Source organism: Crinia signifera, chromosome 19 (genome assembly GCF_055691185.1).
Source record: "Crinia signifera chromosome 19, ASM5569118v1, whole genome shotgun sequence".
Lineage (NCBI taxonomy): Eukaryota > Metazoa > Chordata > Amphibia > Anura > Myobatrachidae > Crinia > Crinia signifera.
In genome coordinates this window covers 127,932,104-128,004,192 of record NC_139226.1, presented here as the reverse complement: position 1 = coordinate 128,004,192, position 72,089 = coordinate 127,932,104, and the positions used below count along the sequence as shown (strand labels likewise).

The 72,089-nt window shown below is 45.1% G+C and overlaps 1 protein-coding gene across 5 annotated transcripts; it reads left to right on the top strand.

Moving 5' to 3' along the window:
• Positions 1 to 19,711: 19,711 nt before the first annotated feature.
• Positions 19,712 to 66,348, top strand: RER1 (retention in endoplasmic reticulum sorting receptor 1). 5 transcript variants are annotated; one of them, XM_083163324.1, is made up of 7 exons: positions 19,712 to 19,850; positions 35,324 to 35,411; positions 49,964 to 50,068; positions 51,606 to 51,705; positions 58,854 to 58,932; positions 59,973 to 60,108; positions 62,207 to 66,348. In XM_083163324.1, the coding sequence occupies exons 2-7, from the start codon at positions 35,331 to 35,333 to the stop codon at positions 62,294 to 62,296; spliced, it is 591 nt and encodes a 196-aa protein (XP_083019450.1). In that variant the 5' UTR covers positions 19,712 to 19,850; positions 35,324 to 35,330; the 3' UTR covers positions 62,297 to 66,348. The 5 variants fall into 5 exon arrangements, with proteins under 5 accessions (XP_083019450.1, XP_083019453.1, XP_083019449.1 ...); XM_083163327.1 differs by having other exon boundaries at positions 19,806 to 19,846; XM_083163323.1 differs by lacking the exon at positions 19,712 to 19,850 and adding an exon at positions 20,008 to 20,181.
• Positions 66,349 to 72,089: the final 5,741 nt, after the last annotated feature.

Here is a 72,089-nt window from a genome sequence, read left to right as displayed (position 1 = left end):
GTTGCCGGGAGGGTCCCGGAAATCGAGTCCCCCTCCCAGCCCCCCTGAAAGGACGGCAACCCTCCCGCATTGTCCTGCATCTCCAGCGGAGGGGGTCCGTGGGGGGTTCCGTGGGTCAAATGACGCAATTGCGTCACTTAAACCCCGCTCCCCGCAGTGCAATGTATAAAATACCGGCATTGCACTGTGGGTGTGGCTAAAATGACGCAATCACTCTAGCCATGCCCCTAAACTGCTCATCACAGCCGTGGTTCTGCCCCTTTTTCCTCCTGGCTTTGCCCCCCCCCCCCTGCCATACTGAGCTGGCTGCTCTCTCTGGGAGAGAGCAGCCAGAAAGTCGGCAACCATGCTCTACTCCGCATGTGTTAGATTTTCTTTTAACTGAATATGTGCAATTTTAATGTATCCTCTAACAGCGTATGCGACAAAATAATATTGATCTTCGAGAAGATCAATATTATTTTACTGATCGTCTTCTCCATGGCGATCCTGCAAGACTGCCAACTGGCCTTCCCTAGCCCTAAGTGACACAGTTCTTTAACAAATTATAGAGGTAAGAGGGCCCTGCTGAAAGCTTACAAACTGTAGAGATATAGGAGGGAAACACAAGGACAGGCACCAGTAATAGCATAGCAGTCCCACCAAGTTGCAGGTCCAGAAGGGAAGCTATATAATACATAAGTGCCTCAGAGGGTTGTGCGTTTGGTAATTAAATATGATAGGCTTGCCTGAAGAGGTGAGTTTTAAGGGAACGCTTGAAAGTTTGGAGGCTAGTAGGGAGTCTTATTGTGCTTGGAAGGGCATTCCATAGGATGGGAGCAGCCCGATGATATATTGTTATATTTATGTGCTCTGCTAATTTTGGTGCCATGTTTTGTGTTCAAATTGGTGCCAGTCTCGATTGAACTCTAGGCATTGCTTCCCTCCTTTATATAAGCACTGTGAAATCAGTGACTGAATGTCACTGAAACCTTTATCTTTTATATCAAGAAACTCCTTCATTAAGTCTTAAAATCCTCATGTGTAAAAAGTGTAATGACATCCCCTAATATTATAATTAGAACATTAAAGCCTGTCAAAATGATGGCTTCTGCAATTATTATCACTTTGACCTGTGACAGTTTTTAGCCCACAAAGTCTCCACCAGGCTTGCCTACCCTCCCGGAATTGCCGGGAGGCTCGCGAATTACGTTGTTTGACTGTCATGGGGGCGGGGCTTGATGACGTCTGCCTGCCCGGCCCCCCTGACATGCTGCTGCTGGGTCTCCTCTCCGGGCTTCTAAAGTCGGCAAGTATGCTCTCCACCCCACCCCGAGTCCCTATCTGCTCCTACTTCCAATGTCTGCCTTCACAGCTTCCTCTCCCAATATCCAGAAAGTATGAAACAGATCAGTGTCCCTGCAAAAAAAAAAAAAAAAAAAAAAAACAGAAAATGTACATCTTTAGAAAAAATACATAGTAAGGGGCGGGAAAGAAATTGAAATAAAAAACAATTATATATTTATATTATGAGGAATCCATACTTCATAAAGCAAATGGAAACACAATATAAAAAAAAGAGAGAGATAAGAAAGATAATGTCTCAAATAATATGCTTAATACCTTCAGTATGGCAGAAACCAACTCCTCACATATTGCATCAACCACTATCCCCAAAACATACCAAAACAAAGGAGAGGGGCTGGGGCTAGTATTCACCCAACAACGGCACCTCACCACCTGGACATCAAGAAGACAGCAGTCAATGCAAAAAAGGACCAGACTGCGATTTTTTTTAATTTAGACACTCATTGAGACCTCTCCCATGGTGAATCCTTAAATTTCCGCCCTTTTTTATCGTATACTTTCCTTTTTTACATTTTTTCTTCATCTCCCCGGGCAAACCCTTTCTATGTCTTCTAACCTTATTCCCCCCCCCTTTTTTTTCGGTACTTGTTTCCTAGCACGGCCACTCCGATTAGCATCGGGGTTGTCGTGTCGGAAAAATCGCGTCGGTCGCATCGCATGCGACCAAATCGCATGCGATGCGACCGACCCGATTTTTACATTCAATCAAATGTGAATAGTGTCCCTGGGACCCTATTTTACATTGGATTCAATGTAAAATATTCCCCAGACCCCCAATTTTACACCCTCAACGCCGCCACCCCACGATTGACGCCAACCCGAAGCGTGGCAAGCGCAGCGAGCCCGCGAGGGGCGGCGGTGCGCGTCCTCCGACCTTTTCATACCCCTACTATCCACGTCGGCGTGGAGTTGAGAATATAAAGTGTGGCGAGCGCAGCGAGCCACCGGGCCCGAAGCGAGGCGAGCGCCGCGAGGGGACGCGTATAATTTCACAGGTATACGCATCCCCTCGCGGGGCTCGCTGCACTTGCCACGCTTCGGGCTCGCCACACGCTAAATTTAACTCTCTCTGCACATGTTACATCTGCCCCACCTGCAGTGCACATGGTTTTGCCCATTTTCCGAACAAATTTGTGCTGAGCTCATATCTGAATAAGGCCCAATCAGGGCCAGTGCTAGGGTGTCCGGCGCCCTCCTGCAAACCATAAATTTTGCGCCCTTTCACATTGCCATTGCAACAAGCTGCAGCCCGATTGTGGGAGCGTATGCTATGGAGGATCTCGGGTGCATGTACATGTATGCATACACCATCTCAGTGCTGCGTCCGCAAAATATTGCAGGCATTAAAGGTGCCCATACACGCTGCGAGAATCGCATACGTTATGGGCTAGATCGCATGGCATTGCACGGCATACATGTAATGTGTGTGCGATGCGATCCGAAAGCAGTACAAAAAGTATGTGCAGCCCATACTTTTTATACTGTGCGATGCGATGCCCGCGGGAGCGCACATCGCATTGCACGCTGCTATTGCAGCATGTATGGCCACCTTTAGGCACATAACCCAGCCCATTATTTAAAAAGTGTCTAAATTAATATAAAAAAAATCTACAATTATTAAAAAATTTGTTAATAAACATGTATAATAAAAGACTCACTGTTCTTTTGCTGTTTAACTCTTGTGCAGTCCCTCCTCTTCTATTTGCATAGGCAGGATGCTGTGAACTCCATTACACCCCTCTCGTGACTGAGGGGGAAAGAAGGGGAGAGAAGAAGGTGATGGAAGAAGAGGGGAGGAGATAGAGGGGGCGGAGTGTTGAGGACTGGCAGTGGCACAGCACACTGAGAAGAGGGAAGGAAGGGGAGGCGGCGCTGCTGCCGGTTCGTCATTTGATTGACAGCTGACAGGCGCAGGGAGCACTGGGTAGGGGGCGGATCAGACAGGCACTGCGGGCAGCATGCAGGCTGTGTGCACTCGTGGTGCAGGGAGCAAATCTTCATACTGCCGCCCGCCCGCGGGCGGCTTGCAGGAGGCAGTGACATTGAGGGCTGAGGCAGCTTTAACAGAGCAGGGAAAGAGACAGCGCCTTTTCAGCATGGCACCTCCCTGCTTTGCAGGAGCTGCTGAGTGGGTAGCGCCGGCCCTGGGCCCAATGTACTATGGGTACTTGTTTCCTAGCACGGCCACAATCTTGTGGATCGTGTACCTTTAAGTTAAGGTACACGATCCACACGATGGACCCGATTTCCTTTGAAATCAGGTCCATTTTGCCGGCAAAGGTACAATATCGGGGGCATCGCGTCGGTCGGGACCATTAACATTGGTCCCGACGCGACCGACGCGATGCCCCCGATTTCCCCATAGGCTTCAATGTTAAAATATTTTTTAACATTGAAATCGTGAGGATCGCGTCGGTCTTGTGCCATTATAATGGCACAAGATGAGATGGACTTGATTAAGTCCATCTCACCTTTAAAAAAATGTGAAAAATGTGAAATGGGCCAATATGACCCATTTCACATTATAGATGTCCCCGTCATCACTCCACGATAGACGCCATCCCGAAGCGTGGCGAGCGCAGCGAGCCCGCGAGGGGCGGCGGTGCGCGTCCTCCGACCTTTTCATTCCCCTACTATCCACGTCGGCGTGGAGTTGAGAATAGAATAGTGTGGCGAGCGCAGCGAGCCACCGAGCCCGAAGCGTGGCGAGCGCAGCGAGCCCCGCGAGGGGACGCGTATAACTTCACAGGTATACGCGTCCCCTCGCGGGGCTCGCCACGCTTCGGGCTCGGTGGCTCGCTGCGCTCGCCACACTATTCTATTCTCAACTCCACGCCGACGTGGATAGTAGGGAAATGAAAAGGTCGAAGGACGCGCACCGCCGCCCCTCGCGGCCTCGCTGCGCTCGCCACGCTTCGGGTTGGCGTCTATCGTGGGGTGGGGTTTACGTCGCTAAATTTGGGGGTGTAGGGAATATTTTACATTGAATCCAATGTAAAATCGGGTCCCAGGGACCCGATTTACATTTCATTCAATCAAAAAATCGGGTCCAAAATCGGGTCGGTCGCGTCGATCGCATCGCATGCGACCAAATCGCATGCGATGCGATCGACCCGATTTTTCCGACACGACCACCCCGATGTAAATCGGTGTGGCCGTGCTAGGAAACAAGTACCGTGCTATGTTATATTTTGATGGACACTGTTCCTTTTTATTGAATGTATTTCCTGTACATTGAGATATGTTTATAATTCATTGTCTACTATTCAAATGACTGTCTCAATAAAATTTATATTAAAAAAAGGCGTTATATCGAAGGTCTCATTCATATCATCTGGCACCATTGTTTTCAAAGAATAACTCCAAAATGTTTCCCTTCTCCCTAACTTTCTAAGCAAATTACCACCTCTTACATCCAGAACCACATGCTCAATGGCTTTAAAACAAAAGTCACTCAGGGCTATTTCACATGCTCCGGCTCCTGCCGGGCGGCGAAACCCCGCACGGCGAAAAGCCGTGCCGCACACCGTAGTTAATAATGGACAATAATTCACACGGGAAGGCCATGGCCCGGCCGCCCGGTTGCAGCCGGATTCCACCACTGGAAGGGACGGCTGTCAGGCTGTGGCCATCCCTACCATTGTAAACTGCTGTGTGCTGCATGGCTTCCTGGCAGTGCGGGGTTTCACCGCCTGGCAGGAGCCAGAGCATGTGAAATAGCCCTTAGGGAATTTATTATTTATTTACAGTTTATTATATATTGCAGCACATTCTGTTGAGCTTTACAATTGGAAACAACAGTGATAACACAAACTGGGTAGTAACAAACCAACATAGAGGTCGGAGGGCCCTGCTCGCAAGCTTACAGTCTATAGGGGTAATAGGAGGGATACATAAGGATAGAATTCCATAGCATGGCAGTCCCACCAGATGGAGTTGGAATTAGATATGAATGCTACTGGAGGTTGTGTGGGGGTTCTGGAATATGATAAGCTTGCCTGAAGAAGCAAGTTTTCAGGGAACACTTGAAAGTTTGGAGGCTAGAGGAGAGTATTAAAGTGCGTGGAAGCAGGGCCGCCAAGAGAAATCCTGGGCCCCCGTACAACAACTTCCTGGGGCCCCCACGGATGGAGCTCCCCGCACACTCTGCGGATCTGTTGTTATGCCACTGCTTCCAAGGTGGATACACGTACAAAAATTTACACTGTAATGCCTATTACACATGTCACACACCCATTACATATTATACCACATGCCATAATGCTCATTACACGTTATGCCACACACCGTAATACTCATTGCATATTAGGGGGTTAACATGCTCGTTGCCATGGGATTAACCTGCTCTGCAAGGGGTTACATGCTCTGGCCGGAGTTACATGCTCTGCCAGGGGTTAACATGCTCTTTGCCGTGGGATTAACCTGCTCTGTCAGGGGTTACATGTTCTTTGCAAAGGATACCCTCCAACATGACCCATTTCATTAGGTACAAAATGCTCTGTTCCTGGACTTTCCTGCCAGTAGCAGTTGCAGAGGTGAGGCTGCAGTACAGTCCAATATTCAAAAAGGGGAGCCACATATACTGCCACCCCAAACATCACTGTGCTGGACTTATTGGCAGTTGATGTGACTCCCCCTCTTTGAATTTTGAACTGTGCTGGAGTCCCACCTCTGTAACTGCCACTGACAGGGAAGTCCAGGAACAGAGCATTTTGTACCTAATGGAATGGGTCATGTTGGAGGGTATGTTTACATGCTCTGCCATGGGTTACATGCTTTGCCAGGGGTTAACATGCTAGTTGCCATGGAGTTATAGTACATGCTCTGCCAGGGGTTACATGCTGACTTCCAGAGTTGGATCTCAGCCCCAGCAGCATGCAGGGAGGCAGCAGACACAGAGCAATGAGCCACCCACCTTCCACCTTGGAACACAGTGACCTGGACATGGCTGGGGAACCAGGTCTGGGATTGCTGGGCTGGAGACATGGCACCGGCACCTGCTGCTGCTGATGGCGGCTGGGATGGGGATCGGGGCGGGCTGGATTCTGCGGAGTAGGTGGTACTCCCATGGGAGGTGGCCTCTCTCTGACCCAGCTCCTCCCAGCACACAGGGACTACCGACCCTAAGTATACTCCTGTCGTCGAGCCACGGTAAACTCCAAAGTCACGTGGCTAGCTCTCAGCAGGCCCTGGAGTCGGAGAGCGGAACGACGCTCAGAAAGACCTCTGTGATGCTGCTGCCCACACGCCGGCCCACGTCTGCCCACATCCGCACTGCCAATGCTGCCGCTGAACAGCTGACTCTGGCGCACTCAGACCCAGCGCACTCGCCAACAAATAAAAAAAACTGTGTGTCCAGACCAGGGCCCTCCTGACAGGTCCGGGTAAATTGTACCTGCTCCCCCCCTCTCGGCACCCCTGCGTGGAAGGGCATTCTATAGGGTGGGTGCTGCCCACCAAAAATCCTGCAAGTGTAAGTGGGAGCGAGTAATGAGTGTGGATGAGAGATGCAGATCTTGTGTAGAGCGGAGAGGTCGGGTGGGGATATATTTTGAGATAAGCTAAGTCGGTGTAGTCAGAGTAATGGCTTTGTACTGTATGTAAGTAGTATTTTATATTGATTGCTGTAACATACAGGCAACCAATGGAGGGACTGGCAGAACGGATCAGCAGACGATGAGCGTCTAGCCAGGAAGATCATTCAAAATGGATTGTAGCGGTGAGAGTCTTATCTTAGGAAGACCGGTAAGGAGGCCATTGCAATAATCAATGCGTGATATAATGAGTGTATGGATTAGAGTTTTTGCAGTGCCTTGTGTAAGGTACAGACGAATTTTGGATATGTTTTTTAGATGACTGTAACATGATTTAGAGACTGAGATTGAATTTGAGGAACGAAGGACAGTTCAGAATCGAGGATGACCCCTAGGCAGCAAGCTTGTAGAGTAGGATTAATTGTTATGTTCTCAACTGTACTAGAGATATCAGGTTGGTGACTACTCTTGGTTGGTGGGAATAGAATTAATTCTGTTTTGGAAATGTTGAGTTTGAGGTGGCGAGATGACATCCAAGATGAAAGGCAGACACGGAGCAATACTGATAATGATAAATCCGGGGAGGATAGATAGATTAGAGTATCATCATTACCGCTACATTTTGAGAAATGCCCAGGTACGCTATGATTATTTGTATCATTGACTATACTCCTAGTATGCTCAAGAATCCTAATATTTTATTGTCGCATTGTTTTTCCTTCATAACAAGCTCCACACTTGCATTCAAGCATATAAACTACATGTGGTTTGGCAATTAATGATGCCTTTAATACTTTAATATCCCAGGATTTACTTCGATCCTGGCTCCAAATTTGCCTTCTATCTTTACTGACAAATTTAAATCTGAAGATAAAAAAAAGTATTTTATTCCCCTCAGGATGCGCTCTGATCACTCAGCAGCGCATCTTGTGCTTTCATGCTGCAGCTCCACTCACTGGCAGAAGAGGAGGAGGAGTCCATTGTAACTGCTGGGAAGCACCTCCTCCTCCCTGCCTGACCCTTCACCCTGGAACCGGCACATTTTTACCAACCTGGCAGCGCAGCGGGGGGAGCCAGCCAAACAGCATCTACAGTACTCACCCATCGGGGTTTGGGACTACCATTACCTAGTATGTGAGTGCGGACAAGGGGGACTTTCATTAGCCAGAATGTACAGTATGTGGGGGTGATGGGAGGCAAAACAGGAAGGGTGTGGGAGGACTGATTGGTTATTTTGTTCCATAATATATTATGTAGCATAGTACATTACACACACCCCTTTTGTGTGGCCACACCCCCTTTTGTGTGGCCGTGCCCCCTTTTCTGGTGCTAAGTTCACTCTTTACTTTTCCATATCCCCACTTCAAAATATTTACTTCGACCATTTATCTCTTATATATTTGGCTACATCTGTCACTCAAAGTGTGTCTGACTCTCTAATGCTGGGTGGAGCCTCTGACTCACATGACTGACTCACATGACAGAGAACCAGCCCAGTGAGACACCCTCTGCCTCCCCATATTACCCAGCAAAGACACAGCTACTCACCAGACACACCAGGTGAGTGCCCCCCGCCGCCCCCCTCCCGCGATTCACGGCACCCCTCCGCGACCCCCCCTCCGACTATTCACGGCGGCACCCCCCGCGACCCCCCTCCCGCGATTCGCGGATTCCCCCCCGCCCCGCGACCCCCCCTCCCGCGATTCGCGCAAAAACCTCCCCCCGCCCCCCCTCCCACGATACGCGGCCCCCAGCCCCCCCCCGCGACCACCCCTCCCGCGATTCATGGGGCCCCTCCCACGATTCGCAAGCTCCCCCGCCCCCGCGAACCCCCCCTCCCGCAATTCGCAGCACCCACCCCCACGACCCCCCCTCCCGCAATTCATGGCACACACTCCCCCCCCGCGGACCCCAGGATCAAATGGCACATGCAAAACACTGACACGGCTATGGTCGACGATGAAAAAGGTTGACATGAGTTTTTGAAGATTTATTTTTCATTTTAAGATTGTTTTCATATTCATTCTCATGTGTCAACATAGTAACCAATGAAGTGCTACACTTATGTCAACATTTAATGTGTTGACCTTTCTGTGTTGATTTTTTCTTGTGGCAATTTTTTTCCAGTGACAACTATGTGCACGTCAACCTAGACATCATCAACCAAGACGTTGTATAATATACAACACCTGTTCTGTTTTACTGTAGGTGTTTTAAGTCAGATCTTTTGCTGCTACTATTACTGTTTATGTAAATGCATTCTGAATGACAGCAACATCCTACCATCCTTCTACAAGAATATATAACCAACTAGGTGATTCATCGCGCCCCGTGCCCCCCCCCCCCCCCCGCAATTCGCGGACCCTCCGCGCACCCCCCATCCCGCGATTCACGCCCCCCTCCCACAATTCACGTCACCCCCCACACACCCCCCCTCCCGCAATTCGCAACCCCCCCCTCGCGCGATTCACGCACCCTCCAACGCTTTGCGGACACCTGCGCCCCCTCCCTCCCTTGATTCACGGCACCCCCCACGCCCCTCCCGCAATTCACGGCACCCCTAAGCCTCTCTTTAGTCCCCCGTATACTCACACACTGAACTGTAACTTCCACCACTGGGGAGTCGCTGACGCTGTTTTGCCCACATGCCCCATAGCCCAGCCTCCTGCGTTCATGCACCCTAACTCCCACCCAGTAGGAGGAGACACTGACTCAGGGCCACCATCCTGTACTCCTGTACTGCCACGCTGGACCCTCACCCACTGGCAGAAGCTGCACAGTATCTCCCACCCTCCTCTTTAGTCCCCCTTATGCCCACACACCCCTATCACTACCCAGCCTCCTGTTTTCCTGTGTCGTGACCTCCGCCAGTTGGGAGCCGCTGACTCAAAAACACCCTACTATACTATTGCACACACACACCTAAACAACATGCACACACAGCCCCCCCCCCCCACACCCACAAATGTCACTGTACCATCCACACTATCAATGTACATCTTACTCTGTAACCGCTTTTTAATTAAACAAAACAATACACACCCCCTTCCACATCATATGCTCTCTATTTAACACATTTCACCTATAACTCAAGTTGCAATACAGGCATCTTTCATACAATTCTAACCATATTTCTCATATACAAATGTTCACAAATTAAGGGGGCGCAGCCCCTTACGACAGTGTGAAGAGCGCCCGTAGGGCGCGATGAATCACCTAGTAATATTTTTATATATATATATATATATTTATATTTATTTATGTACTGTATATACGAGAGAGAGATGTGTCTAATTGGGCCCATAGTAGTGCCAATTCTCTGTTCTCCTGCCACCTGCATTTGGGGAAATCAATTATGTTGGAAATACTTGATTTGTTGAATTCAACCAAAAATCGATTGGGTTTGGCAAGTCTAAAGCCCTGTACACACCAGGCAATGCTACCAAGAATCGCAGGGGATATGGTAGCTGAGCGACCATATCCACGTGCGTACAGATCGCTCCCACGACCAGCCCCGTAGGGGGGTTAAACAGCGAGGATCGCTGGTTTTCTGCAATCCTCGCTGTTTAACCCCCTCGCTGGCCGCATTGAATACTACACAGTGTGTGTAGTTGCGCGGCAGTGCAATAAGTAGCACAGTTCAGCCTATGGCGTTACTGGACGAATGCAATACCAGCGATCATCCATCAGATGCCGTTTTTTTTAAATCACCACTGCGCATGCGTCAGATGTCTAATGCATATCTATAGCGAAAGAATCCGTAATGTGCGTGCGTGCAGTGTCCATTGAAATGTATTGTAGTGCAAGAACTACTTTACTGTACAATACTGTACTGTTCAGTATGTTAGATAGACACTTTTTTCCCTAAAATACTATTGTACAGACGTTCTTCTCATTGCGCTATTTTTAACGGACTATGGGGATAAGTGAGCTAGTATACAGTACTTTCGCCTAGAATGGGATGCGCGGGTGTGTCCCTTCCTCGGCAAATGGTGCACAGAGATGGGTCGCTGCGGTGCAAAAGCAGCAAAGAAAACCGCGGACCTGTACTGTAGGTTTCACTTGTGTAATTGCACCTCGTTACACTACACTGTTTAAAAACAGATTTACGCTACAGTATGAATGACATACAGTGCGAGCAGGCCAGACTCGAGCACTGAGTGGGTTAACAAAATGGCTACCGAGCTTGAACCAAGGCTTCATGTGACATCAGCCGCCCATCGGCCCACCTGCGTTCCCAGGGGAACTCCCAGCATTTCCATGGGGATGCTAGGCGTTCCCCTGCTCTGGGCTGGTGTCCACCCCCTCCCTTTCCTACCTGTGTGAACGCATTCATATTAGGGGTCTGCACATATGCAGACCCCCCCTCCCCCCACCATTAGAACGGGGCCGAATTCAGGCCTTTTTTGTGGTGAGGACAGAGCCTCTGGGATTCATATATATCGTAATAGCATTTATTTGGAGGACTAGGGTATTACTATGGACAGTCTGGTAAATAAGCCCGGTGTCCAGAGTCTGTACGGGTGGCGTTCTCGGACTATAAAATATCAGGGAACAGGACAGAGCAGAGTCCGCAGCCACGCTCACCTAGTTTCCGCCTCTGCCGAGACTATTTCCTTTGCGGCCTAGAGTAGGCTGGTCACTGCCCTCAACAAAGATGGACACCCAGCACTCATTTAGGGGACATGGCTCTCAGGCTCCCGTTCACTGACACTGAGCATGAGAGGGAAGGAGGCGGGCTGATAAGTAGAAGAAGCAGCTCCCTGCCCCACGCTCTGTTATACTGGGGATGGGGTAAGCGTGAGTCCATGGCAGCGCGCTGCTCTCATTTATACCTCTGCATTTCCCATCACACTCCCAGTGAGTTACTAATGTGCCTGTGGCCTATCTCCTGCAGTGTCCAGCATGTAATTCCACCATGTGATCTTAGTGCGGTCACAGTAGGTAGCAGGTGCAACGCTGCTCCAGGGGCTCTGCTTCTGTGGGGTTCAAATAAGTTTACAAAATTGGCCATTTAAGTCAATCAAACATTTAGAGCTGCTCTGCAGAGAGGGGGGTTATTCTGGTTCATTCCCTCGGATGCGAATTTGCATCGTTGCGAGTGAATCAGATCCCACCTTGCGAATATTGGTACGCCGGCCCACTATTCGCAAGGTGCGTACGTTCACACAAGCTGCGAATGGATGTTTTTAAATAAACATCCATTCGCAGCCTGCGCGCGGGGGGGGAACACCCACATCATTCGATAGTCGGCGACCATCGAAAGATGTGGAAGGTGCACACATATGTAAGGTTGCTCTGAGCAACCTTACGAATGCATGTATGCTTAGGGGGGAAGTGGACGGGCAGCTGACATCCGGTGATGTAAGCTGCCCACTTCCAACATGTCCGTCACGGCGTCGTTAGTATGAGAACGCTGGGCGTTCCCATATGCTAATAGCCAGCCTGGCACCTGCAAACAGTTTGTTTGCATTGGGTGCGTGCACCCAGCACATGCACATGCCCAAAATGCAAACAACGGCCATGTTAACGGACCTGAATAAGGTCCAGAGAGTACGGGTTTCAGTATGTAGTAACTAGGGAGGCCGATCCCGGGCTTTTGGCCTAAACTCGTCGGGATTTGTATCCCGGGATTGAAGCTTCCAAGCCCGGTATTCCAGGGTTGCCGACCCTCCCGGAATTACCGGGAGGATCCCGAAAATCGGGTCCTCCTCCCGGCCCCCCAGAAAGGTGGGCAACCCTCCCGGATTCCAGGGGACCCCCATGCCACCCCCCGATTGCGGCGTCTTCCCCATACCTTTTGGATTGAAATCGTCAATCCGCAGGTGAGGAGGGGGCGGAGCTAAAATCATGTCATTTTGGCTCCGCCCCCTCCACGGAGATCAGTGAATTGGGGGTTTTACCATCCTGGGGGCGGGGCTTAATGATGTAAAGCTCAAGCCCCGCCCCCCGACCTGCAGCTGGAAGTCTCCTCTCCGGGAGAAGCCCGGCAACCCTGCGGTATTCCGGGATTAGTACCCCCATACAAAAAATAACTTTTTGTTTAAAGCCAGGCAGCGCTGAGCGCTTTAGAATATGGCTCAGACGCTGCCTGGCTAAATGCTCCTTACCCCTTGTAGTGACATTTGGGAGAGGGGCGGTTTTTCTTTTTTATTAGGGAGGCCAATCCCGGGATTGAAAAAGTGCCCCGGGATTGGCATCCCTAGTAGTAACTAACAAGATGTGGCTGATGATAGACTTCGCCTTGGTGAATAAAGGAGTGTATTCATTTTGCATGGGTTCCTTAGTGGTACCCTCCTACAGAGAGTGGTGGTAAATGGCATACATTCCAGCTGGGCTAAGGTCCAAAGTGGAGTCCCGCACGGTTCAATATTGGGACCCACCTTGTTCAATATATTCATTAATGCAGGCATTCCCAACCACGGTCCTCAAGGCACACCAACAGTGCAGGTTTTAGTGATATCCAGGCTTCAGCACAGATGGTTTAATCAGAATCACTCAGGTACTAATTAAGTCACCTGTGCTCAAGCCTGGATATCTACAAAACCTGCACTATTACCGTGGTTGGGAATGCCTGCATTAATGATATAGTGAGTAAAATTGCAATATTTGCAAACAACACTAAATTGAGTAAGGAAATTAAAGGCCCATACACACTTGACGATTTTCAGCTGAAAATCGCTCAAAACAACCGTTTTGAGAGATTTTCAGCCGAAAATCGCCTAGTGTGTATGCCCCACAGATTGCCGACTAGCGATGATGCGCGCTCCCGCATCATCGCTAGTTAGGTGGGCAATCTGCTGGTTTTACCAGCACACCTAGTGATGATGGCTGGTTTTTCAGCCATCATCGCCAAGTGTGTACAGCAGCCGGGCTGAAAGATGAATGTCTTTCAGTCCAGCTGACAGCCGTCTCCCTCCCCCTGTTCATACTCACCCCTCCCCGCTCCAACGCTGCCTGCCTCTCCTCCGGCTCCAACGCTGCGGCTGCACAGTGACAGCGTCTCTGCTCCACACACACCCCCGCCCGGACATACAGCCCGACGGGACGCCCCGCCCCCCAGCAGAAAGCCCCGCCCCCTGGCTGACTTGCGTGCTCCCTGCTCCTGCTGTGTGCTGATAACGCCACTGACCACCAATGAAGTTGTTTTAAGGCAGTGATATATGCATTGCTGGCACATGCCAGCAATGCATATATTACTGCACCACTGGGCACCAATGAATTTGTGGTACTTGTTTCCTAGAACGGCCACAATCGTGAGTGATCGTGGCTCTTAATTAAGGGACACGATCCTCACGATGTGGCCGATTTTTTACATTTTTTTCCATTTGATTGACAGAAATCGGGTCAATCGGTCGGTCGCGACCAATTAAAATCGGCCGCGATGCGACCGACCGATTGACCCGATTTTTCCATAGACTTCAATGTTAAAAAATCTTTTAACATTGAAATCGGTCGGTCTTGTGCCATTATAATGGCACAAGATGAGATGGACTTGATTAAGTCCATCTCACATAGGGAAAAATGATAAAAAAGGTGAAATGGGCCAATATGACCCATTTCACATTTTTTATGTGCCCGCCATGACCCCACGATAGACGTGAACCCGAAGCGTGGCGAGCGCAGCGAGCCCGCGAGGGGCGGCGGTGCGCGTCCTCCGACCTTTTCATTCCCCTACTATCCACTAGGGCGTGGAGTGAGAATATAATAGTGTGGCGAGCGCAGCGAGCCACCGAGCCCGAAGCGTGGCGAGCGCAGCGAGCCCCGCGAGGGGACGCGTATACCTGTGAAGTTAGACGCGTCCCCTCGCGGGGCTCGCTGCGCTCGCCACGCTTCGGGCTCGGTGGCTCGCTGCGCTCGCCACACTATTATATTCTCACTCCACGCCCTAGTGGATAGTAGGGGAATGAAAAGGTCGGAGGACGCGCACCGTCGCCCCTCGCGGGCTCGCTGCGCTCGCCACGCTTCGGGTTCACGTCTATCGTGGGGTCTAGCACACTTATTAACATTTGGGGGGGCAATTTAAACAAATCTGGTGTCAAAAAAAAAAAAATCGGGTGAAAAATCGGCAGATCGGATCGGTCGCATCGTATGCGACCAAATCGCATGCGATGCGATCGATCCGATTTTTTATCTTACGACCACAACGATCTAAATCGTTGTGGCCGTTCTAGGAAACAAGTACCGAATTTGTTTTGAGGCAGTAATATATACATTGCTGGCACATGCCAGCAATGTATATATTACTGTACCACTGGGCACCAATGACACATAAGCCAGAAATATATACATTGCTGGCACATGCCAGCAATGTATATATTACTGCACCACTGGGCACCAATGAATTTGTTTTGAGGCAGTAATATATACATTGCTGGCACATGCCAGCAATGTATATAGTACTGTACCACTGGGCACCAATGACACATAAGCCAGAAATATATACATTGCTGGCACATGCCAGCAATGTATATATTAATAGCACCACTGGCCACCAATGATATTTATGTAGTGTATATATATATATATATATATAAATATATATATATATATATATATATATATATATATAATGCAGTTATATATACATTGCTGGCACATGCCAGCAATGTATATATTACTGGCACCACTGGGCACCAATGTTATTAATAAGCCAATAATATATATATATATATATATATCTCTGGCACCAATGGGCACATATGTTATATTAAATGCAGTAATATATACATTGCTGGAACATGCCAGCAATGTATATATTACTGGCAATACTGGTCACCAATGAATATTGGCAGCAATGTATACTCACTCTCGACTGGGCTGCTACTCTCACTGCTCTTAAACAAGCAACAAGCACTTCACCCCCACCCCTGGCATCGAGCATGAAGGGCCCTGGGATCGATAATGAAGGGCCCTGGGATCAAGCATTAAGCCCCTGGCATCGAGCATTAAGTCCCTGGCATTATGGTATGTGGCTTAATGGGCATCATGTGTGTAGCATAATGTGTAATGGGAATCGCGGTGTGTGGCATAAGGTGTACTGGTGTGTATAACAAGTAATGGGCAATACGGCTGCAAATAAAATCATAGCTATGCACATTGGCGGGATTACCCTGGGCAGGGCGGCATTTACCTGATCGCTGGGCTCCAAATATACGCAGCAATCAGTTCTGAATCAGGCCCCAAGAAAAGAAATGCACTGAATAACATGGCCCCTGCTCCCACCCTTGGAATTTTAACCCCTCCCATTATGTAAAAATCCTTTTATATGAAAGATTTTCAGCAAAGTCTTTCGCCTCCTGAAAATCTCTTGCTCTTTGGGGAAAATAGCTCAGTGTGTACGCACTACTTTGATAAAAGATATATCTATCAAAGATTTTGTCAAAGTCTTTGGAAACGAAAATCTTCTAGTGCGTATGGGCCTTAAAGGCCCATACACACTTGACGATTTTCAGCTGAAAATCGGTCAAAACGGGTGTTTTGACCGATTTTCAGCTGAAAATCGCCTAGTGTGTATGGGCCAGAGATCCCCGACTAGCGATGATGCGCGCTCCCGCATCATCGCTAGCGAGGTGGGAAATCTGCTGGTTTTACCAGCACATCTAGCGATGATGGCTGGTTTTTTAGCCATCATCGCTAAATGTGTACGGCAGCCGGGCTGAAAGATCACAGACTTTCAGCCCAGCTGACCGCCCGCTCCCTCCCCCTGCTTATACTCACCCCTCCTCGCTCCCACGCTGTCCGGTCACAGGATGCAGATATGCACGCAGCACAGCCTCCTCTCCCCCTCCTCCCGGCTACACAGCAGCACGTCGGAGCGCCCCGCCCCCTCAGCCGAACGCCCCGCCCCCAGCCCACTGGCCGCATCCTCCCTGCTCCTCCACTGACCACCAATGTTAAAGGCAGTAATATATACATTGCTGGCACATGCCAGCAATGTATATATTTCTGCCACCACTGGCCACCAATGATATTTATAATGCAGTAATATATACATTGCTGGCACAGGTCAGCAATGTATATATTACTGGCACCACTGGGCACCAATGTTCTTAATAATCCATATATATATATATATTGATGGCACATGCCAGCAATGTATATATTACTGGCACCAATGTTATTAATAAGCCAGTAATATATACATTGCTGGAACAGGTCAGCAATGTATATATTACTGGCACCACTGGGCGCCAATGTTATTAATAATCCATTAATATATACATTGCTGGCACATGCCAGCAATGTGTATATTGATGGCACCACTGGCCACCAATAATGTTTATAATGCAGTAATATATACATTGCTGGCACAGGTCAGCAATGTATATATTACTGGCACCACTGGGCACCAATGTTATTAATAAGCCAGTAATATATACATTGCTGGCACAGACCAGCAATGTGAATATTATTGGTGCCACAGGGCACCAATGATTACGTATTAGCAAGTAATATATACATTGCTGGCACAGGCCAGTAATGTATATATTCAGGGACATCTTAATGCAAGGGCTTGATGGGCAGTTGCCCTAGGGCCCCATAATCCTAGGGGCCCAAGTTCCAGTAGCGGACTGTGTCGGGTGGCAGGGTGGCAGAATGGCATGTGCCCCCCCAGCCAGTACACTATCCGTCACCATCACCGGCCACCCTTACGCTGCCGTCACCCACAATCCGTCACCATCACCCACTGCCCATCACCCTCACGCTGCTGTCACCCACTGCCCGTCACCCTCATCCACCACCCTCATGCTGCTGTCACCCACTATCCATTACTATCACTCACTGCTCATCACCCTCACACCGATGTCGCCCTTATGCTGCCGTCACCCACTATCCATCGCTATCACCCACTATCCATCGCTATCACCCACTGCCCATCACCCTCATGCTGCTGTCACCCACTATCTGTCACTATCACCCACTGCCCGTCACCCTCATCCACCACCCTTACACTGCTGTCACCCGCTATCCATCACTATCACCCACTGCCGATCACCCAATGGTGTGTGGCATATTGTGTAATGGGCGTTCTAGTATGTGGTGCAATGTGTAATGGACATGATGGTGTGAATAATTTTCTCCCTATGTGCACGGCTACAAATAAAATGTTTGCCGTGCACACGGGCGGGATTTTGCCAGCAATCAGTTCTGAATCAGGCACCAAGAACAGGAATGCACTGATTAAAATGGACCCTGCTCCCACCCTTGGAATTCAAACCCAGCCCATTATGTAAATAGCCTTGTATATGAAAGATTTTCAGCAAAGTCTTTCGCCTCCTGAAAATCTCTTGCTCTTTGAGGAAAATAGTCTAGTGTGTACGCACTACTTTGGTGAAAGATATATCTATCAAAGATTTTGGCAAAGTCTTTTGAAATGAAAGTCTACTAGTGTGTATGGGTCTTAACTCAGGAGAGGATGTGGATACACTACAAAGTGACTTAAATAAACCGGACAGGCGGAAAATGCAGTTTAAAGTTAAAAAGTGTAAAATAATTCATTTTCGGAACAAAAATGAACAAGCTACTTATAGGCTAAATGGAGTTATTATAGGGAATTCTGCTGTAGAGAAGGACATGGGGGTCATCATAGATGAAAAATTGGGTAATAGTGCACACTGCTCGAGTGCAACAGTAAAAGCAAACCGGACACTGGCATGCATTAAAGGGGTATGGATTCAAGGGATGCCAATGTGATAGTGCCTCCTTACAAGGCATTGGTGAGACCACACTTGGAATACTGTGTTCAGTTCTGGGCACCACACCTTAAAAGGGACATAAATATATTGGAACAGGTACAGAGAAGGGCGACTAAGATGGTAAAAGATCTCAAATCACTAGAAAACAAAGATAAGTTAACCAGGCTGAATATGTTTTCACTGGAGAAACGGAGGTTGAGAGTGAGGAAAATAAATTCCGTACTGAATTAAGAAGAGGATTCTTCACCATTAGAGCAGTAACATTCTGGAACGCATTGCCGGTGGGGGTGATTACAGCAACTACTGTTAATGAATTTAATTCAAAACTGGATACAATTTTGGCCACTAATGGATTCCTATAGATATGACTTACTCAAGTCAGTAGTTACAGGTTAGATAGGTTGAATTTGATGGACTAACGTTTTTTTCAGGCTTAATTACTAAGTTACACCACTCCAGGCTGGTTGTCTCAGACCCCAGTCCCAGTGTCCTGACTGAGCCCTTCCCATGCCCCCCCCCCCCACCTGGGGGCCGCTTGTGGCTGCCTACCTGCCCTAATAGGCCCTAGGCTCCATTCCTGCCCTTCACCCTGACTGAGCTTAGTCCTTGGTGTCGTATCCTGTAGCTGCTTCTCCAAGAGAGTCCTGACTGGCCCTGAAGCATGAAGCCCCTAGCAATTAACATCTGCTCATGTGGCATAATATGCAATAGCCATTACGGTGTGTGGTATAATATGTAATGGGCATCACGGTGTGTGGTGTAATGGGCATCATGGCGTGTGGCATAATGTGGAATAGGCATCACGGTGTGAGGCACAATGTGGAATGGGCATTACAGTGCTACAGGGTCTCAGCCAGACCCTAGTAAAAAAAAAAAAAAGCAGGGTCAGAGACTTGTCCTGGGTAGTTTGCTTTTCATGGCTACCAAAAACCTAGGATTATGAGCATTCCCATGCAAAACCCAGATTTTTTTCTGCACGAAACTGGTATAATCAAATATGATATTGGATGTGGTATAATATTATATATGATGTTGCATAATTGGCAATGGTCTATTATTTAGTGGTAATATAATTAGAGGACTCCTTTTTCACAATGATGTTCTTTATGAAATCATTCCGACAGGCCTAAGCAATCTCCTGCCGCTGTCATTGTGTTACTGCATCGACTTCGCGAAGCTTAGCTGCTTTCCCCTGTCTGCCGGTGGGCTGGGACTGTGACGTGTAGCTTCAGGAGCTCTCAGCAGTTCCGAGTTGGACCAGATAAGGCAGGTAAGGAGAACGTGGGTTTCCCCGGTGACCGAGCGCACGGTACAGGCTACATAGCACCACACACACCCAGCCCAGCTGCTGCTACGTGACGGCTTTACGCGCCGCGGCTCCACGTTACCCCATATCAGCGACCCTCGCCCTGCCTCGTCGGCATACCTTGCGAGAGGCGGAAGTGAGTTGGTCAACCCCGAGGCATGCCGGATATTGTAGTCCTAACCGCCGTTTCATTCATTGGTAACGTAGGCCTAAGGACTACGAGTCCCAGCTGCCCCAGTACATTTGAGGGGAAAAAAAAAAGCTCCAGATCACCCTATTCTGTGTTCCTTTCTCGGTAAGGCTCTTGATCATTCTTTCTGCTCCATGTAATCGACCTATATTCCTGTCATTGTCCCGTACCTGAATTGGTAGCAGGTGGGTACCCAGGAAGTGGCACAGTATAGGGCACATGTATGGTGGTGTCACTGCAAGGACCACCCAGGTATAGGACTGTCATAGGCTCAGCTGCCGCAGACCCATTTTCGTTAAGTTGTTGTCTTGTCATTTTCTATCAGCCTTTCATATGTGTATGTGATGCAGATGACTAGGCCTGTGCTTTTACTGTTCATGCCCTTTTGTCCTTTAAGCTGTATAATTTGCTGATGAATTGCATGGGTTGTCAAGTCATCCACATAACCTACAGACTGCTGACAGCTATATTATTATTGTTATTATTATTATGAATAAATATAATATATATTATGTCTGCTTGCCATAGGGCATTTGCAGGGGGCACAAGTAGTGATCCAGGAACATAATATTTATCATCTATTTCATGGTTTCCCAAAATCCAATGTTACAGTCCAGGTTTTATGGGTATCTTTGTTTGAGCACACCTTCATTCATTAGTACCTCCAATTTGATTAAACTATCTGGTCTCAAGCATGAAATCCTTAAAACATGGACTATTATGGTAGCGTTTGGGAAACTCTGGCCTATTGGATAGGCAAACCAGTTCTGGTGACAGCCAATCCTAAAATATGTGGACAATCACAAGCGCAACCCTGTCCACCACCACATAACTTAAGGTGGGTACACACGGAACAATGTCGGAAGCGTTCCGACATCGTTAACGAGTGTATCAAATCGTTCATCGTGCGTACACATGGAATGATTTGATACACTTGACAAAAGATTTGTCTATGATCTTCCTGCATGCAGGAAAGATCATAGACCATCGTTAACGATGCACGGAACGATTTGAACGATTGGTCGTTCCCATCTATCAGGAACGCCCACATCGGGCTTCAAATCTACCTGTGTGTACCCAGCTTGAGCAAAAAAGGATGATAGATTAGTTTATTGCTAAAATCCTCAATACTTATACAAGCCTTGGCCCCCATTCCCGATATCCCCCCCCCCCGTTTCATGCACCGCAACTGTATACATTTACATGTGCCCGCCCAGTTGCACTGTCAGTCACTGCCAGCATGTGCAGCAGGTTTATTGCCAGTCAGCAGATCGCCCGTAGACACAGCAAGATGTCCTGATGTATCTTAAGCTGTGTTGCATAGCCAATATAACTAAAGTAGTTCTCAGACATATTGCTGGTACACACTGGCCAAAGGAACAGCGATATATAGACCGTTTGGTTGAACTGCTTATATATTGGCAAATGGGTACTTTTGCATTAGCCGGGCGCCCAATTAGTAGTCCAATGGCTGCCTAGCGTAGTGACTCCGCGGCAGCCCAATGGCTGCCTAGCATAGTTAGCATAGTGACTCCATGGCAGTCTGACTCTGTCCCCGGCATCCATGGCTCTGCAGCCCGGCTCTGTCCCTGGCGTCCATGCCAAGCCTAGTAAGCGCCTCTCACACAGCGCCGGTAACCGCCAGATCCCCTGCGCTGGTGGATGCCGGCAAAGAGGGGATCATGCGGGCACCAGCAGAGAGGCGCTCCAGCTGTCTGAGACGATCCTGCGTCTCAGTAATTATTAGCATGTGCGCATCATGCATAAAGGGGGTATGCGGGCGCAAGGCACAATAAAGGAGGCATTTTCAAACCCGAACTATCCACGCCAGCCCGAAGCATGGCGAGTGGACGCGTTACGCGTCCTCCTGAACTGTTCATACCCCACTATCCATGTCGGCATGGAGTTGATTCTGAAAAGTGTGGCGTGCGCAGCGAGCCACCGAGCTTGAAGCGTGGCGAAGGGATGCCGAACACATGTGAAGTAATCCGCGTCCCCTCGTAGGGCTCACCACTTTTTAAAATCAACTCCATGCCGACGTGGATAATGGGGGTATGATCAAGTCGGTAGGACGCGTAATGCGTCCGCTCACCGTGCTTCGGGCTAGCTTGGATAGTGGGGGTGTTCCAGGAACACATTCACACCTGTCATAGCATACATCTGAGACAGTAATGACGACGGGTTAACTGCTGATTCTGACAGGGACGCTCGCGTGAACACTACGCTACTTCTGACTGACTACCCTAACTACGCTGGCCGCGGGAACTCTACGCTACTTCTGACTGAATACGCTGGCTCTGACTGACTACGCTAACAACGCTGGCTGCGGGAACTCTACGCTACTTCTGACTGACTACGCTGGCTCTGACTGACTACGCTAACAACGCTGGCTGCGGGAACTCTACGCTACTTCTGACTGACTACGCTGGCTCTGACTGACTACGCTAACAACGCTGGCCGCGGGAACTCTACGCTACTTCTGACTGACTACACTAACAACGCTGGCCGCGGGAACTCTATGCTACTTCTGACTGACTACGCTAGCCGTGGGAACACTACGCTGATTCTGACAGTGCCGCTACGCTAACTACGTACCGGGCACCCGGCTAATACACAGGTACCGGCAAATGTGTACCCAGCATAAGGCTTTGTAATTCAAGAAAGATTGTGAACCACTGATATATCATTTTAACCATAACCAAACATGACCTCTACCCCCCATAACTGCCTTTTGCATTTAGATTTCTCACCAGTGCAGTTAACAGTGCAAAATTTTTTACCATATCTACCCTCGCTTCCTTGTTAATGATACCATCATGTATATTATCTCTTTTTAGCAGCACTATACATTTCTGCAAGATAAAGTGATAAAAAATAATCCCAGTGAAACAGAAATATAGGTTTGCGATCTGGCTGATATGAGCAGCCATAATTGTTCTGCCGTTTGATTTATCCCGCACCGCAGCTCCTGCGCATGTCGAGTCTACTGACCACGTATGCACAGCGCCCATTGCCTGGGAGGATTCCGGAGGTGCGCCCTGCTGGGTAATTTAGCGAAGTGTTGGCCATAGGCTGCAGCAGCACCACACCACCGTCAAATGGTATTAGATGCTTGGCAAATATCACAATGTTCATCCCTAGCATGTATCACTACTTCACTCACAGGGCCTAATTCAGACCTGATCGCAAAGCAAATTTACATGGTTATTCTGGTTGATTCGTTCGTGCGAATTTGCACCCAGTGCTTTTTTTTGCACATTACACATGCGTATCGCTCTCAGTGCGCATGTGCAGGTACACGCTCGAACCCTTGCAAACCGAGATACGTTTGGGAACGAGCCCTATCAATGTAGGCGTGATGTCAGTGTTTCTGAAATGTGATTTGTGATCCATTCTGAATTAGGCCCACAGAGTTATGTAAGCTACAGCTTTGATTGACAGGCTGCAGGAGTGTGATGGCATTAAGCACTTGAGTGGTATGCCCAGAAATTTCTCGTGTTCAGCTGCGCTGCCGCAGCGGGCTGTCGCGGAAAATGTCCGGGCATACCACTAAAATTAAGGTGTGCGCCAGTGGTGTCCAGGTGTGCCCCACTGGCGCATCACCTGTCCATGCACCCCCCCAGTGGCTGCTCTGCTGTCTCCTCCCCTCAATCCCCCTCACCTCTCAGCTCCGATTGTACGCCGGAGATCCCCTGCCCCGCCGCCATGAGCTCTAGTGATTGACAGGCGGCAGGCTCAGGGATGTTCGGGGGGACTCAGGAGAGTTCAGGCACCTGAGTCCTTCCAAGCCACCGCGAAACATCCCAGAGCCTGCCGCCTGTGTGATCACTGACAGACGGCTGGGTCAGTGGCGGTAGGGGAGCTTCGGCGTACTAACGCCGGAGCGGAGGTGAGGGGGGAGGTGGGGGGCGGCTTCTGATGATCTGTGGTGGGTTTTGCTGGGGCAGGACAAACCTGCCCTGGTAGGTTTGTCCTGCCCCAGCAAAACCCACCACTCAAGGGGTTAATGGGATGCGCAAAAAGGAGGGATGTCTATGCCTGTTTAGGGGTGTGCTGAAGCCAGCGTCTGCGTCCTGGGATACAGGTCTACTCCTCGGCACCTTAGTTCTGGTGGACATTCTGAGCATCCTTAAGGTGCGTACACACATACAGATCTATCTGGTGGGAACACAAACCTGGAAATGTATGGGAGCAATTGGCAATCGAAAAATTGTTCCCAAACACTTGAAAACAGACATTGATCAGTCAGACAAATTGTGTAATCGTTCTGATGTAACAAATTTATAAAAGCATACTTCTTTTTTTTGTTTTCCTGCATTTGGGTGGAAATTTTTGATTGTCATATGCTCCCATACATTTCCAGGTTTTTGTTCCCACCAGATAGATCAGACAGAAACTCTGTACGTGTGTATGCCCCTTTAGAGTTGGGCCACACAATGGTCATGATGATTCTATGATGTTTCTGCATATATGAGAACCACCAGTGGGCGTCTTCTAATGAAAGATGGCTTGTGCTTTCAATTTGTAAATGAATGATCATATTTTGTGGCTATTATTCATATATATTATTGCAGTGGTCTCCTTATCAGGATACTGAATAAATCCCATTGCAAAACCTAAGAATTCTTCATCCACAAGATTGCAATACAGCCCATTCTGTTGACCATCATACAAGGTAATACCCCGTTCACGCCGTCAAAGCAACCTGGGTTATTGCCGTGTCATCCCGGGTTGATCATTGGTGTAAAAGCACCACTGACAAAATTCTTGGGTCAAGCAACCCGGCATTTCACCGCTGGAACCAGGTTGCTGTGCAGTAAACACCGGGTCGAGCGACCCGTGTCCCATTCACACCATGGAGGAGGCAGCTCTTGGAGACAGCGTCAGCTCCAAGCACTACCTCCTCCCCTGCTCCCAGTGACGCACCACCTTTGTCTGACATCAGCAACCCAGCCTGTGGTAGCTTTCACACTGCAAATGCCCTTTGCGGTGTGAAAGGGGTACATGAGAACCCATCTGAGTGGTAGAAATATGAATTAAAGCCTGGTCTTTTAGCAAACATATAGTCCCATTTTGGCAACTAAAAAACTTATATCCATTATTCTAGCGACTAGCATTCAAAATAGATCTTTTAGCTAGGGAATATATGTAGTCCCTTTTCATTGGCTAATGTAAAAAAAAAATATAGAGCACCATTTCCCACTCTACATTAAACTTTTCAGCATTTACTATAAGAAATTCTGGCAATGGCACCTCCGTTTGCCCAATCTCTCACTCTGGCGAGCCCTGAAGCTGCATGAGAGGTGCTTCATCTGTAGGTGTTTTTATGTCTGTTCTATATTAGAAAATGATCATTGAGAAACTGGGCCTTATTCTAGTTCACTCTTTCTGACAAAATCCTTCTTAGATGGACAAAACCATGTGCACTGCAGGGGGGCAGATGTAAAGTGTGCAGAGAGAGTTAGATTTGGGTGAGTTATTTTTTTTCTGTGCAGGGTAAATACTGGCTGCTTTATTTTTACACTGCAATAGAGATCTCACTTTGACGTAAAACCCCACCCAAATCGAATTCTCTCTGCACAAGTTACATCTGCCCCACCTGCAGTGCACATGGTTTTGTCCATCTAAGAAGGAACTTGTTAGAAAAAGTGAGCTAGAATAAGGCCCACTGTGTATTTATGTTTTAGTAAGTGACCATATAGGAGGGTATTTTTTGCCACCATTTTGTAAACAAAACCCAGCGAAATAGCAGCCGTTTCCGCAAAGAATGGATTGAATTCATATTCCATCTATTTAATCTTTCCTATATTTTCAATTTTCGTAATAAATCCGAAAATCGGAAAAGACATGGATCTCCGAATCCACGACTTTATCCACTGAAACTGCTGCCAATTCGAAATTTTGCAGCTTTTTTTTCCCAGGAATGCAGATTCGGCTTTTCAAAAAGCCGGATCTGCAGCCGCGAATCTCTGCCATTTCCCTGAAACATCGGGGATTGACTAGTGAAATTCCTTTATTTCCAAGTATTGGAAGAAAGGAGAGAGATTGAATGCTCCCCATAGTAGCAAACACGATACTTATTCAGGTCATAATATTCATATAATTAAGGGTTTTGTTAGCTACTTAGCATTCCAATATATAAATCACCAGTTAACCACTACAATGACCTATAAATGTAGCCACAAGAACTAGTGTTGTAGAATGAGTTGCTATCCGGCTGATGTTCTAGCAATGTCAGTCTTGTTCTGGCAGCCGCTGAATGAAGTTCTTTTTAAAATCTTTTCTATAGAAGTTGTTTCAAAAAGATGGGTCCGATTTCAAAGCAATATATTTTAAGATGGCAACGTGTTACATTTTACATAAAAAGTTACATTCTGTTTATTCCCCTTTAACACCACTATGCTGGGTCAAACCTGGGATTTTGCACACTTCTTGCCGGGTTGATGATGTCACCACCAAGCCAGTTCTGCAGCATTTCAGTAAAGTTTTGACCCATAACCGTTTTCCTTGAAAACCTCTCTTTGAGAAACGGCACCAAATGCGCTTACTTTCAGGGAATTACTCACACTCATGCTCTACAGTGTCGGTGGATTCTCTGTAAAGCGCTGCGGAATCTGTGTGCGCTATATAAGAAACTGCTAATAAATAAATAATCCCCATATGTGTAGATTGTGAACTTTACCGCTTAGATGAAAGGTTGCTTCATCACCAAAATCCAAATGCATTAAGTAGCCGTCGTCTTCCATGTTCTAGAGTGTCGGTGGATTCTCTGTAAAGCGCTGCGGAATCTGTGTGCGCTATATAAGAAACTGCTAATAATCCCCATATGTGTAGATTGTGAACTTTACCGCTTAGATGAAAGGTTGCTTCATCACCAAAATCCAAATGCATTAAGTAGCCGTCGTCTTCCATGTTCTAGAACATCTCATCACTAAATTCTATATGCTTTCCTTGGTCACCTGCACAAAGCGCTTGCAGCAGTTGTGATTGAACGTTGCCTTAACCTCTCACAAGACAGTTGTATGAAGCATCACAATTTCCTAGCTGGCATAACGAGTGGACTTGGGTCGGCTAGAGAGAAAACTTTCTTCCTCTTACGTAAACAGCCTGTTTATTCTAAGTGTTTGAACCAGCAACGAATGCTATTTGGGATTGTCAGATCAATGTGGAAAAGCTGTTGAGTGCACAGTGCACCGCAATTATGGATTCAGCCTTAATGAACTGCAGAACCCCTTGTGTTGCGGGGTCACCATCTTGCGAACGACCGTGGCATCTGGCAGTAGTCATCTTAAGGTCTATTTCACGGCCGTTCATTCTCTAAGCATTTCATTCATGGGCGGTTTGTGGTTGCAGAGATCTAGTGATTTCAAATCGGGTCTTGAAAATCTTTTTTAAACACTTTCAAACTAAAAAACTTAAACCCTTTAGTTGATGGTCCAAAGAATGTCAGTACACAAACCCTATCGGAAAGGCTTAACGTTGATGCCTGCAGCACCCAAAATTGTGCTAGCTAAAATGTAATGGAATTTTATAGGAACGTCTTGAAACCCAGCTGAGGGTGTGTGTCTGTATAAATAGTGTTCACTCTAGAAATTGTGCCGGGCAGGGCGCCGGGGGGTGGGCCGGGGCAGCCGACGGCACACTTGTGGGCGGTCCCAGACCGCCGACGTCACTAAAGTGGGCGAGGCCCACCCGGTGGCGTCACTAAAGTGGGCGGGCTGCCCGGTGGCGTCACTAAAGTGGGCGGGCCGGGCTGCCGGCGTCACTAAAGTGGGCGGGCCCGGACGCGATGAAGATGCTGTCACCACAGGGGGGAGGTGCCTTGATGCCGGGGAAGCGCCGGGCATCGCCGTCTAAGGCGGCGCTGGGAGTCGGGCGGCGTGCAAGGAGTCGGGCAGGCACCAGGCTGTTTTAGCGGGGCGCTGCTAGAGGGGCAGGGCGCATTTTGCCCTTTAAAAAACCAGGCAGGGCGCAGCGCCCCGCTAAAACAGCCTAGCGGGAACACTAATAAAGTTTATATGGGCCCTTATTCTGGTTGATTTGGCTGGGTGCGAATTCTCGCCAGGACCGATGTTTTGCGCATGCGCAGCAGCATTTCTGCTCATGTGCATACGCTGGGAATGTGCAAAATCTGTTCGCCAAGTGCACGCTCCCTGCCTTTCAAGCGGGGGTTGGAGAGGGGTGTGGGATAGAGGTCTGGGCCATTAGCATATGTGAACGCCCAGTGTTTCATGGGCGTTCCCATTAAACGCTGGGCGTACACATGCTGATGCATTTGTGACGCACGTGCCGGGGGGGAGCCAGCTGACCTAAGCGGATGTCAGCTGGCCGCTCTATTACCTGGATTTCTACACGCATGTGTACAAGTGGTCTGAACCACCCTTACATATGTGTGCGCCTTCGCATCATTCAATGGTCTGACGACCATTGAAAGATAAGGGAGGTTCCCACTGGCATGCGAATGGTTGTTTATGTAAAACACCCATTCGCATGCCGTGCGAAAGAGGCGGGCGTACCACCATTCGCAGGGCGTGTTCTGGATGACTCGCAAGGGTGCAAATTCACGCCCGAGCGAGTCAACCAAAATAAGGGCCTTGGCGTGTTCCGTGTTTGTAGATTTCTGATACACAAAATGCACCCTGTCCTTCACTCGGCCCAAAAAAAGTATTCCATGGACTATCCGGATGTTCTAAAATGTGAAACTCCATCCACAATAAATGGAATGTGTTTATCTCTTTCTGTTAGTGGAGGGCTCATTTGCACCATGTTCTATTGTCTGGTTCAGATGGAGGACTGTGGTTTCTTAAGAACTTATAATGCACTATGGCTAAGTACTAGGGTGACAATCTGTACTATAATGTATTTATTAGGTTAGCTAGTATAATAAAGTGTTTTTGTATCAGCCAAGGAATATAGCGAGGTCCCCCAAACCTGAGGGTAGGTCCCCCAAACCGGAGGGTCGATAGAGGGGCTGTGACACCGCATGTTTTTACCAGCAGCTGCTAAAAGACAGGATAGTAATTCCTGTTATAAGGTGCACCAAAACAATCACGTAGAGAGCAGGCTATTGATATATATATACAATGAAATGATCGGATTGACTTTACATAAATTCAATAGGTATACTATTGATAAGAAATATGAGTATAGAATATATATATATATATATATATATATACACACACTAGGTGATTCATCACGCTGCTCACCTACACCATGGTGGCTGGTGGGCGTGTACTGTAGCCCTGGCTGGATGGGGGGAGGTGCTGTCAAGGGGGTGGTGGTGTGTATAACACTGATATTTTTCCTAGGGGGGCGGGTTTGTGTATAACGCTGGGCAGGAACATTATACACACAGGGCATGAGTGACAGATCGGGCTAAATATATATATATATATATATCTATATCTATATATCTATATATATCCCAAAGGACAGGCACACCGTATCCAAATTTCAACTGCCGAGGTGCAGACGCCCAATGTAGGTAGATAGGTTCCAATCACAGCGGCACTCGTACGGACTTGTACAACAAATGAAAACACCAGACAAGGTATTTAGGTCGAGATAGCGACGTTTCGGAGGTTAATCCTTTATCAAGCAAAGCCAACACCTGAACAGACAAAAAGACTCACATAAATAGTACCTGGTATCCCATTAGCGAGGCAGCGTCCACCGGCGTGTCCGTCACTCGATAGCTCCCGCACTTCCGGATGGAGCGTCAGCGCGTCATCCCGTACCCGTCACACTGGGGTGCGTCCTGGTTGCTAGGCGACACTCCTCAGCCGGGACGCTGTTGCTTGATACTCCATCTGCTAAACAGCGTCCACTAGCTCCCGCACTGCCAGGTCAGGGATCGGCGCGTCATTACATCTACGTAAATCCGGAGTGCATCCTGGTTGCTAGGCGACCCTCCTCAGCCGGGACGCTGGTGCCTAGGAAATATATATATATATATATATATATATATATATATATATATATATATATATATTCCATCTGCATCCACCATATGGGGGTTAATGTGGGAGAGTTACAGTAGTTACCGTCCACCACAATACCTGAGGCTTAGGAGATCTTCCACATAACATTCCTTCCATGACGAGCGGATGGTACCTAACTCCCACATTCACTTTCATTTGGATTTATGAGATAATTTTCCAGAGGTGTCATAGGAAGGAACACTCCATTCGCATGTAAGAGAACTCCCTGGGGAGCTGCCGGGGGAGTTCAAGGGAAATCGGACGTGATACATCGCGGGTGCTTCTTAGCATGTGCCAGTGATGGTCCCATTCCGATGTATCTTGTGTACTGCACATAAGATATCTAGGGTCCGATGAGTATGGGAATGCGCATCGGAACCGATCTGATTTCAAACACCTCCGATTTGGGCCAATATTACCCGATATATTGTCAGAATCTGGTGATATCAGCCCAAATTGGACCTGTGTATGCTGTTTCTATTGGGTGCCCAATGAGTGGTTCAACTGTTGATCTGCTTGTGTGGTAATAAACATGGGAGTGCCCACATTTCTGCTCACCACCTCCCAAGGTAGCGTGCAGAAATGTGTGATAAGTCGGCACTTTAGACCCAGTTGTTTCTAAATGTTCATGATTCACTTGCACCCTATGGGGGGGGGGGGGGGATTGCCCAGTTTACAAATTTTTCTCTTACATATATCTTGTTTGTGAAAAGAGCTTTTGATCTCAATTCATAGTCGTTGCATGTGTTGTGGGTGCCTTATGGTGTGTACACATGGTGAGATCACTTTCTATTCAAAACCCTATTCGATCTGGATCTGGGTTGGTTACAGTGTTCACATTCTATTTTCGACTATGTAGTACAGACCTGTAGTGTTCCCGCTAGGCTGTTTTAGTGGGGCGCTGCACCCTGCCCGATTTTTAAAGGGCAAAATGCGCCCTGCCCCTCTCGCAGCGCCCCGCTAAAACAGCCTCACGGGGAAGCCCAGCGTCGCCGTAGACGGCGATGCCCGGCGCTTCTCCGGCAGCATAGTGGCTTTGGAGGGGCTGGTCCCACCCCCTTTGATGACGCCGGCGGCCCGGGCGCACCCCTTTGTTGACGCTGGCGGCCCGGGCACGCCCCTTTGATGACGCCGCCGGCCCGGGCACGCCCCTTTGATGACGCCAGCGGCCCGGGACCGCCCCCAGCTGTGGCCCGGTCCGCCCCCCGGCACCCTGCCCGGTCTCCATCCTAGAGTGAACACTAGACCTGTACTACAAAGTCTTGCCTGGCAAGTCTACGTTTCTATTCGATTTACACTACACCGGAGCGCGCATCAAAATCGAATATTGATAAACCATTCAAAAAATGAAAAATAGTGGAAATCTCACCGTGTGTACCCACTGTTAAGGTTATCTGTGTTATGCACATGCCTCTACTGAACTATGGGCCCGGTTTTAGAGTTGTTTGTAGTTTAGCGAGGACTCGTTAAATTACAACCGCCGGTCCTGCCCAGCGAAGCACTCGCACATTACTGGCTGCCCAGCCTAGCCATGCACAGGCCAGCCCTGTTTTGGGCCACAGATGCTGTGGCGCCGTTCCGTAGCAGTTTAAGTGCACGCGTGCATTTGCGGAAATCCACTGACATTGATTCCCGCCCATCTCTGAATAAGGCCCTGTGGCTGCAGAATGCTCCAGTTACTAGTAGACTGCTATAATAGTATAATAGTCCTGTAACTAGTGTTCATTCTAGCACCCGCCAACTTTGAAAATCATTGCAGTTCCTCTTCCCTGTCTGGGGTGTCGCTGTCTGCTGTATTTCTTCTAGCACAGTGTGGTCTGTATATCAGCACTGAAACGCAAACCAGACCTGTGCTAGAGACACCACATAAGACCGCGACACCCCAGGCAGGGAAGGGGAACTGGCGGGTGCTAGAATGAACACTATTGAGCTATGTGTGAGCAGCATATTTATGTTAGAACACCTTGTGATCTGATCCAGACTATGTGCTTGTTTGCGGATGTATTACACATATTTAGTTTCAGGGCTTTGCTGTTTGCATGGGCTGCTAATATCTCAGTTATGTCTCATCATGCCGGTGCTCTTATGTTTTACTGTGTGTGCTTAACGTTTTCAATAAAGTTATTGTTGGGATTTATCTTCCCACTGTAGTTGTGGTGAAAGACTTCTCTCTCCGCAGCTTGTTCTCTAAAGAGTCATTGGTTCGTTTATTAATTAGTTGGTATTATGCTCTATAGTTTATGCCACTCCAGCCAGGCTAGTGAAAATATAATCTAGAAATAGTTACCTCTTAAGGTGCCCACACACGGTGCGATATGTGCACTGTTTTGTGGGCACCTCAGTGTTTTGTACTAGATCGCATCTAGCTCACATTGCATGCGATGCGCTAAAACAGCGTGGGATTTGAACTGGATAAGATCTAATCAAACAGTATCGCCTGCACATACTGTCTGTACTTTGCAATGTGCAAAACGCTGGAGCACGCATCCCGTCACAGGCCATATAGAAACACGGTGCGATTTGAACTACATGCGATGCGAACTAAAAATGCATGCGACCATTGCACCATGTATGGGCACCGTTACTTCTGTCAGGTAATAATAGATATGTGTATATATATATATATATATATATATATATATATATATATATATATATATATTTTTTTTTTTTCAATGGGATTGACCATTGTGTGAATATATATTAATGAGAATTCTGAACATTGTTGTGCCTGATTTTTTTTATATATATATATATATATATATATATATATATATATATATATATATATATATATATATATTCTCCTTTTAGATATATTTTGTACTGGGTGTAAATATCACTGTGTAAGACTTGCCTGCACAGTCTATTTGGTCGGGCGATAGCGATGCCGCTGGGAGGAGCATCGATATCATCCAAAGTGTACATGCGGCGCGATTCTGGCAAACCTTCTAGCTAGAGAATCGCCTGGCCGAATCGCCTTACACCTGCAATAATTAATGGTATTTACTGCTGCTGTTAGTCACCTTTCCTATTCTCAAAGAACATACAAAACACTCAGCTTCATCCCTCCAGCTTAATGATTAAAGCATTGTGTCATTGCTACCTATATACAGATGTAGCGCCTGTCATTCAGCGCCGGCTCTTGCCAGATCCCCGCTACTGGTGAGAGACCGGCGAACAGGCACTACATCTGGCGGGAAAGCACAAGTGTCTCGCACGTGCATCCCCTTCACTCGGCAGTGGGCAGCAAAATACCTGCCTGTCTCTGCTGTGGCGGGGACCACTGGGACTGGCGCAGAGAGTTCCACCAGAGTGGGGCATGCAAGCGTCTTGTGCGTGCGTGCTCCCTTATGGGGGCTGTACGCTTGCTAAAATCTATGAAGAAATGGTGATCTTGTGTATCCCTGCGCACCCCCTTGCTGCCTGGGTCAAACTTCCCGGTGTCTTCCCGTAGGACACCAAAAGGTTGAAATGTAAAGGAATGGGTGGAAGTAACCTTTGGCGCACTGGTTGTTTTTAGGATTTTCCTCTATCCAACAATGAAACGGTTAATATGGAATCAAAATTTATTTCATATACATGGTAAAAACGACAATAAAGACAATATGGTAACAGGTATTTTTCTCTCTCACCCAGCTAGAGGGGTGGAGCCAGGATGATGAAAACAGAGTGTTCCAAATGAGGTACACCCTGTAGGCTCCACAAACTTTAGACTGGGTCCACGTGGGGTTAAAAACACATCAAAAACACATCAAAAAGGATAAATAAGGATGGAATGTTCTGAATCTTTCTCACCCAGATGGAGAGGTGGAACCAGGATGGTAAGTAACAGGGTGTCCGCGTTTCAAGTCTTAGAAGACTCTTTTTCTGGCCTTGAAAAAGAGTCTTCTAAGACTTGAAACGCGTTGGCCCTACAGGATTGCAGATTACCACGAAGGACCTCTGCCCAGTTTTCAGCTTGTGGAGCCAACAGGGTGAGCACTTTGTTTCCCCGGACACCCTGTTACTTACTATCCTGGCTCCACCTCTCCATCTGGGTGAGAGAGATTCAGAACATTCCATCCTTATTTATCCCTTTTGATGTGTTTTTGATGTGTTTTTAACCCCACGTGGACCCAGTCTAAAGTTTGTGGAGCCTACAGGGTGTACCTCATTTGGAACACTCTGTTTTCATCATCCTGGCTCCACCCCTCTAGCTGGGTGAGAGAGAAAAATACCTGTTACCATATTGTCTTTATTGTCGTTTTTACCATGTACAGGTTGAGTATCCCTTATCCAAAATGCTCGGGACCAGGAGAATTTTGGATACCGGATTATTCCGTATTTCGGAATATTTTAATATTTCAATGATGTATTTTGAAGTATCTTGCATGTATGCTGTATAAACACATAATATACACACAAATATATTTTATTACCACATAAAATACACACAAATATATTTTAATTGTTCAAAAAACAAGGTTTCAAAACGTGAAACAAAATGTGTGTACTATCTCAGCACTGAATTTGAATGCCAAGCAATCATTGTCTTGCACATATATAGTGCCAGTTACATATCATGTCCCCAGTGATGCTGTTACAAATGTCCCCAGTGAGTTTTTAGCAAAAAAAAATTTTTTTTGGACTTTCTGGAATGTCCGTATTTCGGAATAATTCGGATAACGGATACTCGGATACGGGATACTCGACCTGTATATGAAATAAATTTTGATTCCATATTAACCGTTTCATTGTTGGATAGAGGAAAATCCTAAAAACAACCAGTGCGCCAAAGGTTACTTCCACCCATTCCTTTACGCTTGCTAAAATCTGTAAAGGTTCACTGTCTCCTGTAGTGTCTTACAAACACTGTCAGTGCAGGGCACCTTATACAGGTGTTGCATGCATGCATGCATACATACATACATACATACATACACGTATAAACAAAACCATCAAACTTCCTCCTTAAGGTTTACACATGTAAGTGCTAATGTGTGCTACTGGCGTGGCGTGGCTGTTTGTTTTCCAATACAGTAATTACTCATTATACACTGCTTCTGTCAGTTCTAAAGGAGATCAAGTAGATCCAGTATTTGACATCGTAGATCAAAGGCATGGCTGGTGCTGGTTTATTTAGCGCACATATGTAAACTAGCTCCATTCAACACTTAACTGTGGAATGGGTTTTACCGTAAATGTGCCACTCCCCTATCCCAGCACTTGCTCTTTCCCCTCCAATTTGTATAAATCAATAATTTTCCTTCTTATTTTCACAGATACAGAATGTCAGAAGGAGATAGTATCGGAGAATCAGTACATGGCAAGCAGTCTGTGGTCTTTCGGTTCTTTTCCAGGCTAGGGCAGGTAAGTGAACGGGTCAATGGATACACTAGACTTCATTTTTTCTCAGTTCGTGGAAAGTAATACTCTATAAACTCTGGGCCTGTGTCTGGGATGCATTCATTATAATACCTTTTCTGACCACTAGAGGCACTGTTATGGGAGCTCTTGTTACATACTGAAATAAGGACCTAACCCTTTTAGCACTTGCTAAAGGTGTTCAATAGAAGTAGAACTACATCCAGCATAAGGTGTAGTTAGGCAAATTATATTACACTGCAGGAGGAGATAACTGCAGTATAGCTGCCCAGTAATTGTTCATTATTTTTCCTGCATGCAAATAATGCATTAACACATCTTACATTCCAGCATGGTTTTTACAGGTGCAAATATACACCCTCTAATTAATATTCTCTGAGCACGAAATGGACTTAAAACAGAGTGAGAGTCTGGTCAAAGGAGACAAGGCAATGGCAGATCATATAAATAAGTATTTTGCTTGGTGTTCACTGCAATGGGAACATAAAAATTATTTGATACAAGTATATGTGCACAGTAGAGGGTCCTAAAAAGAACTCTCAAAATGAAAATTGGATAAACCAATGGGGCCATATGGGATACATACATGGATACTAAAATAGCTTAAAGGGGTGCTGGGAACACCAGAAATATTCAACTGTTAAGGTGGTTCCACTGCACAAAAGTGGAAGCAAGTAAAAGGGAAGCAACTACTGACCAGAGTACCTTACATCAATAGTAAGGAAATTTATGAAAATGATATTCGAAGATATTGTGGAATATCTCATATCCAGCAATTTACAGGATCCTGAACAGAATGGATTTACTCTGGAGGGTGATCATGCCAAATATATCTGATTGACTCTTTTTTTTTTTTTATTGGGTGACCAAAGTAATAGATGAATGAGGGGCCTAGTCTTTAGTAAGGCTGTTGACACGGTCCCACATCGGAGACTGCTAAATAAACTCGAAAGTGTGGGACCGTGGGTTTAGATTCTAAGATTGTTGGAATGGACAAGAGCCTCGTGGCACATCAGGGTGACTAGGCACACAGTCTGGGAACCACTGCATTACAGATGGTTAAAGAAGAGCAACTAAAATGGTGCATGGTCTGCAGTACAAAACCTACTTGAAAATACTAAAAGATCTTAATATGTATAGTTTGGACCAAAGACGATAAAGGGGACATGATGGAAACCTTCAAATATATCAAGGGTTTTAACCAGGTGTGGGAGGGAGACAGCCTTCAAAGGAAAAGTTGTAGTAGACCACGAGGACACATACTAAAAGGAGGAGGTACTGTAGGTTTAAAGAAAACTTAAGGAAAAATGGTTTACAGAAAGGGTAGTGGATAGGTGGTAGAGAAATGTTAAACCTACTTGGGATATACAGAAGGGTCAAATAAGGTAGAGGTTACCAAAAGGCAAAAAAAAAAAAGGAGCAGACTAGATGAGCCAAGCGATTCTTATCTGCCATCACATTCTATGGCTGGGATGGGGAACCTTTGGTCCTCCAGCTGTTGTTGAACTACACATCCCAGCATGCCCTGCTACAGATTTGCTATTTCGCCATGCTAAAACTATGGCAATATGCTGAGATGCGCCATTCAACAACAGCTGGAGGGCCAAAGGTTCCCCATCCCTGCTCTATGGGGTAAATCTAGTAACACTTCTAAAAATGAAGAGGAGATCATTCAGATTCTGTCTATCGTTTTTAGGAAGTAATAGAGATGTTGGACGGAATTTGATTGTTTTCTATGGGCAACATCACCTCATCAATTTGAGAAGTTTTAGTAAATGTAAATTATTCCATTTTAAGCTTTTACCCACTATTGAATACATCAGGCATGTCCAAACTATGGCCCTCCAGCTGTTGTGAAACTACAATTCCCATCATGCCTTGCCACAGTTTTGATATTAGGGAATGCTAAAACTGGCAAGGCATGCTGGGATGTGTAGTTTTACAACAGCTGGAGGGCCACAGTTTGGACATGTCTTTAATACATGATAATCAGCATATACAGTAGGTCAGTGGTTCCCAAACTGTGTGCCGTGGCACCCTGGGGTGCCTTGGAGGACTTGCAGGGGTGCCCTGGGATGGTGGTCCAGGACCAATTCAAGTTATTTATGTCTAATATAATAGTCAAATTGGGGACAAACAGAAGAGAATCCTGTCCATTACCACATAACTGATTCTAAGGATGAGATATAAACACAATTTATTTAACTTTAATATTTGTTTCTAACTTTCTCAACGAGAAAACTTTAGCCTAGGGGTTCCGCGAAATAATTCTGATGCTTCGGGGTGCCGTGATTCAAAAAAGTTTGGGAACCCCTGCAGTAGGTTGTGGAAGTGACGTGCCCATATCTGAGTGTACTTAAGGAGTGCTGAGTTATTATATATATATTATATATTAAAGCCCAGTTTAATGTTTTCATTTTGCATAAAGATGGCCGAAATTGGGGCATAATAATAATCTTTATTATTACTTATGTTTTTTTTTTTTTATAATGAAAACTTTTTTACAAAATGTAAATGTTTGGTAAATCCATTGTAACAGAGCAACATTGTGATAAATGTTACACTTCAGATATTGTCCATTTATATCTATACACCACAGTTACTTATTTATATATACTTTATTAGGTACTTGTTTCCTAGCACGGCGCACAATTTTTTTCATCTTATGCCATCGCATGTCATATAGCCGCATGCGATGCAATTTATTTTTTATTGTATAAGCACCTTAATGGGTGCTTACAATGTTAAATGCATCCCCACGCCACCCCCACTATGAACGCGAACCCGAAGCGTGGCGAGCGCAGCAGTACGCATCCTTCGACCTTTTCATACCCCCACTATCCACGTCGGCGTGGAGTTGATTTTAGATAGTGTGGCGAGGGGACGTGTATTACTCGCGGGGCTCGCCCCGCTTCGGGCTCGTGGCTTGATGCGCTCGCCACACTATATAAAATCAACCCCACACCGGCGTGGATAGTGGGGGTATGAAAAGGTCGGAGGATGCGTACCGCTGCGCTCGCCACCCTTCGGATTGGCGTTGATAGTGTGTGGGGGGGGGGGCATTTAACATTGTAAGGACCCATCTGGGTGGTTGTACAATAAAAAATCGTATACAATCGCATTGTATGCCATTGTATGGTATACAATGCCGTACAATTTTTTTATTGTACAACATCGCATCGCATACCTTATTTAGTCTTATGGTATACAATGCGATGGGCGCCGTGCTAGGAAACAAGGTACTTCATTATATTTGAAATATAAAATTTACCTTGCTGGGTATTTAAAAAGATGTTCTCCATGTATAACTTATGCTGGGTTCGTTTTGATCCTTTTTGTATATTTATCCTAGCTAACATGCGTCAATGGTTTCTAATTATTTGATTTCCATCTGTATGTAAATTATTGGTGGCATTTTCAGATGACTGTGAACATTGAAAATCTTACTGTATGTGAAAATGTTTTTCATAAATGTATATAAGGTGCAAATCGTTCTCGCCAAATAGTATATTATTTCATGCTAATGGATTATTGAATTTCTCAATTGGGGTGGCATATTCTAAGTAAAAACTAGTCCAAAATGGTTTATTTCCTAGGATCTGGCATTGACCACAACCAAGCACGTAACTTTTAGCCCATATCGGGACATAGTCACCTTTCTAGTGGCGTCCTCGCCCTAGAAGCACTGTTACTTTATATTCCATCCAGCTGTTCATTGTGGAGATACGGATGCTATGGATGGCCCGAGTATTCTAGTGCAAAGACACAATGTGTTCCATCCATCAGCTGCTTTGTTATTCACAAGGGTCATGCTCAGTTCTGAAGAATTTGCCCAAAATGCATAACACTTTAACAAAGCTACACTTCAGTGGGAAGCCAGGGTGATCCTGGACACTGCAATTTACCCTTCGTTCAACACAATAATCCTGTAACCTGAATTACTGACTCATTTTCATGTTGTACATACCATTGTACAAATGTGTAAGCTGGCTGATGTAATCTTGCAGGTAGGATCGGGTGTGGGCCGTAAACTAGGGCATTTCCTTAATAGTATCACCTCAGCATATGTTGCTGATATGAGTACAGAAAGGCAATCCTTTTTTTATTTAAGTGTAGGCAGGGCGGATTTGAGGAGAAATAATCCTGGATACAAAACAAGTAAATGTAATTATTTACTGTAAGTAGGTGGGGGGGGGGGGGGGTGTTTGAATGGAAGTATAAGGCTACGGTGTTAAGTTAATGTAAAATTTACAGGTACTTGTGTATCTTGGCGGCGCCCCCGATCTCCATCGCGCAATGTTTTAATCGCATGCCATGCACCCGATGGCATGCGATGCGACGTGATTTTTGCCCCCTATGCGATGAAAGATTGTATAAGCACCCTAAAGGGTGCTTTTAAGCACCCTAATGGGTGCTTACAATGTTAAATGCACCCCCACGCCACCCCCCCACTATAAACGTGAACCCGAAGCATGGCGAGGGGCGGCGGTACGCGTCCTCCGACCTTTTCATACCCCCACTATCCACGTCGGCGTGGAGAATAGAAAGTGTGGTGAGCGCAGCGAGCCACCGAGCCCGAAGCGTGGCGAGCGGACGCGGATACCTTCACAGGTATCGGAGTCCCCTCACGGCCTTCACAGGTATCCGCGGGGCTCGCCACGCTTCGGGCTCGGTGGCTCGCTGCGCTCGCCACACTTTCTATTCTCAACTCCACGCCGACGTGGATAGTGGGGGTATGAAAAGGTCGGAGGACGCGTACCGCCGCCGCTTGCCACGCTTCGGGTTCACGTTTATAGTGGGGGGGTGGCGGGGGGGGGTGCATTTAACATTGTAAGCACCCATTAGGGTGCTTATACAATGTTTAATCGCATCGCATTGTATGGCATTGTATGCCATATACAATGTCATACAATTTTAAAATTGTATGGCATTGTACAGCATCGTGCGATATTGCGTTGCATCGCATACCATCGTATGCCTTATAGTATACGATGCGATGGGCGCCGCCAAACTACACAAGTACCAATTTACCATTTTTTAAATAATAATAGGCCTTTTAAACTATGTGCTTCATAGGGCAAGTCTGTGCCATGCTTTGTGTTTAATATTAGAAGAGGTTTTGTCAGCATTATCAAACCCGTAATGCTGACATTGGAGCAGGGCGATATATTAAGCTATGTATTTGCCTTGTACTTTTTATTCTCTGTAAATATATAGCTTTATAGGTTAAGGCAGTGGTTCCCAAACTGTGTGCTGTGGGACCCTGGGGTGCCTTGGGGAACATGCAGGGGTGCCCGAGATTGGTGGTCCATGTAAAAATAATTTATGTGACGATCCTTAGTGCGCCCCATCCCGGATAGTCAGTGGGTAGACTCCCAGGCACTGGCCCAGTAGGGAGCCAAAGAACTCCAGGGACCTTGTATATTTCTAGAATTCGAGAGGCATCCAATCCCTACACAGAACTCAGGGATCATTTTACATCTGGGAATTCAAGAAACAGCCAATCCCGGCACAGAACTGAGGGATAAACTGGGCTGAAAACAGCAGCTCTGAGTAGAACATCTGGTATCTGTTCAGAATCCCTGTCCTTGAGAGGCAGGACCAGACTGGAGGAGACTGAGGCCCCTCCAGACTCCGCCGGAACATCAGCATCACCTCCAGAGCCAGCAGCCAGTATTTGCATCCAGCTAACCAGAGCCCTTCTGGCATTCTGCAGGAGCCTCTCACCGTGCCGCGTCCCAGCTCACAGATTGCTCGAGGTGACTATTGCACTCTGCCGCCCGTCCACCTAAGGAAGATTACCCCCTGTATGTGTGGAGGATGACTAGCTAAGATCAGGGGACTTGTATGTACCTGGGGGGCCGCAAGGGACAGGGGTACCAGAGACTGTGAATGCGCGATCAGAGCTGGGGTAAATGGGGATGTGTGGCTCAGCTGTAAGGCCCCTACGAGTGTTGTGAACTGCAATCCTGTGCCCAGGGCGGCGCTGCAGCAACGGGGAACCCCAGCTGAGACCTGTAACAGGGATGGTAAGGGGCACCGCACCAGCCCATCGGAGGAACACACCTCACCACCGAGCATGGCACAAGCAAGAGAAAGTGAGTATGCACCTGGAGCTGTGAGGGAGATGCCAGCAGTGCCACCGTACAATGCCATCCCACCAGTCCCTAGGCCAGCCTGGCTGGGGAAGCAGTGCGACGGAGGAAGAGGGATGGTTGCCCAGGGGAGGCCCAGCAGTTGTGATTTAAAGGGCTGGGGGAGGTGTTCAGCCCAAGTGAGGGGTTTGTGGGGGCTTTTGGGAGGGGTGCATGTGGAGAATTGCGGATACTCCCTTCAGCCATTGTGTGACTCCAATGGCTCCATCAGAGGGGTTATAGCAAAAGATCAGTAAAAAAGGCCAAAAAGGAAGTAAGAGAACGCCCTCGAGAATCACTGTTGACCCCAAAAATCAGAATACAAAAAGAAGAACCAGTGAGGTTCATTGGGACCTTCAGTAACAAGTGGCGCGAAATTAACGAGATCTTACAAAAACACTGGCCAGTTCTCCACACAGATATTGATTTAGTGGACATCCTTCCCAGGAAAGTCCAGATTAGCTGGAGACGCTCAAATAATCTAAAGGACGTCCTGGTCCAGAGCCATCTCTCCAAGATACAAAAACCACTCATTTCCAAAAAGGGTTCTTACTGTTGCCGCCAGTGCAAAGCATGCCCCTTCATGGTACCCACAACAAATTATTTTGACAGATACTGTATGGTAAAAAATGGAATATAAGTGAGTACATTGATTGTACCACCGGGGGAGTAGTGTATCACTTGAAATGTCCATGTAACCACATTTACATCGGAAAAACAAAAAGGAAACTTAAAATAAGAATCTTGGAGCATGTAAACAGTATCAGGAGAGCAAAACAGGATAAAAGCAACTTCAAAAACCTCACCCCCATAGCCTCCCATTTTTTATTACATCATGGAGGCAATCCCTTGGGATTACAAACGTTTGGGATGAAACACATAAGTGTAAACATCAGAGGAGGGGATGTGGATAAGAAATTATTACAGTATGAGACGAAAATGATATTTATGATGGACAGTGTATATCCGAAAGGTCTCAACGAGAACAACAGTTATACACATTTCCTGTGATAACATTCTAAATACTGAAAATATCCTGACATGCTCCATTTTCTCCCTTTTCCCTCTTTTTCCTCTTTTTCCGCCCATGTCTTTTCCTTAAAAATATTTTGCAACAATTTATCTCAAGACTATAAAATCCCTATTGGAGGATTAACGAATTTGAATTAGAGTTAATAAAACCAAATTATGGTACATAAATCAATGATTTGAAGCTGTATCTGGGGAAAGGTTATAATACACAACGTATTTAAAATACCTATTTAAACCATGATTATAGTTTATCCAGATATTCCAATATAAATATATGGATATCTGTTGGAATATGAGAACGTATCCATTTTGTTCAAAATATGGACAATATTGAACAATGATATATAGCAGTTTTGCATAACCCAAATTAATATGGGTTGGAATATGAGAACGTATCCATTTTGTTCAAAATATAGACAATATTAAACAATGATATATAGCAGCTTTGCATAACCCAAATAAAAATCATCTGGTACAAGTTATATTAGAATGCCATGGGACCAAACCCACATCCTCACACTTATAAAGGATGGAATGCACACACAATCACTTATTTTATCACCACATTTGTATATATCATTTTCCACTGAGTTCTTCACTATGATTTTTCTCTCACATCAACCATCCCAAAAAGCTAAGATAAAACTCACTGATTAAAACGTATTCACTATTTAATACAATACATGAATAATTCACACAATCTCAAATATTAATAGTATTTACTATATCTTTCACAATAATCAACAAGACAAATGCACCCCAACATATTTATTTATTTAACACCAACATTTATTTGTACTTTATTTCTCTCACTAATTTCCCTCATTTCTCATCTTTATCTACAAAATAAACATTCATAAAATTGATACAAGAAGGAGAACTAGCTGCAATATCTACATTGTTCCTATAATCTCATAGTACTTTAAAAGATATCTAGTATCCTTACGATCCAATTCCCCACCTTCTGTATAAAGAACACACAGTTTGGGATACTATACCCTAATAAGGGTTACCCGTACTCAGTATAAGTAATAACCAAGTACCCTGAGGAAAAGATTGGTTGAGGAAAACACGTGAACCTGAATACCTCCTGTAATTGGTAGCCGTCCATTTAAATATCATCCAAGCGGGACGATCGGGTTCTGCCTTGAAAAAACTGCCACTAGTGAAACGCGCGTCGGCGTTCATGTGTCCTATGTGTTAGAGTCCTTAATATAATAATTAAATGTGATGTTAGTTCTGTAATAGAATAATTTGCGCTCTGACGGAGAGACAGTGTGAGACTACACCGGCTCTGCCGGCTGCACGAACAGAGCCAGAGTAGCGGCTGCAATAGTTTGAGTGATATACAGTCTCTGTACTTAGCACTTACCCTGCATTTTTACTGAGTGACAGCGCGAGACTGTACCCGCTCTGCCAGCTACCTGAATAGAGCTGGAGTAGCGGCTGTAATAGTGTGATTAAAACACACTTGATATGTAATACTTGCCCTGCACCCTGATTGAGTGACAGCGCGAGACTGTGCCCGCTCAGCCAGCTGTCTGAATAGAGCTGGAATAGCGGCTGTAATAATACTTGCCCTGCACCCTGATTGAGTGACAGCGCGAGACTGTACCCGCTCTGCCAGCTGTCTGAATAGAGCTGGAGTAGCGGCTGTAAAAGCGTGTCTAAAACACACTTGATATTTAATACTTGCCCTGCACTTTGAAAGAGTGACAGCGCGAGACTGTGCCCGCTCAGCCAGCTGTCTGAATAGAGCTGGAATAGCGGCTGTAATAATACTTGCCCTGCACTTTGACTGAGTGACAGCGCGAGACTGTACCCGCTCTGCCAGCTGTCTGAATAGAGCTGGAGTAGTGGCTGTAATAGCGTGATCAAAACACACTCGATATTTAATACTTGCCCTGCACTTTGACTGAGTGACAGCGCAAGACTGTACCCGCTCTGCCAGCTGTCTGAATAGAGCTGGAGTAGTGGCTGTAATAGCGTGATCAAAACACACTCGATATTTAATACTTGCCCTGCACTTTGACTGAGTGACAGCGCAAGACTGTACCCGCTCTGCCAGCTGTCTGAATAGAGCTGGAGTAGCGGCTGTAATAGCGTGTCTAAAACACACTTGATATTTAATACTTGCCCTGCACTTTGAAAGAGTGACAGCGCGAGGCTGTAACCGTTCTGCCGGCTGCGGCAATAGAGGTGAAGCAGCGATTTTAACAGCTTCAACATACCCAATATTTAACATCTGCCCTGCGCTGTGACGAAGTGACAGTGTGAAAGTGTACCTGCTCTGCCGGCTGCATAAATATAGCCTGAGCAGTGTTAGTAACAGTCTCAATATACTTAACACTTGTCCTGTATTTTGACGGAGTGATAGTGTGAGATTGTACCCGCTCTACCGGCTGCAAGAATAGAGCCGGAGCAACGGGTGTAATAGCTGAACAAATCCTTGTGAGAAAGGTATAACAGCTATTTTCAGTCTTTAATATTCCTCCTAAAGCTAAACAGCAGCCTTAATGAATAGCTGTACAAGCCCATAATAAAGCTCACGCTACAATTAAACCACGATATTCACGATATTCCAGTCTATCCATATGTATTGTATAGTCAGCATAATTACCAATTGATGCTGGCAAATATGTCAAATTAAAAACTTACCAGTCCCTAAAAGACGGAGTTAATAGCTATGACAGTCGGCAAAATTAGTCATATATTCTAAAACTGTATAAAAAAGCTATTGTATTTCTCTGTAAAATAAATAATAGGGGACAAAAGGTAGACATATTAAACAATCGATACAAGCGACTATTGCGCACACAGCCCAAACAGTCTGAAACATATTGGCTACTTTTTGCAACACATGCACATGTTACCTAATCAACAGCAATAAATTGGAATTACGGCAGTGATTAAAACAATAATTGAGCCTGCACCTAATAAAGTGTATGAAAGTGATTGTAAAAATCTATGATCTCTGTGTTATTCCATCTTTTTATATAGATTGTACAGCCAGCGAAACAATCTCTAATATACGCTGGCGAAATATGTCAAATTACATTTACCAGTCTCCATAAAATAGAACTGGGCAGGCGATACAGTCGGCAATATCAGCCGTATATTCTAAAACTGTATAAAAGCTAATGTCTTAAAGGGGATAGATGGTAGACATATTAAACAATCTGTAAAAATCACTGCTGCGCACGGAGTCCACCCTATTTGATAGATGGAACTCAAGAAGCAACAATAAGAATTATGACATAAACCTGGATACAATCCAAGCATACCGTGGAGCTAAAAAGCAATAAGCTGGCAGTACTGGCTAGCAGATAAACCACATATACAGGTGCAAATTGTAAGTCCAATTGTATGAGGCTGAAACTGCATAAGAGTTAATACACACCAGCAGATATTACGGGGAAATCATCAAAGCTGTTTTCATGGTAGTACACACCAACAGATATTGTATAGAATTGGTGTAACCAGTACGGGCACTCACTTCTTTTGAGATAAAATCATTCAATATTATTTATTATCCTGTATAGAGCACTGAGGAGCTAACTAAAGGATATAAGTGGAGCTCAACATTGGCTTATAAAAATACATATAGCCAAGAGCCCTCACTAAGTTTCAAACAAAAACATACAGCACTATACTGTGTGTCTTGCAGTAATACAAAACAACATCTGCAAGTGAATGATAAATCATTGTGACAAGTGTAAATATCTTCTGATTCGATAGATTACACCATACGATTCATACACTGGACTCTCCTAAAAGATTAAAAATAATCAAAACAGAACAACATCACAAAGGGAGTAAATCTGTAAGGAGTAAACTTATATTATAAGCCCACCAAGGAGTATTGAATAACTCCCTTACAGAATATCCCCGATAGAAAAGGACCAAAATTAATTAAAAAACACATGAAAGGACACAGATACTAATCAAAGTAAAAAAATTTATTTAAAAGATAAAAAATCGAAAAACACTTTTTTACATACATATATATATATATATATATATATATATATATATATATATATATATATGATATATTTCACGGACTGGACAGTTCTTATTTTAAACCTATCTCAATAAAGAAATAATTTTAATTTGTATATTTCTTTCAAAATCACTTCTGTGCGCCAACAAAAAAGACATTCTTCCCTGTCCTCTTTTTTTGTGAAGGAGAATCCCCTGGACCACTGAGAGCAGGTGGGTGCCATGTATGCTCTGGCCTTGGGAGGCGGCGGGAAGGATCCAACAGCAAGGCCCTTCAGTCATCCTGTAAGGGTGCAGAAGAGGATCTAGAACAGGGGGTGGGTGTTGTAAAGGCTTTTGAGGGGGGAGCACAGGTAGAAGCATTGTCATTACCCACCGCTCTCCTGCAGCCAACGTCAGCACTGTTGTTAAGAGCAGAATCCACAGCCAGGTTCCCTGATGCTGGTCTGCATGCGCAGATCAGGCCCCTCCCAGTTGCCCCAAAGGGGTAGGGAGGAAAAACCACCAAAAAGGAAGGAGGGGAGGGAAGATTCCCACATGACAGGGGTAAACCCTGTACCGGGGATACCGGAGGTTGTGTTACAAACAGTGAACTGTTGCGCTTAGACCCCCAGATCAGGAACCTGTCATCTCAAAGGTTAACTTAAGCCCGCCTTGGTGTGACCCGGGTGGGCGAGGGGTGATATCGATACAGGCCACAGTGGTAGTGGTTATCCATGAACCACAGCACCTGGAACAAGTCCCCAGACCCAAGAGGTAGAAGGACCACGCCAATGCTGATGGGTTGTCCTGACAGGAGGAGCCGGATCCAGCTCCCAGGACGCAGGAGACAGCCACTCCGACCTTATTTAGGAAGGGGGAGGTATGTGATGATCCTTAGGGCGACCCATCCTGTCAGTAGGAGCCTCTTACCGTGCCGTGTCTCAGCTCACAGATTGCCCGAGGTGACTATTGACTGCTTAAGGGGGAAAGTGTTCCTTTGTGTTGTTCTTATAGTGTGTGCTGTGTTATATAGCAGTGCTATCTGTATTGTTAGCAGTGTGGTTATGGTTTTCATATGTAATGATGATATAAAATAAAGGTGCGTTTTGTATCTTGATATTGTGTCCTTACTGCGTGATCAGAGAACCTTGTGACCCCTGTGGCATCGTGCACCGCTGTAAACGCTGCCTTTCTGAAGGTGGATATGAGCTCTTGGTGACCTCGAATGCACCCATGAACCCGGGATCATCACAATTTATGACTATTGTAATAGGCAAATTGTGGACAAATAGAAGTGACTCGTGCATTACTCGTCAGAACTACCTTTGTGCACGATGTACTGGATACTGCTTTTATTGACCATTAAGAGACTTCTCTGTAAAAATAAAAAATAAAAAGTATCTTTCTGCCTCAGCCTCTCTGGTCCTTCCTTGTTATCCATGATGATGATTGAATATCCGTTCATTTTCTGCGCACCTCTATGTGAGGCAAACTGAGGAAGTTACATCATCGCAGAGACCTTTAATGACCGTTCCAGGCTGTTTCTGCAGCACATCGCATGGATTTGAATCGCCACCATGCTGGGAATGAAAAGGCTGATAACGGCAAACATTGTAGTGCGATTTACTACGAGGTTATATCAATTCAGAAATGTAACCTGCTGTTGTAATGCTGTTCGCATTGAGAGTGATTTATATTGGGTATGTGTGACCCAATTTAATGGAAACGGCCATTGATATGTGCTTATCCAAATCTAATTGAACCTGGTGGTATCTGGTCATTCTGCTCCCAGTACATGTCAACCCTTTTACAGCAGAAAAAGTTTCACATTACCAACAATTCAATTAGGAACTAATAGGCCTCTTATACCCCTTTTAGTGTTCCCTCTAGGGACTAAGTAGGGCAGGGCGCGGCTGCACGGGGGCAGCCTGGGCCCGTCAACGTCATATTTGTGGGCGGCCCCGGGCCACCGATGTCACTAAAGGGGGTGGGCCCGGCTGCTGCCAAAGTCCCTGAGCTGTGGCCGGCCCCGGGCACACCGGCGGGACAGGCAGCAGGCTCTTTTAGCAGGGCGCTGCTAGAGGGGCAGGGTGCATTTTGCCCTTTGAGTATCGGGCAGGGCGCAGCACCCCGCTAAAACAGCTTAGCGGAAACACTACCTTTTACACCACTGCAAAAACCCAGGTTTTTGCCTCTTTGACCTGGGTCAACGGTGGTGTAAATGGGGTAGCTGAATCCTACCCAGGTCCTGACCAGGGTGGTAAGGCAGTGTAAACGGGTATCTTGGGTAATCCGATGTGTTGTCAGGTTACACCAATGGGGGAGCCCAACCTCCCGATTGCAGCGGTCAGTGTATTTGTGTTTGTGGGGGGCGCACACAGCCTCTGCTGCTGTACTGTACAGATAGCAGAGGAGCCGGGGAGGAGGTGAATCGATGCATGTGTGCGGCATCCATTCACCGTGTGGACGGGGGGTTGGGTTGCCCGGAGGCTGGGGGCAGCTCAGCAGCTTATCTTGGTGCTGGTGTCCTCTCCAAGCGCCGCCCCCGACACCTATGTGCAGTGTAAACGGTGCCGGCCCGGGAATACTCTGGGTCGGCACCACAGTGTAAACAGGGCAAATCCTGGATCCGACCCAGATTGGAATTGCGTTCTAAATAACGGGTCGGAACTGGGATTTGGTGTGAAAGGGCTATTAGTGTTCAGAACAGTGATTAAGAGTGGTTTTCCCTAAGGCAGGAGGGTCCCATCAAATGACCCCATGGGGCAGATGTGTGAAGAGTCGATATGGGGGGAGAAGGGGTATCAGCGCACGTTATGTGCACTGATACCGCTTCTCCCCATGTATGAATGAGCCGGTGAGCCGTAAATGACAGGGGCGCTATGCTATGATAGCAGTCCGATTGTATGAACGGTCCGCATCCCTGACCGTTCCGCCCGCTGCTGTTATCCATTTCGCTAGCAGCAGGCTGGCGAAGTCCTATCTCAACTGCAGGGACAGCGCTGTTCCTGCTGTTAGCTCTGGGCTGCGCTGGAGATCTCGCGCATGCCCAGTCCAGTCGGCCGGGGGGGAGGAGATGTGTATACTGATGCGCTGTCTCCAGGAGGGGACATTGCTGGAGTGCTCCCCCGCTTCGGCACAAGATGTTAGTACATCTTGTTGATGTCCCTTTCTGCTTTGCCTCGTTAATGAGGGAAGCATGAAGTATTATAGCGGTGTGCTATGCGCTTCTATAATACACCTGCCCCAATATTAGATAAGTTCCTGACAAACTGACTTTTTTTTTCTTTCTTTGTTAAGTAGCTCTCTTATGAAACCACATGTATATTCGCTTTTGTGTTCTTTAATTTAGCTACAATCTTATTACTTGTTACTTATTTATTTTAGGTTTACCAGTCATGGCTAGACAAATCTACACCGTACACAGCAGTGCGATGGGTGGTGACTCTTGGCTTAGGAGTACTCTACATGATAAGGGTTTATATACTACAGGTATGTTGATGTGTTTTTCTTTTCTTCCTGCTTTTACTTTTTTAAATTGTATGTTCAACGTAGTCGTGGAAGATTCTACATATTCATAAATCACACAATGATTGATGGGTAGACCTTGGAAAGCAAGTCGGCAATAGTGGGAATAAAGATCCTTAATGTGACTGGTGTGTGGATAGGTGGAGGATGGAAAAGTTGGTTTTGTTCTAGGTTTTTTTTGTGTGTGTGTGAGACATACAATATATACAAGTTTTAAAGTTTTTATTTCATATTATAATGAAATGGTTATACAAATATCTAAAATTAGCAAACTTTAAAGTGACAGTCCTGGCACTAGTGGAGAGAATTGGTGGAGGGAGGGAATTCCACAAAATAGGTGCAACCCAAGAAAACTGTAATAGCAGCAGGTAATACGTGTGGATGAGAGGTGTAATTGGCTCACCGAAGCCGACATAAACCAGTGCATCTCGCAACTTATCGGACAATTTTGTTTTGCTTGCCTGAGGCAGGAGAAGCAAAATCCCCCAAAAGCAGTCCTTTTTACAGTGAAAACAGGGTTGCAGCTGCTGAAAACTCACTGAACTTGTGCATTTGTGGGAGAACTTGGGCTATTTATGGGGCGATCCAAGTTGGATAGTTGATTTCAGGTCCAACGTCTAGTCAGGCTCAACCACCCTAGCGCTAGTAGCAGATCCAGTGGTGAGCTACTTAAAAATAAGAACATTAACATCGTTCAACATTCAATGTAGACCATTTTTTTAATAATAACTAATTTAAACCAGACTGTTACAAAAAGAAAATTTGGACTACAAAAGGTAAAAAAAAACATAATGAAAACACAAAAACCATAAGTTTTGTTGTGCCTAATAGAGAGCAGTATTCTTAGCGGGGTATTCAATCTTGGCCTGACAGCCGTGACCCTGTCCTGTTCTCGGTCTGCTCGACTGAGAATTTGCAGGCGGGATTCAATGTCCCGCCTGCAGCGGGATGAGAAGGGGGCGTGGCCACAAGCTGCGGCCAGGAAGAGGCGAGCTGCGGCCAGGAGCTCATCCCTTCCTGGCCCTTCTCGGTACAGCGAGGCCAACTGCTTGTGAAGTCAGGGCTCGTTCTGCCGAGATCCCCTGTTCAATGCTGTCGGGGAAGACAGCATTAAATAGGGTCCCGCAGCCATCTCGCCCTTCTGGAGATGGCTACGAGAGATTGAATACCCCCCTATGTGTTAATATTTTTTAGTATATCTTCTATTTAGATGTAATAGGAAATAAATATATTTTTTCTATGTGAAAGATGTTAAAACAAATGAAAGCCTAATAACATTAATGTTCAAAAGCATAAAAACATTGTTTATAACGTTTTCTAATACATGTTTTCAAAAATGTTTCATTAATGCAAAATAAAATAGTTTAAACAAACAAAAAAAAAAACATTTTACTTAAATAACTGCCTCCTAAATGTTAACAACCGATCAGGAGTCTGGAATATATTTGCAAGTAATAAATGTTATTCAAAAAGTTTTTTTCTTTTGTTTTTTTATCTACAGGGTTGGTACATAGTAACATACGCCTTGGGTATCTACCACCTAAATCTCTTCATAGCATTCTTATCTCCTAAAGTAGACCCGTCCTTAATGGAAGATTCAGGTATGGTCCAACCTTAATATATATATATTTTTAATACATTATTATTTCACAGAGAAACCATACACGGGTGTGGTATAGGGTTCCGACAGTCGGGATCCCGACAGTCATTAGCTCGACGTCGCGATCCCGACTGCCCGGACTCACAGACAGCATGGTGAGCGCAACAAAGCCCCTTGCGGGGGAAAATAGCAGGTGGCCGTCGGGCACCCGTCTGTCGGCGTTTTGACAGTCGGGATCCCAACTGTCGGGACCGTGTCCGGCACCCACCATACACAACATATGGTACTTGTTTCCTAGCACGGCCACAAAGATCTTGATCGTGGGCATCGTGAGGAAAAATCGGGGGCCCGCGATTTTCCCATAGGGAACAATGTTAAATACCTCAATTTAGCCGCGATGCCCCCGATTTCCCATAGGAATCAATGTTAAATGGCTCAATTGACCCAAATCATCATAAGGAACAATGGGAAATGGGCCAGAAAACCCAAAAAACACAGCTGAACCCCACGATCAACGCGAACCCGAAGCGTGGCGAGTGCAGTGGTACGCGTCCTCCGACCTTTTCATACCCCCACTATCCACGTCGGCGTGGAGTTGAGAATAGAATAGTGTGGCGAGCGGACGCGGATACCTGTGAAGCCCGCGAAGGGACGCGTTTACCTGTGAAGGTATCCGCGTCCCCACGCGGGGCTCGCTGCTCTCGCCACGCTTCGGGCTCGCTGCGCTCGCCACACTAATCTATTCTCAACTCCACGCCGACGTGGATAGTGGGGGTATGAAAAGGTCGGAGGACGCGTACCGCCACCCCTCGGGGCTCGCTGCGCTCGCCACGCTTCGGGTTGGCGTTGATCGTGGGGTGGCGTCAACTACTTTTGGGGGGACATTTCACTGTTCAGGGGTGTTTTTTGGGTTTTCTGGCCCATTTACCATTGTTCCCTATGATGATTTGGGTCAATTGAGCCATTTAACATTGATTCCTATGGGAAATCGGGGGCATCGCGAGTAAATTGAGGCATTTAACATTGTTACCTATGGGGAAATCGGGGGCATTGCGTCTGGACCATTTAAACCTTTTTTAGCCGCGACCGACGCGATATTGACTTTTTTCAATGCATTTCAATGGGAAAATCGGGGGCATCGCGTCAGTCGCGTCGTATACCACTAAAAATGACACCCAATGCCCGCGATTGTGGCCGTGCTAGGAAACAAGTACCCAACATATTTGCCTGCCGCAGTCTTAAGGGGCCCATACATCTTCAGTCAATTTTCTGCTCCCCATGTTGACGATGACTGGGTCTTGTCATTGGAAAAAACAGTGAAAGTTTGCGATTCGATAATTCTGAATAGAGAGTAATCAGGATTGGCAAGCCAGGACATTTTTAACGTAGGATCGACGACGGCGAATGGGGAATTGCAGATCAAGGGGGTGATTCTAATATCCACGTTACCCTGTGTGTTCGCACAGGGGAGTAATGGTGAGCGAATGCGCATATACTTTTATGCCCATGTGCAGCCGCTTGGTGCAAGTGGGCACGGCGTACGGCTTCTTCGCAGTCCCATTCGCACCTAGCAGTGGGGCGGTGGCGAGGGGATGCGCCCATGGGGAATGCCTAGCGTTTCATGGGCCTCCTCATGAAAACGCTGGGCGTTCCCATATACATTTGGGCGGTTGCGAGTAGTTGACGAAAGCGGATGTCAGCTGATTGGCCGCTTCCCGTGCAGGGCGCCTGCAGGTGTAAGACACCAGACAGGTGTCTTACATCTGCAAGTGCCGGCAAAATGATATGACGGCCGGCGGCCAATGAATGATTTTGTCTTCGCACGTAAGGCTGCGATTGGATGTTTATGCTTAATATCCATTCACATGGGTGCGGGGATATTAGGCGTGCGGGGGGAGGGGCGGCCGTTAATGCGGGCAGTGTTAAAATGACACTCAAAGCTTTGCGGGTCAACCAAAATGATCTCCAGAATGTATGGCCCGCTGTTCTTTTAGATTTCTTTTCTAACATTCTAAAGCTCTATCGGGAAATCCAGTAACTGCCCTTTAACCCCTTCCCGACATTGGACGTACATTTACGTCATGGTCGGGAAGTACTTCCCGACACATGGCATAAATGTACGTCATGGATTTAAACTGTCACCGCGTCTATAGACGCGGTGACAGTTTGGAGATGTCTGCTGTCCCTGACAGCAGACATCCCCCCTCGCCGCCGGGGGGGGGCAGGAATGCCCCCCCCGGTCGGCGATCGCTGTGATTGGCTGTTCAAATGTGAACAGCCAATCACAGCTATTTCTGTGTTACCGGCGGCTATGCCGCTCGGTAACACAGAAAACGGTGGTGATCGGTGCTGTTAAGTACAGCACCGATCACCACCGATCCGCGGACACCCCCTCCCTCCCACCCGGCAGCACTATGTGCTTACCCGGCACCCGGCAGCCGCTCTCCTCCCTCTGTTATGCGCCGCAGCGCTGCCTCCCCCCTCCCTCCCTCCCTCCCTCCCCCCGCCAGCAGCAGCAGCACTAGGGACATAGTAAAAATGAAAAAAAAATAAAATGAAATGATTTTATATATATATATATATATATATATATATATATATATATATATATATATATATATATATATATATATATATATATATATATATATATATATATATATATATATATATATATATATATATATATATATGTGTGTGTATATACACACACACACACACATATATATATATATATATATATATATATATATATATATATATATATATATATATATATATATATATATATATATATATATATATATGTATGTGTGTATATACACACACACATATATATATATATATATATATATATGTGTGTATATACACATATATACATATATATATATATATATATATATGTGTGTGTGTATATACACACATATATATATATATATATATATATATATGTGTCTGTGTGTGTGTATATATATATATATGTATATATATATATATATATATATATATATATATATATATATATATATATATATATATATATACAGATAGATATATATATATATATACAGATAGATATATATATATATATATATATATATATACAGATAGATATTCCCGACCGAAGACGTATATATACGTCATGGTCGGGAGGTACTTCCCGACCGAAGACGTATATATACGTCATGGTTTTAAACTGTAGACGCGGTGACAGTTTGGAGATGTCTGCTGTCCCTGAGCCCCGGTCGGCGATCGCTGCGATTGGCTGTTCAAATGTGAACAGCCAATTGCAGCGTTTTCTGTGTTACCGGCGGCTAAGCCGCTCGGTAACACAGTGATCGGTGGTGATCGGTGCTGTTAAGAACAGCACCGATCACCACCGATCGCCAGCCCCCCCCCCCCTCCCACCCGGCAGCCCCCCTCACTCCCACCCACCCGGCTGCCGCAGCGCCAGCACCCCTCCCACCCCCCCGTCAGCCGCAGCGCCAGCCCCCCTCCCAAAGCTGGTGACCAAAATGGGGTCACTTGTGGGGGGGTTCCACTGTATTGGTGCTTCGGGGGTCTTGCTAATGCGACATAGCACCCACCATTCATTCCACCACCAAAAATCACTCCTTCCCTTCTGAGTCCTGCCATGCACCCAACTGGTATTTTTTGGTCACATGTGAGGCATTGCCGTACTCGGGAGAAATTGGGGCACAGATTTTGGGGTGCTTTGTATCCTTCATTCCTTGTGAAAATGAAAAATTTTGAGCCAGATCTGCATTTTTGTGTAAAAAAATGTAATTTTTTACAGAAAAATGCAGTTCTGGCTCAAAATTTTTCATTTTCACAAGGAATGAAGGATACAAAGCACCCCAAAATCTGTGCCCCAATTTCTCCCGAGTACGGCAATGCCTCACATGTGACCAAAAAATACCAGTTGGGTGCATGGCAGGACTCAGAAGGGAAGGAGTGATTTTTGGATTTTGCAGCACAGATTTTGGTGGAATGAATGGTGGGTGCTATGTTGCACCAATACAGTGGAACCCCCCCACAAGTCACCCCATTTTGCAAACTACACCCTTCAGGGAATTCATCAAGGGGTATAGTGTACATTTCAAACCCCCAGGGGTTTCACCAATTTTGATACAACTGAGCTGTGAAAATGAAAAATTATTTTTTTTTATTTTCACTGCCCAGTTGTACCACAATTGGTGAAACCCCTGGGGGTTTGAAATGTACACTATACCCCTAGATGAATTCCCTGAAGGGTGTAGTTTGCAAAATGGGGTCACTTGTGGGGGGGTTCCTAACTTTTAGCATCTTATGGTGCCTAGAAACCTACATGGTGCCTAAAAAATAATCTCATAAAAAGGAGGCTCCAAAATCAAGTAGGTGCTCCTTCTATTATGAAGCCTGTGGTTTGGTCACCGTGCACACTAGGGCCACATATAGGATATTTATGAAAACAAAAGAATTGGGGGAATCAATTTTTAGTCACATTTCTCTAGTAAAATCTACTGTATTCGTTAGAAAAATGTATTAAAATTGAAACTCTGCAAAAAAAATGAAATTTTGAAATTTCACCTACACTTTGTTTTAATTCCTGTGAAACACCTAAAGGGTTAACAAACTTCCAAAATGCTGTTTTGAATACTGTGAGGGGTGCAGTTTTTGAAATGGCATCATTTATGGGGGTGTCTCACATACAAGTCCCTCAAAGTCACATCAGAACTGAACTGGTCCCTAAAAAAATCAGTGTTTGAAATTTTCTTGAAAATTTGAGAATTTGCTATTCATATTTTACGCCTCCTAGTGTCCAAAAAAATGAAAAGGAAGTTGAAATAATGATGGCAACATAAAGTAGACATATGGTCTATGTTAGTTATTAACTATTTTGAGTGGTATGATTATTTGTCTCACAAGCAGAAAATTTAACATTTTGCAAATCGCTAAATTTTCCATTTTTTCACGACATTTTGGTATTTTTCACAAAAAAACACAGACTGTATCGACCCAAATTTACCACTAATTTGAAGTACAATGTGTCACGAAAAAACAATCTCAAAATCACTGGGATAAGTAAAAGCAAAAAAAAGTTATCCCCACTTAAGTGAGACATGTCAGATTTGAAAAAAATGGCTCTGTCAGGAAGGCAAAAACTAGCTCTGTCAGGAAGGGGTTAAGAACGCACAGTTGTTAAAGGGGGGGTTAAGATCTTTCAAATTTCAAATAGGCTGCATTTTTAACATGTCCATAGATTGCACTGTTAAAATGATGGATTTAGTTACAGTAGGAAAAGCAGAAACCAGTATTGTTTATTTATATGGCGCCACAAGGGTTCCGCAGCACCTGACAGCACACAGATGAGCGAAAAACAAGAAAATAACAAATTACAGTATAAGGCAAATTAGAACAGGTACATAATAAATAGAGATTGTTGCAGCAGGGAACAGGACACTGATGCAATTATCAGGGTGACAGAAATATATTATAAGAAAAGCACATGAGGAGAGAGGGCCCTGCTCGTGAGGTCAAAGGTCAAGGTCAAAGGAGATAGGATTTTTTCTCTTCACCCTGAGTTCACACTAGCCGATTCCAGACTTTTCCGGGCCACAGTGACCCAGCTGGGCCATGCTCCAGCCCTCGTTAACGATGTGCTCTGTCGTCAGGTTTGTTAACAACACTCTGGAGCATGCATCACCTGTCTATCTATGCGCACACACTGGGCGATATTATGAAATTATATTGATTAGATGGGCCAGGATGATCGATAATCGTTCATTATATCGCCCAGTGTGTATATGTTTTAACTTTCCATGTGCTGACTGCTGCAGATCGAATGATGGTGCCAGTATTCAATATTGCTTTTCTTTGACTCACTTTAGTGTGGAACCAGAATATAAAACGATGTACAGCATACTGTTATTGTAAGCTGTAGTCCACTGTTCGTGACCCCTGTCATAATACCCACACAGCGCTGATTGCTTTTATACAGAGATCAAGCGGAGGTCACCTCTAATATCTGTTATATCACAACAGGGAAATTATTGCTAATCCTACACAAATCTTCCGATTAACTTTTGAAGTGATTCTGTATAATTTACAGGAGTTTATAAATGTATTCACTTTGTATTATGCCGTTCTGACAAATAGCAATGGTTTACCTGGCTTAAGATGGCCATACACATGCAGATTTATCTGCAGATCTGGCTGGATGGAACAAACACCTGGTAATGGATGAGAGGAAATGACAGTTGACCATTTGCTTGGAAATGCTGGAAAACTGACAAACTGTCACTCATCCATAACCAGGTGTTTGTTCCAACCAGCCAGATCTGCAGATAAATCTGCGTGTGTATGGCCACCTTTATTAGTGTTGCACCTTATTGTCTTGTATTGTATCTGTATTATTTATCTTGAATATTTCAGTTTGCATCCAGGAGCTGATGTATAAAATGTATTTATGTGAGGTGTGAACTGATCACCAATCCAATGACTCATCACGGACATTGCTCTGATACATAATGTCTGATACCCCTTTTAGACATACTACCTGGGATTTTGTCCAGGTTTACCCGGGATTTTCAACCCAGGTCACTCCCGGGATTTTAGTAACAAACCCCCTTTCACACTACACCTCAAATTCGGGAAAAACCCGGGTATACCCCTTTCACACATAAGCCAGGCTTTTCAAGCATTTCAGTGTTTCATCATTAATATGGGACACGCCCCAGCAGCAAAAAAAAGCAACATCACATGTTTAAAACTGAAAAACCCGGGTAAACCCATTCAGACATAAGCCGGGTATTATACCCGGGAGTTAAATATCGGGAAAAACCCTGGTCAATTGCAGGTGCTCAGTATCCGGGAGTGAAATCCCGGGTATACCCTTTCAGACAAACGCTAGTCCCGGGTTTGGGCGCGTTCATGTGAAAAAACCCGGGATTTTTGCGTATGTCTGAAAGGGGTATAATACATATATGTGTTTGTATACAGATCTGTAGGTGAACAATTTGGAAGTGTTAGGGTAATGTTCTTACACAGCCTTTGTCGGCTGCAGGACATGATATTTATAAAGTACATTAACACTTTCCTGTTTTAGTTTCAAGGTTTAAACCAGTTTAAGGTACATTTCTGTTTTAACACCCGTTTATTTTATTAAAGATGAGGGCCCTTCATTACCCACAAAACAGAATGAAGAGTTCCGTCCCTTTATCAGAAGGCTGCCGGAATTTAAATTTTGGTAAGTGCTGTGTGGGGCAAATGCAGGACCTTTAGGAAGGGTTTGCAATGTTGGTGGTAATGAGTTTTCTGTTAGATTGGTATAATAAAAAAGTTTTAACTTCACTTTTTTTTTTTTTTTTTTTAATAAATCACATTTTGGTTTTACTAGTTTGATTTTTTTTTTTTTTTTTACCTACTAATTGGGGTATTCAATGTGGGGGTCACAGCAGTCGAGCTTGCTCGACTGCTGTGAACCAGTCCCGTTCTAGGGCAGCTCGACCGAGAACATGCAGGCGGGATTCAATGTCCACGAGTTGCGGCCTGAAAGTGAGGAGCTGCAGCCGGCAACTCGTCACTTCCCGGCCGTTCTCGGCATAACGAGCCAGACAGCTAGTGATGTCGGGCTCGTTCTGCCGAGATACCCTGCTCAATGCTGTCGGGGAAGACTGCATTGAATAAGGCCCGGCGGGCATCTCCGGGAGATGCTCGCCGGTGATTGAATATCCCCCTAATTGTTCTAGTGTAGGGGGAAAGTTTCCGGTGTCTGCCTAATTTTTTCACCACCCTGGTGTCCATTTGTGCTGAGGCTGATGTAAAGGTGTATTCGTAGCTGTGCTTGCACTCTGGTCTGTAATCTAGGACCATACAACACAAGAAATAGGCTTAACCCCTTCACTGGTAATCTGAGAATTTTCCGGGCTATGCCTTAATGCCCAGACTGGCAAGCCTGGAAAATTCTCAGGATTGGCAGTGTTTATTGCCGGGCAGCGCTGCTGAGTTGATCGCTGCGGTGCCGGCTTATGACAAGCCGGGTTGTCGCATGCAGAGGGCCGGGCAGCGGACATAGTGTTCAGCAGCGCTGCCCAGACCGAACACACAGCGTGGTGTTTTTTTTTTTTTTAGGTAGCGTTCCCCCTAAAACACTCACCCAGTGGGGAGCGCTACCTTAAAAAAAAACAAAAACACTGAAGGGGTTAATGCAAAGAGAAGGATGTGACAAAGGTTTATTTGTGTGTTTCGGGAAACGTAATCTCTTTTTTTTTTTTTTTGTCTTTGAAGGCACTCGGCCACTAAAGGAATCGTTGTCGCCATGGTGTGCACATTCTTTGATGCATTCAATGTTCCTGTATTTTGGCCCATCCTGGTCATGTATTTTATAATGCTGTTCTGCATCACTATGAAGAGGCAAATAAAGGTAAGTCCCAGGTCACTGTATTATTTACTGCACCATACGTTTGGCTGAAAACCTCTCACCTCTTAGAATGGTGACTGGGTTTATACATTATTCTAAAGCGGAGATGGCAATTACAGAAGGGAAAGTATATAGGGCCTAGTTCACCATGAAATTCACAATCAGCAGATTTGCAAATTGAACAATTATCGAACATCTGCGCATGTGTACCGTACGTATTTGGGGAATTGGCAACCAAAAATACGTGTGGATCATAAATACAATCCCCTCACAGTTTGACTGACAGGAAGCCAGCATTTGGGAGTGGAAACCTGACGTTTTCTGGGGGTGTCAGGCATTTCGGGGTGGGTCTCTGACTACATCGCTGACCTCATTCAGCCTGACTCAGTCACTGATCAGTAGAAGCCTCAGAGCTACTCAGATTTGCACAGAAGGCAAATTCTCTTCAATGTTTTGGGAATTACGTATGGATTCGTGAGTGGATAGCAATAACCGATCCATTCGCAATTCTCTCGGTACTCTTTACCTAGCACGGCGCCCATCGCGGGCATTGAATGCACTAAAAAATCGCATGCGATGCGACCGACGCGATGCCCGCGATTTCCCATAGGGAACAATGTTAAATGTCCCAATTGACCCAATTTTCCTGTTCAATGTCTCAATTGACCCGATTTTTCCATAGGAAACAATGTTAAATGGCCCACAGAGGCCAAATAGGCACCCTGAAGTGTGAAATTGCCCCCACAATTGTTAACGCCACCCCACGATCAATGTCAACCCGAAGCATGGCGAGCGGCGGCGGTACGTGTCCTACGACCTTTTCATACCCCCACTATCCACGTCGGCGTGGAGTTGAGAATAGAAAGCGGGCTTCACAGCTGTCCGCGTCCCCACGTTGATCGTGGGGTGGCGTTAACAATCGTGGGGGCCATTTCACACTTCAGGGTGCCTATTTGGCCTCTCTGGGCCATTTAACATTGTTTCCTATGGAAAAATCAGGTCAATTGAGACATTTAACATTGTTCCCTATGGGAAATCGCGGGCATCGCGTCGGTCGCATCGCATGCGATTTTTTTAGTGCATGCGATGCCCGCGATTTTTTTACTAATGATGCCCACGATCAAAATCGTGGGCGCCCTTCTAGGTAAAGAGTACCATTCTCTCTTTCTGTGCCGTGGCTAACTCCTCGCAGGCAACTGCAACTTCTGAGATTAGCAATCCATGCTGAAGTAGGCCCCTAGTACCACAATGCACTGGTAGTTCTATATAAATATATGCAATATCTGTTTGCCTGTTCATTGAGCAAAGTACTTTGTCAGTAAGGCCACCGTCCTGAATGCCACGTACGATAGTCACACTTGATGGTGGTTTAGATATTGGAAGACTATGGATCCATAGTTAATGAGGGGGGAAGAAGGATTTCAGGCCTTATCCAAAGTGTCTGTTTAGATAATATCTGAAAGTAAGTAAACCCTGAAAGCAGGTTGACCTGTGAGCTGTTGTTTTTTTTTTTTTTTTTGGTACTTATGTAATATCTGGGCTCCCGTTTTTCTTATGAGACCGCGTCCCCTCGCGGGGCTCGCTGCGCTCACCACGCTTCGGGCACGGTGGCTCGCTGCGCTCGCCACACTATATAAAATCAACTCCATGCGTAGTTGGATAGTAGGGGTATGAAAAAATTGGGTGCATTTAACATGGGAGCCCAGATAATACATAAGTACCTTTTTTTTTTTCTTACCTTTTTGGCATTTTATGCCTTTTTTTATTATATATCGATTTACTTACAGCTCTTTTATAGAGTCAAACCTAAATGAAATGGTCCACAAATAAAAATGTTCCTGTGAGCAGTCGTTGCAGTGTTATCACCCCCATACACTATGCAACTTCTCCAATGGGGATCCCCGTTCCCTGCCGCCAAGAGGGGGTCTGCTATTTGAGACGGTTTCACCCGATTCCTCTGCCCGATCCGCCGGAATTGGGTGAAATCTAACCCAAATCGCATAGTGTTTGGGGCATTTAGTTTGTAGGTTTCTGCTGAGTTACAACACTGACAAAGTGCAGCGACCGAAGAGTGACCTCTGCTTTTATTTTTGTCTTGCAGCACATGATCAAGTACAGATACATACCATTCACACATGGCAAGCGGAAATACAGAGGAAAGGAGGAAACCGGGAAGCCGTTCTCCAGTTAAAAGAAACTGTCACCTTCTTTTTGACTTTCTTATGTAAAAAATGAAACCAACAAAAAAACGAAAGAAAAAAAAAAACAGTTTTGAGCCACTGTATCAATGCCTTTTTATCCACATAAGCATAGATGATTTTAAAAGCTGGTAGCGCTCCTTTACTTTCTTGCTAAGGATGTTTTTACCATCACATCACAGTTGCTGTTGAGTGTATTGATACAAATCAAATTAGGCCGGTAAAGTGGATCCGATTCCGCTACACACTCTACTTAAGGCAGACCTTTGCCTTGTGTGTAGTGGAGGAGGCCATTCATATCTCAGTGATGTCACAAGTTCATAGACTCCGATAGAGTATTGTCCTAGCTACAAAATGGCCGCTACCGATGTGTGTAGCTCATTGGTCCACTTTAAACAAAATTTGCAATGCACCTCTTTATTATTTTTGCTAATATTTCTAATTCAATACATTGTGCTCATTTGGTGGCCAGAAAAGACTAGTGGTAACAAAGTCCCCCCCCGCAGTGCCTGGTTTGGCTTATTAGTCGTATGAGCGTTTTCCTATATGAGTGGTACAAGATCATAGAGCAATGATTGCTCTTTCTACGGCAGGTTATGGAATATTTTCCACTTTACGCATCTCAGTGATGATGGCTTCCATAGATACGCAATTTGATAGCACTGGAAGAGGCTGGCTTTCTCATGTCATGAAGGGGAAATCCGTCCCCACATTAAGAAAAAAAAAAGTGTGTTTTTGTTAGGTGTTTTTTTTTTAATTTGTAAATATATATTTCTGAAATGGGTGGAGGCCATTGAAATAGATTGCGCTACTTGGACAGACAGGAGATGTCACCTGTGGCCACCTTTTTGTTTGTGGCATGAGACCCCTTATTTTGATTGTATCCATCACGGATACCAGAGGATTTTGCCTGTACTAGAGACTATCGTGTCCAAGTTTTGATGGCACTTGATGCACCACTTCCCTGTATCTGCCATTTCTGATCACCGTGGTAACCAAATCCAAAATAAGTTGTTGCGGATATTTTAAAAGCAACATTGAATAAAGCTGAATGAAAGCCATGTCATTTATAATGTTTTATCGATCACTGGGAATGGGGTCCATCCACATAAATCTAACTAGAACCAGTGCAAATTTGGCCATATCATTAACCCTTTGAGTGCCAAGTGAATTTGTCAAAGTAAGTGTGAAAATTGCCAAGCAAACTTTTTTTGTCCCTCATAACGACCTGTAATGTTTACCTTTTTATATAGGAAATATAATTTTTTTTTTTTAACACTTGATTGAATTTATATAACAAATGTGAGCGACGCTGGCATTTGTGGAGGATATTTCCAACATCTCACAGGTGTTGGCACTCAAAGGGTGAATTATTTCAAATTTTCGCTTCGCAGCAAAACACAATGATGTCTGTACACCTATAGATGGCGGGTGAAGCTTGACATGCTGGAAGAATATCAGTTTGTACCTAAAGATTATATTTTCGAATTTAAAAGTTGGGCTGGGAAAAGCTTTCGGCACACAGCAACGGGAAAATAAAGCAGGATTTCCAAAGCTTAAAAAACAACTATATACCGCCAAGTAAAAGCTGATTCAATATGACAGAGTATATTTGGAACACTCACAGATATGTAACAGATATGTCCTCCTATTAGCGAAGACAACGTATTTGTTGTGCGCTGGTAGGGCCGTAGAGCAATTATACAGTGCATTCTTTACATCCTGTTCTTTTCAGCAAACCCCCTAGCGACACACTGAAAGGCCCCCTCTAGTACATGGAAACAAGATGGCAAAGCTACAAGGCCTGTCATTGTAACAGAATTCTCCTTTATAGCAACAGATACTGATTTATGGCACCGTTAATTGAGTTCATGCTTCAGCATATTATAGTATTGATAAGTTTTATATTGATTATGGAACATCCACCAAGTTGAAATGTAATGGGTATAATTTTAGGCTCGGACGTGGAACAATGTAGGGTTCTTGCTAGGTTTTAGAGCGGTTGCTGATTTAATAATTGATTAAACAAAGAGCATTAACTACAATATTGGGATCAACAGAAATCCGAGACAACCAGATTTAAATTAATATTTTTAATATACTATATTATTTATATGTTAAATAAACGGCAAAATTGAAAACTACATGTATATAAAGTTTCCAGATGGTCATACTGACTCTCCATTGCTGCCTTTTTAATAGTGAAGGATGATCTAGTAAACTTTACATCCTACCTTTTTATGTCTGAAGGGGACTAAGATGTATCCACTTAAGGGTCATACACACGGGGTGATCTGTGGTAAGCGGTGTAGGCTAGGCGTTTCCCCCTGACCTTCTCTGTGTCTTGATTGCCCATAGACACATTCAATGCGGCCGGCTAGGGGGATAAACGGCAGGGATTGCCGGAAACAAGCGACCCTCGCTTAACCCCCTCGCAGGCCGCTCACCCAATTCTACTTTCCGGGGGAACCCTCGCTATCAGATGATGGGGAGGATTCCCCCCCAAACAGCGAGGCTCGCGGCTAATACAGGGAGACCGCTGCATTTATCTGCGAGCCTTCACTTGAATACTGAAGGGTACTGAATACTGCAGGGGGTCAATTGAATACTGACCATGCGAGCTGTGGCAGCGAGCAGTCAGCGCTGCTCGCTGCCACAGCTTGCAAAAGTAATTGGCAAATGGCAAAGCACGGCGGTTATTTCCATTCACAACTTTAGCTATTTAGCCATCGTTTGTATGTAAATTTACCAATCTGTTTATAGAATCTCTGCTCCGTGGGAGACTGTTCTACTCAGACACTGATATCACATTGGCACTAAGCAGTGATAGAAAGCAAGAGAGAGTGCTGCTCTGTCCTGATTTACATTTGGTTGGTAAAGGATTAGGACAGAAAAGGGGCCTACACACGGGGAGATTTTCAGGGCATTTCTAAGCAATCTCACTAGATCCCCACGCATCGCTATCACCTGGCGATGGATATCCATCATGCTTGATAAATCTATGTAATTGCTGGTCAGGACTTGTGTTCTCACCGGAGAACACGGACCCTGACAGATCGTTCAGCACACAGTGACCTAGCATCACTCACAGTGCTCAGCACATCTCCCCGTGTGTAAGCCCCATAAGAATAATATGTATATACTGTATATCTGCATGTTTAGTCATCTCATGACAAGCCTCATTGTTAGACTTGCAGACACTGTGAAGCCATTTAAATCCTTTGAGTGAGGACGAAGACCAATATTTGCACACTAACATTAGTAAATAGTGTTTGACATTTACATGGTATAAATCTGTGAAAGCTACAAAAACTCATTCATATTGGATCAGTGAGATTCATTAGCCCTATAACGTTTCTCATAGTTTATATATACTATTTTTTTTTTTTTTAAAGAGTATTTAATACAGACGAGTGGCTGGCTGACACATATGGTAATATTCAAATATTGTGTTTCCTAGTAACTAGCTAAAAAATGATCTTGGTATCTGCAAATTAACAATCCTATTGTAAAATTCTAAAGTTCACTTTTCTTAAACTGGACTGATACTATAACGTTTTGAGTTTTTCCCAACAATACTAGTGAGCATGTTAACACTGTTGATTAGTGACAAACTGCTGCTGAATTATATGATGGGGGGATACAGCTGTTACGAGTTCTGCAAATTGGTTGCTTGTGATTTATTTTCTCTTATTTTCAACGTTTTGTTGGATATATAGAATACTGGTCACCAACAGGGAGCGTCGGCAGCCATTTTGCATGCACATTCTAAATACATGAAAATGGAGCCCATCCATGCAGTAGGAACCGGTCACATCACTGAGACATTTTATGAGTAATTAACATAAAGCACTGGCTCCTAGTGAAGGGATGGACTGCATTAAGACATGTATTGGTTTATTTACCAAAATGGCTACCTCTACTGTAGGCAGGCAACAGGTGATTTTAAGCAAAATATATATTTTTTTCTTGTTATGGTTCAAAACAATGTTTTATTTTCAGTTACTTTGAAAATTTAAATTTATATATATATATCCTTGTTTAATTATTGTTTGAGATTTTATTTTTTTCTACCCTCCAACCTACACAATCCATATGTATAGTGTAAAGTAACGAGGGGATGGACAGACTTTTCAGATATTGCATTTATTTTAATTGTATTTAGTTTTTTTTTTCTTTTTGGGAAAAAACAAAACACTGATTTGCATGTCTTTTTTTTTTACATGATTTTAGAGGTTAAGCAGCTATTTAAAACAATGCAGAGACTTTTAGTTTAATAACCTTGGATCCGGTCCTGCCGCAAAGTAACATCGCTTTGTATTTCTGGCTATGGGAGAAGTGCATAGCCTTTAATAGATTTAGTATAATACATGGAATTTTGAAGGAAATGCATGAGGATCCATTACTCTGTTTCAAGGACCCAGGATATAATAGTAAGGGGGTCAGATTTTAATATCAAGTGATGTTCTTGTCATTACTTAATCTTAAATGGTGCTCCAACCAACCGGTTACTAACTAGTGATAACAAGAATATTACTTATCATCTGTGTATATAGGTCTAGTGTCCGTGTGATTCCGAAACACTGCTATCTGCTGGCAGCAAGTGAAACTACATCTACTAGCTTTAGAAGCATTTGCCAGTTATTAAATATGCCCCTAAAATAGATTATCTGGAGATAATATATGTTATGGTAAATATGGGTAAAGGCAGTGAGACTGGTTGAGTAATGTAGGGTTTATATTGGGTGATATTTGCAGGAGAGTTTGTTGATTGATCTCCATGGTCTATGATTCACATTCTTTATATAGACCCATAAAAAAATGAGGTTTGCCCTTTAAGTGCCTACAGAAAAGAGGGGTCTATGTACTAAAGCCTTGGATAGAGCGTTAAAGAACCAGCCAATCAGCTTCCTGTTGCAGGCTAGGTCCTGACTGGCTTATTTGTTTATAGTATTTCTTTACACTGGCGTATATCCTGAAGGTGACCATACATCTACAGATTGATTGTCAGATTGGGCTGGTTGGAACAAACACCTGGTAATATCTGAATGACAGGTTTTGGCAGTTTTCCAGCATTTCAAACAAATGGTCAACTGTCATTTGCTCTCATCCGTTACCAGGATTTTGTTCCAACCAGCCCAATCTGACAATAGATCTGTAGATGTATGGCCAGCTTTAAACGTATGTTGTTTTAAGTGTCATACTTTCAGTCAACATTTATAAAAATCCTGGGGGTAGATTTACTAATAATTCTAAGAATAAAATGTGGAGGAGTTACCGATTGCAACCAATCAGATCGTATCTCATTTATCTAGTCCATTTTCAAGTGATACTAGTATTCAAAACATACTTTTGTTTTTTTCTTTTCACACAAATTACCATTTGCAACATACATTTTACCTTATTAAGAACTGGGGGGATATATACCGAGTAAATTATTTAAAATCACGTTATCTAGATATTATTGTGCATTTTGGACTACAAAGTGGGCGAGTAGGGTTATTACTTGAGTCAGCTGGGAAACCTTAAGTCTCAAGCGTTCCGCATATATTGCAACCCCGCGCTATACAGATATATCGGAACACCTGCAATCCTTGGTAATGCAATTTTATAAGACAGCTAGCCAGACCCACCATTTGTAGGACATATTCATCCTTGTGTTCCGGACAACCAGATTTCATCCAGCCAAGCGTTTTTCTATTTTTCACTTTTTGAAAAACACAATAATTTTTTGTTCTTTAAAAAAAAAAAAAAAATAGAGATCATCATGTCTGTATTATATGTGGCAATCCTCGGCTCAGGCCCCTGTTCCTATTGGTAAATTTTGAACTTATTTAGACCAACCTCGTTAGTCAAAGCATACGAACAGTCCTGAATTCATTCATCTCAGCCATAGACTATAATAGAAAATACGTATAGATTTATATACATAGATATATTAGTTTGAAATACAGCTACTGGCTGGCGTTACAAGATCTCTGATCTGTTAATCCATGATGTATAACTTTGGCCATATAGCCAGCTCAAACATTTTATACAAGCCATATAGGTGGTAGGATCGCGGCGGCACTCTCAGACTTCCCAGAATAAACGACAGATGTCAGATTTGCTCTTTCAACGTTTCAGTGCCCGTGCACTTTTATCAAGAAATGACAGAATATAAATAAAATAAATATGCTGTACATTTTTATTAGAATCAGCTCAAATGACGGTAGTGGTGTAGATTTTGTTTTTCTTTTTTACTATGCAAGCATCTGACTTTGCTGCAATGCAGCCTATAAATTCCAAGTTTGGCTAGTACAGCGTGATCGAGCAACCCTATTTTGTCCCTGAAACACAAGTAAATTGGTCCTCCAACAAGTTATGTTGCAACTTTAAACTAATTGGTTTTTTTTTAAGAGATGTGCAGGTTCCGATTTAGCCGGATCTCAAAACAGGTTCTTATTGGCTATCGGCTCTCACATGTTTTGGCTCCAAAACATGTGACAGCAGGATATCCAATAAGAACCTGTTTCGAGATCCGGCTAAATCGGAACCTGAACATCTTTTTTTTTTGCAAATCCCTCTTCCTCAAACCTCTGTTACTGCTGTCTCATAAACTCTGGAAATGGCAAAGTAATACGTTCTTACCACTAAGTACATCATATTGCTGAAAATTGAATAATCTTTTTATTGATGCAGTGGTAATCTGGGTGAAAATAGAAAAAGTGCCAGTAAAATATGATAAATCTGTCAATTCAATATTCCCCGTAACACACTGCTCCTTTAAGAACTGTGATTTCTAAAAAAAAATTGTGTGTTGTGTATGTTCCGGACATTATGCACAAATGTAAGACTGCAGGAAATGTCTAAAATAAAACATTGCCAAATGGAAGCTTTGGATGTATATTTTACAAGGCCGGGTTTATTATAAGTTGGCAATGACAGAAATGGTGACTACATATATTAACAACATACTGGATAATGAACAATGAGCCAAGTAACTCTTCCTTTAAATTAAGAGTTTGCTGCTTTCATGAATTCAGGTAAGAATCTTACTAGCGCGCTGTGTTGACAGACCTCCCATTAATAAGTTTTATCCTCAAAGCAGCAGCAGTCACAATGTCTTTTTAATATACTAGAACGCCTGTGGAATTTGCCTCCTTTGATTTGTATTGCCTGCTGCTGACAGTAACGATGAAGAAGACACACTCCTTTGAGTTTACTCTTTCAGAAACTTAAATTGTGTTGATCCAGATAGATAAAAATCACAGATCATTTTGGGCTCTGTGGAGGGGATGATTCTTGCCGCTAATTATCGTAACTGGAAAGTCCCTAGCTCAATCACTCCCATCATTTCCTCTACTAATTATAACTACATCTATGCTTTCCAGAGTATTTCATACCTCTTTCAGACGAATCTCCTAGGAATGACTGGAACTCATTGCCGGTGGGGGAGGTTACAGCAACTACTGTTAATGAATTTAAATCACAACTGGATACATTTTTGGCCACTAAGGGAATCCTATAGATACCACTTATTTAAGTCAGTAGCTACAAGTTAGATAGGTTGAACTCGATGGACTAATGTATTTTTTCAGCCTTAATTACTATGTATGTTACTATGTGTGTATGGGGTGCCGACAGTCATTTACACAACGTCGGGATCCCGACTGTTAAAACACCGACAGACGGGTTCCCGATGGCCACCGGCTATTCTCCCTCGTGGGACGGCCACTGTGCCCGCAGCGTGGCGAGCCCGCAAGGGGCTTTGTTGCGCTCGCCATGCTGTCTGAGTCTGACCAGTCAGGCTAATGACTGTTGGGATCCCGACTGTCGGAACCCTATACCACACCCATATGTATGTTACCGGGTATTTGAAGTGCCGGGTTACTTGCCTGTTGTCTGCTTCACACCAAATGCAAGTCTATTACTGCTGTGATCTCCAGATTGAATGCAGTTCCATACTGCTCTATGTAACATCCCCCCATGCACCGTCCATTCATCCCTCCTCTTCGATGCAGGCACTCGTCGGCCGCCTATATGGAATCGGTATCGACAGCCGTCGGATCGAAGCATCTGTATGCCCCATTAGTCTGCACCCTGAAAACCCTTAAGTTATTATTCAAAACATTTTTTTTTTAGAAGGTGCCACAAGTGGTTGGCAGTGATTTACATATGGCACACGTTGGAAAATACCAGGTACATAGAACGAAACAGTAACTGAAAAACCAAAGAGAGCACAGGTAACAATGACAACAAAATCTCAGGACACAATACATGTGGGATGTAGGCGAGCAGGGAAATATCAATATATTGATATTTATGAACATTGATGTTTCCTTTTAATCTGAGAAATCAATATGGATATTGAATCCATACACACTGTGGAGGAAAGGCTCTGGGGAGGGAATACATTAGTGGAGCAGAGGAGCTTCTAGATATTTCTCAGACACTAGTGACCAACACACACATGGGGGGGGGGCCACGGGGCATGAGTGCAGAAGGGCTGGGAGGTGTCTCGGAGACGGGTGGTTGCTAGGAGACCATCTTTCATCAGCTGACTGGTTGCACCTGATCTGTGTTGAAATCTGTGCAGGAAACCACAGACTGATTTGGCACGCCCTGAAAGCAGGGGCAACATGCCCCCAGTTACGAGGAACACACTATGTTGTTGCCTCTTAATCAGGCTACAGCTTAGGGGGTACAGCAGGTGATCATGCAGAACACCAAACATCAGATGTACGCAAAACATTGGGTTTCGGTACATCTCCGAATCAGGTTCACAGATTAATGTTATATTTGTTCCTAGAGACCAGAACACTTCTTTCTTGATGCTACAGGCCATTCAGCTAGTAGACGTTCACTCATTGCCTGGTGCCAGGCTCGCTATGTCATACAAGCCAAGGCAGCTCCTGTATTCTGCAAAGGATCCTCAGCTCCTCATAGTGGGAGTATGATGCTGGATTGTGATATTATAGCCAAGCCCCCTACACAGAGGGTGACGGAGCCTCCGTGCTAAGCACACGTTGCTGACATGCATGCTATGCACCAGTGATGTGAGCTGAGCCATCGGGGCAGATTCTCTGGTGAGAACACTGGTGATCTATACTGCATGCAGTATCTATCTAGTCAGGTGATGGCTATGTGCGGGACAGAGCACTGCCGTCACTAGGGGGTACACACTCTGAGCGATGCTAAATTTCTTAGTTATCTAGTCAGATCACTTAGAAATAGGGCTAAAATAGTTTCCTTGTGTAGGCTCCATTAGTTTTACATGGATATAAAGGAACAACCACCTGAAGTTGCCTCTCTCATGCCAGCAACTTGTGCAGGAGTATTAGAATAGCCATTCAGTATTTTACGTATCACGGGATACAGTTGTATTGTCAACCCGACTTAGGTGGACAGTCATTAGGTCGACAGGGTTCTAGGTCGACATGGATGAAGGTCAACAGGGTTCTAGCTCGACATGGGTTAGATCGACAGATCGCGAGGTGGACATGGGTTTTTTCACTGTTTTTTGAGCCGACGTGCCGACAGGCGGTATTGCATGCCCTACCATCCACTAGGGCGCTGTGGGAGAATAAAATAGTGTCCCCGAAGCATAGCGAGCGATGCGAGGGACTGTGGTTGACTTCCAACTGTTTCCGTGTCAACTGTGTCGACATTCGGGTCAAAAAACCGTGAAAAACCTCACGACTCAACGCATTTGTCGACCTAAACCCATGTCGACCTTCACCCATGCCTACCTAGAACCCTGTTGACCTTGCTGCCTGTCGACCTAATGAATGTCGACCTAAGTTG

What these genes read in the sequence shown, in the direction of transcription:
- RER1 (XM_083163323.1), top strand. Translation starts at nt 20,045, where the DNA reads ATGCCGGATATTGTAGTCCTAACCGCCGTTTCATTCATTGGTAACGTA. An exon ending in GTCCTTAATGGAAGATTCAG is followed by an intron (nt 51,706 to 58,853) that starts GTATGGTCCAAC and finishes ATTTTATTAAAG; the next exon opens with ATGAGGGCCCTTCATTACCC. An exon ending in CTGCCGGAATTTAAATTTTG is followed by an intron (nt 58,933 to 59,972) that starts GTAAGTGCTGTG and finishes TTGTCTTTGAAG; the next exon opens with GCACTCGGCCACTAAAGGAA.